Source organism: Magnolia sinica, chromosome 11 (genome assembly GCF_029962835.1).
Source record: "Magnolia sinica isolate HGM2019 chromosome 11, MsV1, whole genome shotgun sequence".
NCBI lineage: Eukaryota > Viridiplantae > Streptophyta > Magnoliopsida > Magnoliales > Magnoliaceae > Magnolia > Magnolia sinica.
The window spans coordinates 81,842,245-81,898,683 of NC_080583.1; the positions used below are offsets into that span (position 1 = coordinate 81,842,245).

The 56,439-nt window shown below is 40.3% G+C and overlaps 2 protein-coding genes across 4 annotated transcripts; one reads left to right on the forward strand and one right to left on the reverse strand.

Annotated features, from left to right (window-relative positions):
- The first annotated feature begins 2,501 nt into the window (after positions 1 to 2,501).
- LOC131219503 (methyltransferase-like protein 2) lies at positions 2,502 to 16,663 on the forward strand. Of its 3 annotated transcripts, none has more exons than XM_058214671.1 (9): positions 2,503 to 2,910; positions 7,892 to 8,122; positions 8,876 to 9,015; positions 9,303 to 9,336; positions 9,525 to 9,600; positions 11,602 to 11,779; positions 13,554 to 13,643; positions 14,159 to 14,258; positions 15,587 to 16,663. In XM_058214671.1, the coding sequence occupies exons 1-9, from the start codon at positions 2,613 to 2,615 to the stop codon at positions 15,754 to 15,756; spliced, it is 1,317 nt and encodes a 438-aa protein (XP_058070654.1). In that variant the 5' UTR covers positions 2,503 to 2,612; the 3' UTR covers positions 15,757 to 16,663. The 3 variants fall into 3 exon arrangements, with proteins under 3 accessions (XP_058070655.1, XP_058070654.1, XP_058070656.1); XM_058214673.1 differs by having other exon boundaries at positions 14,159 to 14,291; positions 15,599 to 15,737; XM_058214672.1 differs by lacking the exon at positions 13,554 to 13,643 and having other exon boundaries at positions 2,502 to 2,910.
- Positions 16,664 to 21,226: 4,563 nt separating this feature from the next.
- LOC131219504 (uncharacterized) lies at positions 21,227 to 34,372 on the reverse strand. The gene is made up of 3 exons (XM_058214675.1): positions 34,225 to 34,372; positions 32,677 to 32,827; positions 21,227 to 21,453 (listed from the first exon to the last, which is right to left on the reverse strand). The coding sequence occupies exons 2-3, from the start codon at positions 32,823 to 32,825 to the stop codon at positions 21,378 to 21,380; spliced, it is 225 nt and encodes a 74-aa protein (XP_058070658.1). The 5' UTR covers positions 32,826 to 32,827; positions 34,225 to 34,372; the 3' UTR covers positions 21,227 to 21,377.
- Between the last annotated feature and the right edge of the window lie 22,067 nt (positions 34,373 to 56,439).

Below are 56,439 nucleotides of genomic sequence, written 5' to 3' on the forward strand. Positions count from 1 at the left end.
CTTACTCTAATATGTCAACCTATTGTGATTTCTACTGTCAACATAGGGCATTTGATCTAAATATGTATCAAAGCTTATATGTGCATTTAGAGACTTGAGGAAGTTACTTAACTATGAACCTAAACTTGTTAAGAATGTGATCAAATATAGTGAATGGTGAGTTTATTTCCATGAAAATTTATTTAAAAATTTAAACCTTAAACTCTTACCATTTGTATCAAATGAGACAATAAGTTAACAAACTGCATAAAAAATGACAGATGCCAAAATTAATGGTTCAATCTTTCCAATTTAGTTAGCAAATTCATCTATTTGCCTTGTTATTTTTCAAGTTTTTTCCCATGAATTTTTATATAAATCCTTGCTCTTATCTAAAAGACATGTAAACTAATATATGAATTCCCTTTGATTGTTTAAAGGCTGTATGTAATCCAATTTGATTATTTTAAGTTTATATGCAATAAAAATAAATAATAATAATAATAATAAATTAAATGAATAAAAGATATGAAAGATTTCATGTGTTACACACAAAATCTTTTAATTAGATTGGAAATGCTAAAATAGTGCGGAGCCTAAGAGGGGAAGCATTTACGATGGGTTTCAAACTCGTCCTCTACAAGTATTTAAACTTGGCTGGTCCCAGAACTACATGGGTCTGTAGCATTTTATTCCCATTCCGATGTTTCTTTAAGGGTGTAAGGGGCGGAAGACTTCGACAATGGCAATCAACTTTCAACAATGGCCCCTCAACTAAGTACAAATACATTCAGTTTATCAGATCCCCATCCGCGATGCACAATCAATGCTTTCAAATCCACGTAATGTTTTACAAGGCATTCAATCTCCACTGTTTCATGTGGTGCGGCATACTTAAATTTTTTATATACCTCACTTTTGAGCTCACATCCTAAATGACTTGGCGAAATTGATGAATGAAGTGGATGCCAACTAGAGCTTTGGGTCACATGGGTTACATGCAACTTGTATCCTTTTTGGTTTTGTCTAAGCTCATGTCCTAACATAAGTTGGTGTAATTGATGGAAGGGAGTGGATGACACGCGGACATCATGACAGGCTCATAGAGCTTTTTAGTACCTCCCTCTAACGTCTGTGGTAAATTTTCGTCTGATAGACCCACTGTAGTTATCCTATTCTGATAAACTGTGCACTCGTCTTGAACTAGAATTGATGGCTAACAAAATACTAGAAGCCCTTAGAAAACTAGTAACCTGGAAGCCCAATTTAGAATCCTAATCATCAACCCTATCTAGCAAACCCATAACCTAACCCATAATAAGGCACGGGGATCCTACAAGGCCATCTAAACTCATCATTAGACTTCAAGGTACAAAACTCATTCCAGGCAGCAATTTGATTGTTGCCAATACCCATCTGATGGGTGAGGGCGCACTGAAGATTGTCATTGTGTACAGATACAATCAAATATGAAATTTTGTGAAGATTGTCGCCCCTTATCAACATCATTCCATACTCCGCGCATAGATCTCTAAGATTGTTAAGTTAGTTGTGAGAGAGACTCGACGGCTGGGTGGTAATCAAGTTGCTGCACCAAGGATAAAATGATCATTTTCTCTTCCAAAAGTGGTGATCTTATAGAGCTTATCACTTATCAAACTAACTCAAGAAGTCGTGTCTTTCTACCAATCAAACCTCTACACATGACACTTATGCCCTTAAATTTCTAAAAAAATTCACAAACATCATGACCTCATCTATAAATACATGCCACCCCTTCCATTTGCCAAAAAAAAAAAAACACTTAGTGCATGGAGAGATAAAATTCTCTACTTACGAGTGAGAGTGAAAGTGAGTGTAGGAGAGAAGATCGAGAGGGGGAAGAGTGGGCGTCCACTCAAGCCATCCATCTCATCCAAGCCTTTTTACCTTACTAAATGAATAAATGGAATAAATACAGAAGGAACATCATGGCAAGCCCCACAAGGCTTTGGCTTACAATGGAGCTGTGTAATTAAGCAATATGTGCTTTATTTTAGGTATGATAGAAAATTGGGCATATGTCATTTTCAAATGCAATGAACTCTTCAATGCTTGTACGTTTTTTGAAGCATTCATTACTTACTTGAGAGTAGGCCAGATCCTGTTTGTTATTAACAAGAATTTCCTGTTCTTTGCCATGTGATGTGATTGGGCTTCATCACCACCACCGTCTAATGTTTGATGTCATTAGTGATGATGTGAGCCAATCACAATGCATTAAAATAAGAAATTTAATTTCAGGCAAACAAATATCAATTTCAGTCAAACAGATATCCAGATTTGTGTGACAGACTCATTCATTTTATTACAGAGGAATATTCATATTAGGGCATTGTTGTGGCCCACATAAAGTTTTAGTGGTCAATCACCACTGTTTCCTGTGGTATGGTCCACCTCAGATTTGGATCTGTTTCATTTTTGCATCACACCCTAAAATGATCTGTAAAAACCGATGGACGGCGTGGATGTAAGGCACATAGATTAAGGTGGGCCCATATTCGAAGTTTTAATGCTGCACACATATCATCGGTCACGCACAACACATCCTCCCTCTGCCGCTGAAAACCCAAAATCCCTTTCAAAGAAAGGAAATGGCGGGAGATGAAGTCGCCTCCGAGCTGTCTTCGTTCTTGGAATCGGGCATCTATCGATTTCCGAGCCAGAATGCGATTTTTATGGATCCTGTTCGAGTTCTCAACGATTCCTACACCCGTTTTAAGATCTCTCCCTCTGCGTATTACTCTCGCTTCTGCGATTCCTCTCTAAAGGAAGAGGGCAGAGATGCGGTTAGGGTTTCGTCCGGAAGCAGCGCAAGAAGAAAGAAACGGAAGAGGAGAATTCACGAACTCAATCAAAGGGAAATTTCCGCCGAGAAACGTCACCAGGCGAGTTGTCATTTCATCCTCTCCTTTTTATTTTTTATACTAGTAGAGTGAATTTCGTCTGATGAAGAAATTTAATGTTATTTGAGTTTTTTTTTTTTGTTTTTTAATCGCCTGTTTGGATTCATGGAAATTAAGGGAAAGGAAACAGGGTTTCCCATGAAACTCACTTTTTGTTGTTTGTTAAGTCTTTCTTTGTGGGAAATTGTGGGAAATACTATTTCCTACTGTCTATCTTTGTTAGAAAAAAAATTATTTTCTCACCTCCACCCATAAGAAATGCATTTTCCCATGGTAGAAGAAAAATTGGTTTCTCAAAGGTTAAAGCCCAAATACGCCACCATGCAAGTTCAATTACCTCACATGTGCCACATTGTGCCAAATGAGACATTGTCAATCTTCCGTCATGCCTCACACATTCCACTATGCTACATGTTCTACCATCCATCTTATATTGTGCTCCACGTGTAAAAAGCCTCCAATGTGCTAACGTGCCACGTGTGTCTCCATCCATCTTCTCTTGCGCCCCACATGTGCTATTGTCCACATGTAACATAATGCATCTTACTTGTGCCCCACACGAGCAAAGTGTCCCACATGCACTAATTTGTCACACACGCCATTGTCTGTCTTCAATCCTTCAAATATGCCACGCGCCAATGGTGCCGATGTGCACAAGAGCTGTCATCTAGCTTTAGCGCCCACATGTCAAATGTGCCAATGTGTGTCTTGTGCCATGTGCCACTGTACAACTTCATCCACCTCATATGTATCATAGGTCCACATATGCCATATATGCCACATGTGCCACTGTTCATCTCTAAGCATCCCACATGTGCTAATTTGGCATATGCTAGAAACTACCTAAAAAATTTTCCAAGATTTTTTTTTTCCAAACAGAAAACTTGAAAATAGATCCTAAATTTTTTACCAAAATATTGTTGAAAAACAAAATGAGGGAAACAATATTTCTTTTCCCACAATTTCTTGGAAATAAGTTTTCCCAAGAAACACTATTTAATATTTACTTTCTCATGCTTTTCATGAATGCAAACGGGCCCTCAATGTATTTTTATGAAGATTAACGTAATTGAGGTTTCTATTTATAAAATGAATGGAATTTTGGATTGTTCTTTAGTTTTTTGGTGTTATTCTGAAATTGCTTTTGTCAGGGAAGGAATTTGATGTTATTTGGATTTTTTTATTTATTATTTATTATTATTTATTTTTTGAGATTATTGGATGCATGTATTACTTATAGAAAATTTGTATTAATGTTTAAAAAAAAAAAAACCAATTAGGGTGCATTTGGATGCCTACAAGTCTTTTAAGTTGTATGTAACTTACATACAAGTGAAAGTAAGTTACAAGTAATCTTGTTTGGATGTAAGCTATAAGCTACTTACAGTTACTGGTAAAGAATAATTTAAAAATCAGATTGACACATAAGAAAGCTTGGATAAAAGTATGCCATTTTGTTGAGCCTATTTAGATGAATAGTTGAGCCGATTCTTAGGCTAAACTAATCATCAAGTGGGCCCACGTATTCGAAATACCTATAATGTGGAAGAAATTAAAAGCAACATGGAAGTGAAGAGAGTTATGAACCATTTGATCAATGGAAGCATCATGCACATATGAACCATGAATGGGCTGTAACAATTTAGATGCACACATTTCAGAATGGGCTATCATGCAAACATCACTTCCCATCTGAAAAATATGAACCAGTTGATCAATGGCCACTAATATGGGCAGTCAAGATGATTTTCAATAGTAGGTCGAATCGACATATGATCACAAGAAAATTAGCAACCAAGAAAAACAGAAACACTCCTCAAAGAAATCACTTCAGATCACAATGGAGGGTTAAAAAATGGTCTAATATGCTTCGGACATTGTGGGCCATATGATGATTGGACCGTCGTGTTTTTTGGGCCCAAGCGCTAAAATCAACTAGAAAAATTGATGGACAATGTGGATTGAGCATACAGTAGATGACAATGCGCCTCACTGTCACGATCTCATTGAATCGGACTACCCCTTTTCAATGGACGTGGATTGTCTGCAACAACTAGGTGGGGCCCAATTTGATGTTTGTGAGAAATCCATCCCATCCATCCGTTTTGCCAGATCATGTTAGTACATGGACCCAAAAATTAGGCAGATCCAAAACTCAAGTGGGCCACACGTAGGAAACCGATTCAGATGAACGTCCATTGTTGAAACATTCGTGGGGCCACAAAAGTATTGAATCAGGCTAATATTTTTTTGTTTTCAGTTCATCCCAGTATGAATACCTTATGAACAATATGAATGGCATATAAATATCACAGTGGACCCTAGGGAGGTTTCAACGGTAGACAATTCCCTATCCACTTTTTGCTGTCGTGCAACCTACTTCAGTTTTGGATTCGCCTCATTTTTGGGCTCATGTCCTAACATGATCTGGAAAAATGGATGGACGGGGTGGATTTCTCACAAACATCACGGTGGGCCTCCCCTAGCTTCATGCGTAGGAAGTTCTTGCATTGTGACAACAGGGGGGGGGGGTGAAACCCTGCCTAGAGAGGAAAGAGGGAGAGAGGCCCTGACGATTGGAGAGAGAGACTCACTGCCTGTCAGATTTTCTCAGCTTTCTCCTGTAAGAAAGTGACATGTTACAAAATTACCTATAACTTTCTTACATTTTACATAAGTTACAGGCATCCAAACGGCCTCTAAATTTAGGTTTCTTAATTAGAGAAGTATCCGATGGTGAATATAATATCTGAGTTGGTTAATTTGGACCGTTCATCCGTTGGCCTCTACATTGGATGGGGTTTACCATGAAACTCAGTCTGGTTTGGTGATCCTTGCTGCTGATGTGACAAATTATGGTGATTGCATCTGGGTGGTTAGGAAAGCGCCCAACTAACGATACAACACTCGATGACAAAACTCCATCGGCAGCTGGGATCATCTTGTTGCTTTGAGTTTTACTGTGTGAGTATGGGTGAATGGATGAGTGATGCAGATCTAAAACACTTGTGCCACAGGTACAGACAGATTGAGTCATGGTCCCAAATATCCGTATTGTATCTGAGACACAGACGTGTATCGGCCCATGCCGATGCTTGAAAGGGAGTGAAACAGTCCAATCCAAGAATAGGTGATACCGATACGCCCAGCCTGTACCAGTTTCAGGCTGACACATATAAAAGCCTTTTTTTCAACTTCTTTTTTTTTCTCTCTCTTTTGTTTCAACCTTAGTAGAAACTTAAAAACCTTTTTTGACTAGATGTAGGGATTATTTTGGAGATCAAAGCACACGCGGGTTTGATGAAACAAAGCAAAGTGTTGTCACCTTGGTTCCTGGTCTCCTCTTTGCTGATTGTAATCAGATTTGGCCCCTTTGGATGGTAATAGCATTCTTGCTTGCCTTCCCAGAAAAAAAAAAGTGGACCATTTTGGTGAGCATTTTGGTAATTATGTAATTATATTATATTTCTTGAATCTATGTATAGACATTAAATTTAATAGACTCTAAATTTTAAGTAGTGTGCATATAACAAAAATGCCAAATGATTTCTACTTCATGGAGATGTTATCACTAGATGATGTCATGATACTACTTGCCTACTTGATAGTGATAACTCTCTAATCTCTATAGCGTATATAGCTTATAAGGTTCTTCGGTTTTCATTTTTCCCCTTTTCTTTTCTGCTATTTTCCATATTTTGGTAAAAGGAAAATTTTGAGCATTATGGGTTATGGGCCGATACAGATCCACATATGGCCTGCTGCCCTTGAAGTCAATATTCAAAACCTTGGATTGAGTGATTGATAGCCTTGGATCTTCCCCTTTTTTAACACTAGACGGTTCTAACCATCTCATTATTGGCTTCCTAATGGATGGTCAAAAATGCAAATGGCTGAATGGCAATGTCCAAATTGAACTGGTGGAAAAATGGTTAAGATTGTCTAATCAGTGTTATTTTCTTCTCATTCTCCATCCACATTGGGGCAAGTGATTTTGATTTCTTGGATTTGAGTGCAAATATGCCACACATATTAAGTTGCCAGAATTTAGCATGCCATGCCAAATGTAATCTGGATGTAGCTCTTCAAAGCAACTAAGTTCTTGGGGAAATCGTACTTTATTTTTGAGAAAATCACTAATTCAGATTCATATTGAATTAACGGCAACTGCATTGACCATTTTCAGTGAGCCAAGCATCCCATATAAATGACTGTAATGCTTTCCTGAAAATCCATATTTACTCCTTCCCCCATTGCGTTCGATGCTTGTGAGATTCATTTATTACTTTTTTTTCCTCTCTCGTTTTATGTGACCTCTGCAACATGCTACTGTAACATCTTGTTTATCTATTTATCTTCCTTAAGGGTTGTTTTAATGCCTATCAAATTGAACTGTGCAATAATTAACTCCGTAAGGCTGAATCGGACCGTGATCGTTCCCGGGACCTGTAATCGCACCGTAATCATTCCCGGGACCTATAATTGGGCCGTAATCATTCCTGGGACCAATAATTGGATTATAATCATTCTTGAGACCTATTATTGGACCGCAACCGATCTTGGGACCTCTAATCGGACTGCAACCGATCCCGGGACCTCTAATCAGAAGGTTCTATTTATCTTCCTTAAGGGTTTGTTTTAATGCCTGTCAAATTGAACTGCGCAATAATTAGCCCCGTAAGGCTGAGCTAACCAAATTGTGGTTACTTGGCATTCTTACTGAGTAACTGCAATCCAAATCACAATTATGTTTCTTTCACTTCAGATTTGAAGTATGCAACTGCAATATGAGGGCTACTGCTCATTACAAATGCTAGGAAACAATTATTAATTTTGTCATGATATCTTGATTAAACTGAATGTTCGCAACTTCACTTGTGCATCTAAAAGGAGCCTAAGGTTATTATATTAATGCTGTATTACTACCAAGGACATCAAATTGATTTGTGTATTTTCTTAGCAGGAAGCAAGGCCTTTCTTACTGAGGGCACATGAAGAATTTCTTGTAGCCAATGACCTTTTGTCTTTTCTTTGCAATCTAAAAAGAGATGGATGTGGTTCGGTTGGAAACAAAGATTCATCACCTGTAGGGAAAGACACTGGACCATCTTTTGTTGACCTTGGGTGCACTTGGCAGGCACCTTTATATGAGATGTCCCTTTATTGCTGTGCAGATGATAATCACATTGATGATAAAGGTTACTGCCTCAACTTGGGAAACTAGAAATCGTTAGAGATTTTGGCTGCTCTTACTAATGTAATTATGCATGTCAGTGTATTCTCTTGTCACTATAGACAATTGATCTTGAGTCATTGGAAGCCAAATTGGTTAACGTAGATGCAGATATGAGCTCCGTATGTTTCTAGATTTCAGGAAGAACAAGTGATGAAATTTACCCATGAGATACATGCAGGCTTAACGGGTGTCGGGTCCTTTACTGGCTAGTGGTAGCATAAGTTTCTTTCCTAATAGGTGGCACTAAAACCTGAACTTTTAGATATTTGAATTAAGGTATTGCATTTCCTCTTTTATAAAAAAGAAAATTAGAATTCAATAGGCTCAAAATAAAAGGAAACTTGCCTCAACAGGATATTGTCTTACACTTTGAGTGGTAAAGAGTTATTTGGCTTAAAGGATGGATGGTTTTAAGTTCATTAAGGTTTGGTAACTTCTTATTGGGCTTAGGATTTTGACCTAGGATTTCACTTGGGCTCAAATTTGTGTCATTATACTGAATTAGCCACAAATTGGGGATAGAATGTCATAACAAGCTCATGTGAAATTGGGTTTTCTACAGTACTTCACATATCTACGGTAACCATGCAATTGCTGGTACTTGTACATGCAAAATCTCATCCTATATGTTTTCACCTTTCCCTGGTTGCATTATAAAGCCTTGTAAGTTGAATATAGGCTTTCCACTGACTTCATTATCATACTGGTTTCTTAGGTACGCAGCTCGTCCAATGTGGTGAAGGGATGGTGGTTCAAGCATTTAATAACTTATTTGTCAATGAGAGCAGCGATGATAAGGTGGCTGAATTTCTCAGCCATTGGTACATAATACCTAGAAAAAGCTGCTTCCACATGGTATGGAATTAACATGTATCATCGACTTCCAAGTTGATTTAAACGATTGTAAATACCTAGATACTAATGATGATTTTTGGTACATAATCCTTGCTCAATTTATTCATAGATTGGTTTGTTTTTTCCCACCCCCCTGAGATTAGTTTCTGCTATCTGCCCGTTAGAGCTCTCTGTTGTAATTAACAGTGAGCTTTTGCTGCATTGAATTATTAATTGTCTGCTGATTTTTGTCATTTTGATGGCATCTAATTCTTTTTATGTTGTGCTGTTTTGTATCATGTGGAAAGTCTGACTTGGGACATATTCACGAGCTGATTCCTGGTAATTCTTGCACTTTTGACTTTAGTTTGCATGTTGACTTGATTGCTTTTAGGAGTCATGTCTTTCTATGATATGATGTTCGCTGTTCGCATTTCTTTTCTCCATCTCTTTGTTCACATGTAATAGATAATGTAAAGAGTTACCGCTACTTCAAGCCTTTATCTTATGCCCATTAATTCTTTCTGCAGTTCAGTCTGCTGATGGCTTCAACCTTATCGTCATCGATCCACCATGGGAAAACGGAAGTGCACATCAGAAATCCGTGTATGTAATCAACGTCTTCCTTCTATGCAGACGGCATTTAAACTTAAAGAATTGTTACAACTATTTTGGCTTCATTTATAGTGCATGATTGGCTTCCTTTAGGCTTAAATAGATTATCCAACACTTTTGATTTCCTTATTATTTATCTGCATTTGTTGATGAAGTCAGAAAGGTCTATTTTGGTAGAAAAATAGACATCACAATTTCTTGTAAATATGTTCCAAAATGGTTGTGGCAGTTAAATTTCAAAACTCGTCATGGCTTTTCTTTAAGCTTTGTTTTTTATTTTATTTTTGAAAGATGAGGATATTATTAAAAAAGAAAGCAACAAAAAACAAAACTAAAGCTATAAAACACAGACACAACCACTACAAAAAAGAAAAGAAAAAAGGAAAGAGAAGGAAAAAAAGAAAAAAACTATACAAGGGAGACACGTAAAACTACAAAAATACAACAGCCGGCCCCATGACTGAAAAAGACCGAGTTAAGGCATCCAATCCTGGAACAAAACTAGAACCCTCGAGAACACGACAACTGAAGAAACATTCTAATTCCTAAAGCATCGATTGTTTCTTTCCACCCACACAGCCAGAAGACGGCTAACAACAGAATTCTCCATTTTCTCTTTCCAAGAGCTCCTCCGTGCTCTGCATGCTAGTTAAAGAAGAGTTGGTCTATGGAGGTCAGCATTGTCCACGACACTCCTACCAAGTGAAAGACACTTCACCAGAGGTATGAAGAGAATTGGCAGAAGAGATGGTCCACAGATTCTTCCGCCTTTAGACATAGGAGGCACACATTTGAGATCACCATCCCTCTCTTTCTCAAGTTGTCAATAGTTAAGATTTTGTTCCTCTCGACAAGCCATCCGAAAGCCGCCACCTTCAAAGGCACTCCATAGAACGAAAGCGCACCTGTGTGGTAACAAGTTGTTGGATTTACAGAGGCCACAAGGCGTTTGCAGAAGAATCTGACCGAAAAGAAATCTGAACTAGACAACTTCCAACAGATGGAGTCCTCCTGAGAGGGAGAAGGATGGAAGTCCTGCGAACGAGAGAGAAGCAGAATATACTCCTGGATCTCAGCGTCTGATAGATTTCTTCTAAAAGGGGGAATCCAAATTCATTTTCTACAAAACAATCTCCCACGACAATGTCAGGATTTGGGGCAATAACGAAGAGACCTGGAAAGGATTCAACCAGCGTGGATGGACCACACCAGAGGTCCATCCAGAACCTAATTCCGCTACCACTTCCAAGGGAGTCGGACACCTTGTTGAGAACGGATGGGGCCATCTTAGCAATGCATTTCCAAATAAAAGAAGCTCTATACAAAGAAGACTCATTCGTCCACCATCTCGTCGGAGAGGTGCCATATTTAGCAGCTATAATCTGGTGCCACAGGTTGTTCGTCTCTACCACAAACCTCCATATCCATTTTCCAAGGAGAGCTTTATTAACAATTTCAAGGTTCTTAATATCTGCTCCTCCTTCGTTGTAGGGGGTGGAAACTTCCTTCCATTTTAAAAGGGGAAATTTCCTAGAGGCGTTACTCCCCTGCCATAAGAACTTCCTGTGCAAATTGTCAAATTTCAAAATAACAGATTTCGGACAATGAAATAGAGACGAATAGTATATCGGAAGATTCAAGAGAGAGGCCTTGATTAGATTAAGTCTACCCCCCAACGATAGCACATTTAATTTCCAAGAAGAGAGTCTCTCCATTCTTTCCAGAATTTTGTCCCCCAAAACTAGAGGGTTTTTTTTTCCAATGCACAGAGTATAAAAAAAAGAAAGGAAAGACATGGCATGTTTTGAATTAAATTGTCTCAACTATATTGCTAGTTGGAACTCATTTACAAATTGAGTCTTTTAAATTTCCAGCAGTCCATTTTTTTTCGAACTTTAGTGTTGTGTGATGACAGCTTGCGTTTAGAATAATTATTAATTCTGTAGAAACTTATGTTGCATTGACATTTTGCTATTTTCATATCCATTACAGGTACCCAACATTGCCTAATCGGTACTTTTTGTCTCTCCCTGTCAAGCAACTCACTCATACAAGAGGAGCACTTGTGGCTTTGTGGGTGACAAATAGAGAGAAGTTATGGGTATTTGTTGAGAAAGAACTTTTCCCCGCCTGGGGCATCACAAATGCGACTCTCTTGTACTGGTTGAAGGTGATTCCAGTTGTTTTGGTCTTGGAAAGTAAGGCTTGCAAAAATAATGAATAAAAGACTAGTTTAACTTATTATTATTGATAGTGCTAGGCTGTGGTGCTTGGCACTTCTTTCAGTTAACTTATCATTGGCTTGCTCTTTTGTACACATGGAAAATCAAAATTTGAATCAAGCATCAAGCAAGCTACACCTCGGATGGTTATACCCCAAACTGACCTCTATTTGACAATGGTAACCATTCTGTTGGAAGATTTCTGGGGAAAGAAAATAGATGGTTCATCATTACCAGCAGCAGCTAAGCCTTATCTCAATTAATTGGGGCTGGCTACATGAATCCTGTTATGCTATTTCACTATCAAGGGCCACACCTTTAGTTAGGCCATAGGTCATCAAGTCTTTTCTTACTGCCTCCATATTCCACGCCCTTTTGGGCCTTCCCATTGCCCTTTTACAGCCTTCAACTTGTACTAACTCACTCTTAACCAGCGCAGTTCTTGGTCTCCATTGCACATAACTAAATCATCTAAATCTACTTTCCGTCATCTTATTACCTATTGGAGCTACTCTTAAATTCCCTTGAATGCTTTCATTTCTAGTTCTATCCTTCTTCATCTTGCCACTCATCCACCTCAACATCCTCATTTCAGCTAAACTCATCCTAGGAACATGTTGTTCGGTAACTACCCAACATTCTGTCCCGTAAAGCATGGTTGGTCTTAGAGCTATCTATAAAATTTCCCTTTCAGTTTGAGTGGTACATGAAGATTACATAAAACTCTAAAGTCACATCTCCATTTCGTCCACTCATCTTGAATTCTATGGGTATCATCCTTCTCAATCTCAATACTCTCATGAATTATTGACCTAATGTGAAGCTGGCATTTTGGAAAACTTACTGGTCAACAATCTTAACTAATTCCTTGTTTTCTCTCCTATTGTTATTCAAATTATGTTTTATATACTTCGTTTTAGTTTGACTAGTTTTAAATCCTTCAGATTCTAAAGCACTCCTCCATAAATCTAGCTTTGTGTTAATGTCTTCCATCATCTTATCAATTAAAACTATGTCATCTGCAAACAACATACACCATGGGATCTCTTCTTGCAAATGCCTCGTTAACTTGTTGATAACCAATGCGAAAAGGTGCGGGCTCAATGCTGATCCCTAGTGCAAGTCTTCAGTAAATGGGAACTCACTTCTCTTCTATAGTGGTCCTCATATTTGTTACCGCTCCCTCATACATATCCTTAATCATGTCAATATATCCTCTTGAAACTCCTTTCTTTCTCAACATCCACCAGATTAGCTCTATAGTCTATATGGACCCTATCATATGCTTGCCCTAAGTCATTAAAGACCATGTGGAGATCCTTTCTCCTCTCCCTATATTTCTTCATCAATTGTCTAAGTAGGAAAGAAAATAAATGGTTATAAAAAAATATTAACCAAGGTTCCTTTGATCATTCATCTTTCCGTAATTTTTTTTTTTAATATTTAAAACCCTCCATTTTAAGGGTTAAGATTGTCCAGTTTGTGTGAATCTTGGCATATGTGCCACCTAAGGTAGGGCCTACTTGATATATGTTTGGATCTTGTAGGTTTGTCACATATGCAGAAAGCAAGTTATTGATAGGTTAAGTGAAAGAAGAGAGACATTCTAGGTTTCGTCTCATTGAAATGCATTTTTGGTCTTTCATATATATGCCGTTTCTGATATCGATTTTCAGAAACACTTATTTTTCCTGGCCGATGGCTTTCGGTCTTTGGACACAGGTGAAAGCGGATGGGTCACTGATTGGTGAATTGGACCTATTTCATCACAGACCATATGAATGCCTTCTTCTGGGCTACAGCTATGGAAAGGCAAGTTTTGAGATTGTAGCTAGCATACCTAATCTCAAAGAGGAATTTTTGATCCTCAATTGGAGGATATGGAAAGTTACTTAGGCTTTCTGTTTGAACATTTGGGGTCCATTGTTCAATGGTCCAGGCATTGTTTTGTTGGGCTGTGGCCTAGCATGGATAGACCATGCCAATATTCCAGATTGGAAGATCCTAGCCATCAATATAAGGCTTCTTTCTAGATGAATGTGGACTGTGGTAGTATCTCTCTTTAAACATCCATTTCCAGGCCACGATTAAATGGTTACAATTATCCTATTGTGGATATTTGGAGGCATGGTTTCTATCCGGTGGGGTCCAACATACCATGTCTGGATCACCGAACCATGGGCCTTGCTTGCCCATGCTGAATACTATAGCATACCGTGCATATCCTCGCTTGGAGGATCCTCTAATTCCTCAATCCCAATAGGAGTAGCCTTATTGGTTCTTTCAAGAACGCATTTTGCTAGATTGTCATTTGATGCTTTTCTCAGGGGACGGATTCTGAACATCAGCCAGCATATAAACCTTTACCTGGTAATCAAGTTCTCATTAGCATCCCTGGACATCATTCAAGAAAGCCTCCACTCGGAAGTATCCTATCCTAACCAAGCATTGCAATATGAGGTCAACTTATTAACCTTTGCATTTCCACTCATCTCAATCTTTGGTTGCTTCATGAGTTACTTTTTAAATGGTTTGCTTGCTGTTTGTTGATTGACGAAAGAGGCCACTCAAATATCTTCTACTTGCAGCGCCTTTGGCTTTTGAAATGAACATGATAGACTCCTATGTGTTTTTTCTCGGTCACTGTAGATGTGTTAAATGCATGTCAACCCCCCAAATTTAGTCCCATTGCATATAGAGTATGGCCTGGAAATCTTAGTGATCCCATCAATGTAATTGGTGACCATCAAATGTACTTGTCAAAGAAAAATCTTCATTTTAAATTCACCGTCTGATTTCAAAGGATTAACAATTGCCCAACCTATGTGATTTTTGAGCTGTACTCTGTCCACAATGGGGCCTATGGTCCGGGTGGTTTGGATGGAACGCGGATTAGGTGGTGTTGCCAACAACACTCCCAGCAGTGGTGTGTCGATGCGTTGGGTGCTGTGGGGCCCAATGTGATGTATGTGTTTTATATCCATGCTATCCATCCGTTTTGCCCTGTCATTTTAGGGCTTGGACCCAAAAATGAAGCAAATCTGAAGCTCAAGTGGACCACACCACTGGAAACAATGGTGATTGAATGCCCACCATAAAAAACATTTTGGGGGCCAAAGAAGTTTTGGATCAGCCTGATATTTGTGTTTTCCCTTCATCCTGTTTTGAGTGACCTTATCAACAGGTTGGATGAAAAATAAACATTATGGTGGGCCCTAGAAAGGTTTCAATCGTGGGTGTAATTATCTCCACTATTCCTGTGATATGGTCTACTTGAGGTTCAGATCTACTTCATTTTTTGGGTTCATGCCCTAAAATGAGCTGGAAAAACTGATGGACGGCGTGGATATAGAACACACACATCACGTTGTACCCAACAGTGGCCCACACATCAACACACCACTGCTGGGGTTGGTCTTGGTCACCTGATCTGCGTCTTTGTGGATGATGGACATGTATGCAATATGTATACGAGTCGCCAGCTTCATACCATGTAAGAAGCGCTGGAAAATGCACTAGTTTAGCCCAACAAGACATACTAGCATAACATATTTTAAGCTTTCATAATTAACTGTTCGATATATATTTGGTTTATTTGTAGTGATTATTTGATATCATCTCCCTTTATTATAGAAAGATCTTTCTTGGAACAATATTTATACGCAAGCCCATTGATAGCGGCATCTCCTTTTCTAGTTTGGTAATATAATGGAGGAGAAAGAAAATGCGCCGTAATTTTCCCTTAACCCTCTTAGAGATGTTATCAGATTATATACCAGGACCCAAGCCTGCTAGGTGTATCGAGCTTTTCGCTAGAGAACTGACAGCCGGATGGACTTCTTGGGGAAATGAGATTCTCCACTTTCAAGAGTCAAGATATTTCATGAACAAATTTATAAATACAACATTAAAAGAATGTTGCTGACAATATGACGAAGGCTTCCCTACATCGGTTTAATATCTGCATTTCATATTTGCAATGATTTTTCATATTAAAGAAATCAGTAATGCAGATACTCTTCATTGTTTGGAGGCTACCTAGCATTATACTTGAAGCCAATGGCCTGGTTCCCATGCCACTTTGTGCTAGAAACTACGAGGACTAACAATTCCTCTACATCATTTACTGTGTGGCACACAATCCTAACCTTCTAAGCAATGAACTTCTGATTGAATGTGGGCAGTTGTTGGCTTCTCTTTTGCTGCCCATTCATACCCCATCACTGTGATGTCTTCTTTATGGTTGATTTACTATTAAACCTACCCAATATACAGTCCAAATCTCATCCAGTCACACTGCTTGGACGGTAAACGATGCGGAGGCATGGGAGTCAACAGAATGGATCATAGAGAAAAATAGCTATGGTGAACAAGTTTATGTACATGCGTACGGTGAGACAACATGGTGGATCACCTGAAAAGAAAAAAGAAGAGAAGTTTGCAATCAATGTTTTCTTTTATTTTAGATATAGAAATCAACACAAATTCAATCAAGGGTGAGATTTAACCGCTTACATTGATAGTTTAACCAGAAGAGGGTCTCAGCAAAAGTACATTTTACATATCTTTCTATCAGAGGACATTTTTGTTTCAGCCAATTTGGTGGATATGTGTTTGTAGCCGCAAAATGATGACAATTGAAGTCATTTTAATTGTATTTGTTGTTTAAGTTACCATGCAATGTCTTTAGATAAAATTGATTGTGTATGCAAAGACAGGTTGAGTTTATAAGATCATTAGATAGAAAGTTTTGAGTTTGTCTGGAAGTTTGATGTTAAAGACAAGAAGCACATATATTTTATTTATTGATAATACAAAAGTTGTTGCGTGAACCTGTCACAAGTTTGGGGCAATGGCTTCGGTGGTGGGTTTTCTCCCCATTAACACGAGTTTGATTCCCCTCGCTGTGGATTATCCGATGCACGTGGTTGGTGGGTGCTTGCCTGCATCTATAGGGAATAGTCTCATCTTAAAGGGGCAGGGACACCTTGTAGCCCCATATGGACCGGCAATATAGCGGGCTCCTATATGGATCAGCTAAAGGCTGAAAATCAAAGTGACCTAATTTGTGAGCTTTTTGCTGGTTGAGTGTAGATTATTGTTTTAATATTTTGCAGGATTGGATAGCTACCATAGGCTAATTCTCTCCGTGTTTAAGATATGGCATGTTGCAAGGTATTTTGTAACAGTAATGGTGACTATAATGACCAACATTGTCACCTTTAAGGTATGGGTTGTAATGGCTGGTACAATCTCTTTTTTTATTGAAAAAAAAAAACCCAATAAAACCTTTATCGGCCTCATACTGAACTGTTACAGGGCCGTTACGGCCTTATGGGAGGCGTAATGGACGTAATGATCCCATTATCATTACCTTTGCCATTGTTACCTTTACGTAATGGCATTTACGGCCCCATAATGGCCATTATCGCGTACTATGGTATGTACACATGGTTTCCCACCATGATAACAGTTATGACCATTAGAAAATTTTCTTGTGCATGAAGGTAACTGCCATTGACCTTTTAGGCAGCAACCTGCATATTGGTCAAGCTAGGACCTGGGTTTGCCTCTCTAGGCTCATGCTCATTCATGACGAGTGGATTCACAACATTTGACGGGCTGAACTACGTCCATCTCCAGCTCATGAGCTAAGGAATTCAGAGGTCCAGCCTGAGGAAACAAATGCGGCTCGCCCTGGCAACAGTCCTACTCGTTTGGGCATTTAGGCATATCTGAGTCTAGATCCAGCCCAATTATTTAATGACCTAAACTCAGGCCTGGTCCAACCTATAGGAGCCTCAAACCATAGAACACATTTCATGGCCTACCATTCTAAAATCACACTGATTGGATGGTCCAACCTATTTGTTGATATGGCCCTATTTTTCTGTAGCCATCCTTTTTCCAAGTCACGCATGGAAGGTTAGGATTACCTGAAAAAAAAAGTGATTCTTTAGAATAATAAGCAATCCGTAATGGTCCCTAACAAATAGATGGATCAAATTGTTTCTTAGACCTATTTTTGTTTAAATGATCTTGACCATCCATACTTTAGGCCATTGATTGAATGTCCATTTGGGCAGGTTTCTTGATTATGGTTTTGTCTCCTTTTTTCGTTTTTAAAAAGAGCTTACACCTACTTGCCTCCATTATAGATTTACATGGCTTGTTATTCTGTTGTAGTAAACATTTGCCAACGTAATACAAGTCCCACAGTCCATCTTTAAAACCTGAAAATGAGCAAAATTCAACCCTCAAGCGCTGTTCATGTGCCAGGATTAATGAGGTCCACTGTAATGTATGAGTTTTCTCTACACCATCCAACCCTTTTGTTAGCTTATTTTAGGGCATGAGACTGAAAATTAGGTAGATCCAGAGCTCAAGTGGATCACACACACCACACGAATCACCCATGGTTTAAACTTTTTGAGGGCCACAAGTTTTGGAGTCAAGCTGATATTTGTGTTTTCCCTTCATCCATGTTTTGTGTGACCTTATGAACGGGTTGGATGGCAAATAAACATCAACGTGGGCCCTATAAAGGTTTCAGTAGTGGGATTCACCGTTCCCATTGTTTATTGTGGTGTGGTCCACTTAGCTTTAGGCGTAGATAAAACACATATATCATGGTGTGCCCACGTCATGCCACCAGGGATATACCTGAAACACAACAGTCCACATTCATTTGAAGTGACCAGGGAGGCCCTAACCATTTTAACGGCTGGGATGTTATGTTAGTGACACATAGGCAAGAAAGACAAGGATGCGTGCTAACTTAGCATGAAGTGTAAGTGTAGGCCCTGTTTGGTAGATGACAAGACACGAGTTGGATCTCATTTTAGTAACAGTAATTATATATTAGAGATCTTGAACTTTAATACATAAATGAGTTCATATTAACACTGACTATCTATTAGACTGTTACCTCAAATGAGATAATCAGTGACTATCTGTTAATCGTGCCAGCCCACCGTGAATGTGATTGCATGAGGTTTATCCACGCCATCCATCTAATTTTCCAGCTCATTTTGGGGGTTGAACCCAGAATTGAAGCATATCCAAAACTCAAGTGGCCCATACCACATGAAACAGTAATGATTTTCAAGTTGAAACCTTCCTAGGGCCCACAGTGATGTTTATCGGTCATCCAACCTGTTCATAAGATCACATGGACATGGATGAAAGGAAAACACAAATATCAGCTTGATCCAAAACTCATGTGGTAGATGTTTAATTCACACTCTTTCCTGTGGTGTGGTCCCCTTGAGCTTTGGATATGCTTCATTTTTAGGCTTAAGGCCTTAAATTATGTGGTAAAATGGATGGACAGAGTGGATAAAATACATAAATCACAATGGCCCCCACAAAGTTTACATACTGAAATGAGATCACCTCATTTTTAAGTGCCTACCAAACAGGGCTAAAACTAAACAAAGAACGAGCCTTACAAATAAATAAATAAAAATGAGGATGACAAGTCTCCATCCAGTCCAGGTGCACCTAAAGAATGAATGCAAGCTCGATCCAGTCCAGGTGCACCTGAAGAATGAATGCAAGCTCATATCATATTTCTGCCGCTTGGAACGAGAACATCATGATACCATCTTCGCTGTTCCTATGCTCATTCCACTCAATTCTCATTCCAGGTTACATCTAAACATGACCATTTGAAATCAAGATTGGACGCATTTGAAATCAAGATTGCTTGGTAGACACCTAGAAATGAATTCATCTAATTTTCGTAAACAGTAATTATGTAACGTGAGGTCAGTATGCATTCGTAATCAACATCTCCAATATCTAATAACTGTTAACTAATGAGATGAACTCATTTTTGGGCTTCTACCAGACAGAGAAGCCTTAATGATAAAAACAAGAAGTACCGCCCTATCTTGCGCCACTCCTGAGCTCCGAGTTGTACGAACGGTTCAAAGGAGATCAAAATTATGTGGCCCCCAAAATAATTTATTTATTATATCCACCCTGTTCATCAATTTTTTGAGATCATTTTAGAATATGAACCCTAAATTCATATCCAAAGCTTAAGTAGACCATAACACAAATAGGAGCAGATACAATGATGGATCCTTACTCTTGCTCGGGTGGACTCTCAGGAATTTCAACGCCCGATCAAGGGTTCGAGTATCCATAAGCGGTGAAATTCCACCAGCGGGAGTGTGTTGAAAAAAAAAAAAAAAAAGCAGATACAATGACTTTCACTGTTAAAATATTCCTAATGCCCACCATAACATTTATTTTCCATCTAATATGTTTATAAGTTCACACATACCTGGACAAAGAGGAAAAACAAATATCATATTGATCCAAAACTTCCGTGACCTTGAAAGGATTTCAATGGTAGATGTTCAATCCCTCACTTATTTTTGTAGTGTGGATCACTTGATCTTTGTATCCGTCTTATTTTTAGTACAAAGCCTTGGGACGAGCTCACCAAATGGACGGACAGTTTGGATATAACAAATATGTCATGATGGATCCTATGGAACTTGGTGACCCCAACACACCATGCAGTTCTGTATGTGTGGTACACCAGCCAATCCCACCGACCTGGCTAGTGTGGGTACGCACTCTTCCAGCTCTGAGTTGTATAACGAGTTCAAAGGAGATGAAAGTTACATGAGCCTCACAATGATGTATTTATTATATCTACTTTGGATTTGTTTTATTTTTCAGCTCAAGCCTTATGATAAGCTTGCCAAGTGGATGGAGGGTTTGGAAATAACTCATACCTCATGATGGGACCCACATAACTTAGTGACGTCAACACATAGCCAGGTGGGTGTTGTATGCTGCCCCAGCCAATCTGCTTACAGAGAACTACTACTTGTGATATGTCATGTCAGTACTCTTGCACTTTTAATATCTATATAAAGGAGTCAAGCCCTTTGTTGTATTCATTCTCTCAAAGTAAGCCTTTTATATTTCAAACTTTAAGTTTCATAATATCAGAGCAAGTTGTAAGCTAGCTCCTTTTCTTACCTGTTGATGGCTGCCTTTGGTTGTGGTGCAAATCAATATTAAATATTCCATCTTCATTTTAGTCATTTTTCTTTTGAGGCAGATTCTTTTGTAGCATCTATCCTCCTTGAAAACCAAGCTTCTAATTCACTCATATGATTCTGCAGTAACATTTTAACTGGAGGAAACACAGTCCATATGGTCTTGTTGGTTGAAAACTGTCACCCCATGAAATGTTTATATGCTCCAGACAAGTCAATGTCCAAGAATTGAAACCTTGCTCCCAAGAGGAATCATATAAGACCCCACCATGGCCAATAACCTTTGAATTTCTTATCTAAGAAAAGGGATTCAGCAAAAGTCAACATTTGACTAAAGGGAGATCCAAGATTCTGGGGCTAAGATATTCCAAGAAAAACATAATCATAATTGATAACCCAAGTAAGATGTGAAATTGCCTCGCGTTGAAGATCCTACAATTCCTCTGCTCTAGACCAAGGTGATGTTTCAAGATTTACAAGCAAAGCAGCAAGTTAATACTACAAACTACCTGCCTAAGATAATTCAATGCTTGTCTTTGGAAACATCTTTCTCAGGGACCTGAGATTCCAATTCCTTGGGTTTCATCTTCTCTGCAGCCCTAAAAAAAACAATCACAAGGCAATGATGAGTTCTTAAGAGATGTTTATGGTAAAATGATTAACTGATCACAACCCAAAGTTCATGCGCAGCATTTGAGAGAGACATGCGCTAGCGTAGCATAGTAGAAATGCAAGGACAGAAAATTGAATCATTGCATGAAAACAATGGTTTCATGAGAATATTGATGTGTCCACAGTTCCCAAACATGGTTAAGAGACTCAGCGACTCGGCAACTCGTTCTCGAACTACAGTAACTTTTCTTCCAAATCTAACTTGAAAGTAACACGATCCAAAGTTGGAGACACTTAATATGGATGCTAAGGGCCTCTTTGATGCATGGGAATCCAAGGAATAAAAAGAAGGAAAAGTGTAATCATTAATGTTTCCCCTAGTTTGACTTGCATAGAAAATCATGGATTCCATGACATCACTGCACTTTCCCACTTGTACAATCCACAAGCACAAATTTTACGGTGACCATTGTGAGATAAAACAGAGATTTCCACTTGCAAATCAAACATACCACTATAAATGGAATCCATTGGAATCTATTTCTCAATAGTACATTGGGAAATAATGATAAAGAATTCCTTTCTTCTCCCCCAGATTCCAGCTTGTCAAACAGGCCTCAAGGAAATTATGATTAGTTGTTCTAATTTTCCTTTTCTTTTTTCAAATGCTGACAAAAAGAGACGAAGATCGATTACAAAGGGAAATGAGTGACCATAGAGAGTGAACCTATCAATACTTCCTCACAAATGAGCTTACGGGCCACACTATTGGCACCTTTACAAGAAGAGGAGAAAGAACAACTCAGCCATGGTTTAAAAATATTGTCAGATACGACAGGGTATAGTCCAAGTTCTATCGGTTTTTATCTGTACCGGTCTGAAACAGAACTCCTGCATACATAAATGGGGTGACTTGGCCCGACTTGGTGTCGACTCAGTCCTACTCAGATGAGGTGCAAAACGAAATTGATACGACTTGGATGATACTGTAAAACATGCTGGCTATTGAACAATGAAATAAAATATGGTTCACTGTCTTTTTTTTTTTTGGAAAGAACAGATGGTTTCATTGTCCTTTCTGTTTTTGGAAAGAACATATGGTCTCATTGTCTCTTCCTTCTTCCACAAAATGCATGTATTGGGAGTGACAGCTTCATCTTTTCCAGATTTACGAGCATAAGGACTTTATTAGAATTGGCTGCAAACAGTCGAACCCTAAGCAGAACGAGAAATTCCAAAACTAGGTGCATGAACTAGGCTCCACATCAAATGAGCAAATTGTATGGAAGAATGGGTTAGATGAAAATGATAATCCGCCATCCATCCATTTTCAAATCAGCATTAGGACCCATAAAAAGCTCATTGAACTTACAAGAGATTTCTGAAGCCTCTCATTTCCTCATCGGAATATTTTCGTCCAAGCAAGATATTCCGGACTATGGATCCCCCCATAATCTCAAAACAATCATTCATTTTGGCATCTTGGGATGAAGAAAGAGTGATATTTGCTGACATCGGTCGAACAACCAAATGTCTTCACATAATCTTACCTTATCCCCTCTCCCAACAAGAAACTGAATATTGCCCATTACCATCCTAATAATTGCAATTCGAATTAACAACGCATCCAAATACACCCCAAATGCGTTGGTGAGTATGCTATCTGAGATGTTCACAACACTCCATTTAATAATAAACCAAAAGGGTAGAAGCATCCTTGTCATCTTTCGCAGTAAAAAAAGAAAATGGATTTCTATTACTAGGAACAGAACACCATAATTAGTTGAATTCGTGACTATCAAAGCCAATCAAACGCTATGTTTTCAAGTTTGATAGCTGATTGAGAGATTTATCTTTCACCATGGATGAGCATAAAGTGTCATCAATTGTTGAAATGTCAACTATAATCCATTTCATATTCCTCATTGCCCACAATATCAAAAGTTCATTGGAAGCTGGCTACCTAGGCACATTGGGCCTGGACTAGTTATGTCAAGATAGCATTATGTCACCTACTCCGATCCTACAAAGAAGGTGGGGACCTCATTCATTATGCAACGTGCCTTCCTGTAGACCAAGTAACAGAAGGATGTGTTGGAAGTCATCGTCTCTTATGACGAACAACCATTTACTCTAGCCAAGGTATTCAATAAAGGTAATGGTAGCTGTAACCAGTGTTCGAGTTGTCGGTATCGCTATAAGTTTCGCTGACTGGAGATAAAGATATAATATCGTTATCACCGATAATATCACCGATATCCGGAAATGCAAAAAAAAAAAAAAAAAAAAAAAGGCGAAAAATGGGGAAAATGATGGAATTTTTCAGCAAAACTTCAGGGCATGCCTAAATACACATATTTGCATATTTATGAATTAAAAAATTACAAAAAAAATGCATTAAATAATAAGTTTTCATTTAATAGGGCCCAATAAGTTTTCATTTAATAGGGCCCAAAAAGCATACGCTGCCATAAGAAATCGCTCCAATTGTAATCAAAATGAGTTCATATAATACAAATGCAGCTAACATATAATAATTAGGACATGTAAAAGTTAATGAACTAAAAAAGTACACTTTTCTTGGGACATGGAATCTATATATTGGTATACTTGGTGATTGATAGCTTGGATATGACACTTGTTTGACATATTAACGCATCCATCCAATTTTCCAGATCATTTTATGGTATAAGCCCAAAAAATAGATAGATCCAAATCTCAAGTGGACCACATCACTGGACAGTGTTGATTGAATGCACACCATTAAAAACTTCTCGAGGGCCAAAATTTTTGTATCAAACTAGTTTGTATAACCTAATCAACAGGTTGGATGTCAAATAAACATTACACTGAACCCTGGGAGGTTTTTAATGGTGGACATTCAATTGCTACTGTTTCTTGTGGTGTGGTCCACCTGAGAGTTATATATGCTTGATGTTTTGGATCAAGATCTAAAATGATCTGAAAAAATAGAAGGACAGCGTGGATCAAATAAATACATCATGATTAGGCCCACATAGCACCAACCACTAGCCATCTTGACAATGGCAACGTCACTAGCCAAATCAAGTCCTTCTAGTGGTGTAAGGACTTTGTGGTACCCACCGTATGGCATGTGTTTTATCATGTTGTGAATAACAAGGTGGCTACTCGACAGTGTTCTGTGGGCCCACCATGATATATGCGAGAAATCAACCCCATTAATCCATTACAGCATATCATTTTAGTACAGTCCCAAAAATGAGGTAATTCCAAATCTCAAGTGGACCACACCAAAGGAAGCAGCAGCGATTAAATCCCACCATTAAACTGGAAGTGGATTCCATTCCCTTAAAACTGGAAGCGGATTGGCTGGTGTACCACACACCAGCTATATAGCTGCTGCAGGTACGTGTCGTGCGAAGACGAGCACTGACGCTCCTTAAGCTCCGAGTTGTACGAACGGTTCAAAGGAGATCAAAGTTACATGGACCCACTGTGATGTATTTATTATATCTACATTGTTCATCTATTTTTAGAGATCATTTTAGAGCATTATCCAAAAAATGAATCATGTCCAAAGATCATCTGGACCACACCACAAATAGCAGCGGAGATAATGATTTTCATCGTTAAAAAATTCGGAGGGCCCACCATAACGTTTATTTTCCATCCAATCTGTTCATAAGGTCACAAAGACCTGAATGAAGAGGAAAAACAAATTTCATATTGATCCAAAACTTTTGTGACCCCAAAAAGGGTTTCAATGGTGGACGTTCAATCTCCCGCTGCTTTTTGCAGTGTGGTCCACTTGATAGTTAGATCTGTCTTATTTTTCGTCTCAAGCCTTAAGAGGAGCTCACTAAATTGATGGATGGTTTTGATATAACAAATACCTCGTGATCAGACCCACATAACTTGCTGACGTCAATAAAACAGTTATACAGCTGGTGTGAGAGGACACGGATTAGACAGATACTGACAGGTTGAGTAGCGAGTCGGCTACTGAAGTGAAGTCACCAAGTTCTGTGGCCCACCATGATGTATGTGTTATATCCACACCGTCCATCCATTTTTAGATATCATTTTAGGGCATGAACCAAAGAATGATGCAAATAAAAATCTGTAGTGGACCCCACCAAAGAAAACAGTGGGGAGAGTGATTCCCACCATTGAAATTATCCTAAGGCCCATCATAATGTTTATTTGAAATCCAACCTGTTCAAAAGTTAAAAAAGACATGAAATAAGGGAAAACACAGATATCAGCTTGATCTAAAACTTTTGTGGCCTTTAGAAGTTTTTAATGGTGGGCATCACTGTCCCACTGTTTTCTGTGTTGGGGTCCACTGGAGCTTTGGATTTAACTCATTCTTTGGATATTGCCCTAAAATGATCTCTCTGAATGGATGGAAGGTGTGGATACAAAACATACATCATGGTGGGGCCCACGGAACTTGCCGACGTCGCTTCAGTAGCTAGTCTCGCTACTCAACCTCTCAGTATACTCATCCTGTCAGTAGCTAATCCTTGCCCGGAGCGGACGCGAGAGAGCTTTCGTTTTAACGAAATTCTCTCGTTTTCTCCGGAAAATCTGCAATCAATATCATCTTCCGAAAGGGTTTTTTAAAAGGGTTTTCTTATCTCGGAAAATTCAGAGCTATCGACAGCGATTGGCCCACTAAATCTAGCCGAAATCCACTTCCGCGGGTAGATCTGGAGAAAAAAAAGGTAAGAGAGCTTTTTTTTTATATATTTTTTATATTTATTTCAATTTTTTTCAATAATAAGGAGAATGATAGCTATTTTTTCGATAAAATCGAAAATACCACCGATATTTCGTCAACATTTGGAAGAGAAACGAAAACTTGGAGTTTTGGTATCGCCGGTTCAGCGACACCAATAATATTGTTGATATTATCGATTTCTCGTTGACAATTCGAACATTGGCTGTAACGACCACTGTAATTATAGTTACGATACGGCCGTAATGGCCATTGGCCCATTACTTTTCCCTAATGGCCGTGATGTCCCAGTAACCTGTAATGGTTCCCACTGCTACTGTTACATAACAGATGTAATCGGTCTTTAATACCTTTATTATAGCTCTCAAAAGAGAATCAAATTAGGCTAAGGCATACTTGGCTTAGTGTTAAAGGGGGACTATTTCCCAACATATATTTAAGGTGAGGAAGGCATCTCTAGGCTGGTGTTTCACACTAGTAACCTATGCTCATTACTTTTACTTGTATTGTAGTTAGTACCTTTGTCTTTTGTCAAAGAAAAAAAAAATCATTACTTAAGGACCAGAGGCAGCCTGAGAGAATGTTTCAGCTGATCCCCAGCCTGATCATACATGTAAGTTAGGCAGCCAACTATTGAAGTTTTACCAAACAATCTGAGTTCATGTTTCAAACCTTGATGATTAGCAAAACAGGATTTGCAAAGCCAGCCCAAAATAGCTGAACCAAGGCTATGATGATGATTGATTAATATGGCCTTGCTTTCTGGATTTCCTCGATAGTCTGTTTATTCTAACACTAAAGCACCTTAATGTACTCATCCATTTCCAAGTCACAGAAAAAAAAGGAATAACTAGACCTATTTACCATTTACCAAAACCACAAATTCTCACCTTAAAACTCTTCAGCCATCTTCAATTGACAAGGAAAAAAATGGACAAAAATCAAATTCACAACTTTTAGTACAGACAATAATGGAACCCATTTGCTGACAATCAAATTCACATTAAACTGTTTGACCATATTCAATTTACCCAAAAAAACAAAAGAAAGAAGTGAACTCAATCTAGGAATGAACTTCACACCGAACTTCACACCTTTTGCCATTTGCAAACTAAACCCATACGATAAAAATCAAACTCACACCTTAACCAGAAAACAACTAAACTTGCTCGTTGAACACTAATCACATCATAGGAAGTTCACTCAGAACTATTAAAAAATGATAAAAATTATATCCATGATTCCACAGAAAATAAAGAACACACAAGGGTCCTGAGCCTTAGGATGAGAATGGCATGCTTAGGTCCCCAATCTTTACAAACTGCACATGATTTGGTGATCCAAATGATTAATTAATGGGCCTCAGTGAATAAAGACCTCATTTATAAATAAATAAAAATCGCCCTGTTTAAAGATCCTAGCAATCGAAGCTTAGGCCTTTTTCTTTTCCAATTCCATGTGGAACGTGGAAATCCGCTACTTGGACCTTGGAGAACAGCTGGTCAGAAGATTTCTCTGTCTCGGTTATTCTCAAAATTTTCTCCAATGACTTCTGCTGTCTCATAACTTCGGTTTATGGCCCTACTTCTAAAGCCAGGAGACAGGACTTCTGGCTGGAACTCTCTGCAGCCAGGAACAGATTTCTTGGCCCTTGGTGTCTGTGCGGGGACTTCAACATTACAAGATATATATATATATATATATATATATATAGAAGAAAATTCTCATCGGTCCAGGGTCTCTCCAGCTATGCGCAGATTCTCCTCTTGGATCAATGACCAGGAGCTCATGGATCTCCCTCTTCTCAGTGCTAAATTCACATGGACCAATGGCAGACTGAACCCGATTCTCTCCAGACTGGACCGATTCCTAATCTCGTCTGATTGGACTGATTCCTTCCCATTCATATCTTAGTCAGCCCTCCCGAGAACCACTGATGATCACTGCCCGATTATGCTCTTAGTTGATCACTAGAATTGGGGCCCTAAACCCTTCCGGTTTGAATTATCTTGGCTAAAATCTCCTGGTTTCCCTCTAATGGTTAAAGAATGGTGGTCTAGTTTTGTTGTTGAAGGCTATGCAGGATACAGGCTGAGCTGTAAGCTGAAACTTCTTAAGAAGAAGATCAAAGAATGGAAGGCTATAGATCAACTCAACAGAGATAAGGAAATGGAATCTCTGCTTTCGGAGCTACAAAATATCGATGCAAATATGGAAGAAGGATCCACATCTACAGACCAACTGACCAAAAGAATTCAGATTATTCAAAATATCTCAACTAGAGCGCTTCAAGACGAAATTTCATGGAAGCAACGATCTCACTCAAAGTGGATCAGGGAGGGAGACAAAAACACAAAGTTCTTCCACAGTATAGCCAATGCAAGGGCCAGATTCAACAGGATCGACAGCATAATGATCGACGACAAAGATCAAATTGCGACTGAATCAGTTAATTACTTCAGCAACCTTCTTCGGGGAGAGAACCGAAAAAGACCTGCCTTGGATTTTCTTCATTTCGACAGTTTAGAAGAATCGGATGCCATAGCCCTGGAGGCCCCTTTCTCTGTTGTTGAAGTAAAAGCCGCTGTGGATGACTTGCACGGAAAAAAGGCCCCTGGACCTGATGGCTACCCAATTATGTTCTTCCAATTCTTCTGGGAAGTGTTGCGGAAGGACATCATGGACTTCTACAATGAATTTTTTGACAGGGTCCACCTCTCAAAAGGCCTCGGTGCCACTTTCATCACCTTAATCCCAAAATCCCCGGGTGCTGCCTCCTTTAAAGACTTCAGATCGATCAGCTTGATAGGAAGCCCCTACAAGATCCTTGCAAAAGTATTGACTTCCCGTTTAAAGAAGGTGATAGGAAAAATAATCTCGGGGAACCAAAGCGCTTTCATCCCGGGCAGACAAATTCTAGACAGCTCCTTGATCGCTTATGAATGCCTGAATTCCACTCACAGATTCAAAGCGAAGACCATTCTATGCAAGCTTGATCTCGAGAAAGCCTATGATCACATTGATTGGGGATTCCTCTAATACATGCTTCTTCACTTGGGGTTTGGTGCTAAATGGATAGAGTGGATGGGAGAATGTGTTGGCTCGGTCCATTTCTCTGTTCTCCTGAATGGTTCTGCAAGAGGATTCTTTAAAAGCTCCAGGGGGCTTCGCCAAGGTGACCCATTATCGCCTTACCTCTTCCTTATCGTAGTCGATGCTCTTTCCAGAATGCTAATCAGAGGCCAACAAGCAGGCATCATCAACGGTATCACAATCAAAGAAATGGACAGTCAGATTTCTCATGTCCAATTTGCGGATGACAAGCTTCTCTTCAGCAAAGCAGATCAGGAATCAGTGGGCAATCTTCGTACAATAATCAAATGCTTCAAGGTGGTATTAGGTCTGAGAGTAAACAATGCAAAATCTAAAATTTTTGGGGTAAATATGGGACAGGACGAAATAAATTCCTTCACAGAATTGTTTAACCGCTCTTCAGGCAGCCTTCCAACCTCTTTCGTGGGCCTCCCTTTATGCATTGGTAAACCCCCAAAAAGTCTCTGGGGTAAGATTATTGATAGATTCGATAAATACCTCTCCACTTGGAAATGCAGATACTTATCTCTTGGGGGTCGGGTCACTCTAATCAAATCAGCTTTATCAAATCTTCCGCTATATTTTATGTCCATGTTCAGATATCCGGCAATGGTCTTGGCTTCTCTGGAAAAATCAAGACGCGATTTCCTATGGCACGACAGAGAGGAAAATAGAAAATTCCATCTTGTTAGCTGGAAAGAGGTCTACAAACACACTCAGGCAGGAGGAGTGGGGATTCTAGACCTCAAGATCATGAACAAGGCCCTTCTTGGTAAGTGGGTTTGGAGACTAGGATATGATAAGGATCTCCTTTGGAACAAAATCATAAAATGCAAGTATGGCCAATCTCCAGGGGGTTGGTGGACCAAAGACTCTTCTCTCTATAGGGCTTCGGTCCTATGGAGGGGCATTCTAGCTATGGAAAAAGAAGTGCTCAATAACATTGTTTTCCAGATTGGTAAAGGAGATAAAGTGCGATTTTGGGAAGACATATGGGCGCGGATTGGATACTGACAACGTCAGTAGCCAAATCGCTACTGAAGTGACATCACCAAGATATGTGGACCCCACCATGATGCATATGTTGTATCCATACTGTCCAACCATTTTTAGAGATCGTTTTATGGCATTACATAGAGAATGTAGATCTAAATTTCAAGTAGACCCACCACAGAAAACCGTGGGAGCAGTCACAGCCACCATTGAAACGTTTATAGGGCCCACCATGATGCATTTTTGAGATCCAACCTATTCATAAGTTAACATAGAGATAGATGAAGTGAAAACAAAAATATCAGCTTGATTGGAAACTACTGTAGCCCCTAAGAAGTTTTGAACGGTGGATGTCATTGTCCCACTATTTTCTATGGTGGGGTCCACTTTAATTTTAGAACTATCTCATTCTCTTCGTAATGCCGTAAAACGATCTCTAAAAATGGTTGGACGGTATGGATACAACACATGCATCATGGTGAGGTCCACAGAGCTTGGTGACGTCACTTCAGTAGCCATTTGGCTACTCACCTTGTCAGTATCCAATCCGCACCCGACATATGGGCGGGTGACTCTCCTCTCAAAGCGGAATTTCCTAATATTTTTCGTATCATCCCCAACAAGGGCATTTCAATCTCTGAATGTATTTCTTCATCAAGCGAAAACATGGTCTGGAATCTGATTTGTAGAAGAAATCTCTACGAAAGGGAGATTGCTAAGTTTACGTCTCTCCTCGCCCGAATTTCTACCTTCAAGCCAAACTATTCTTCAGATGATAATATATCTATCTCTATGTTTTTGTTTTCACTTCATCTATCTCTATGTTAACTTATGAATAGGTTGGATCTCAAAAATGCATCATGGTGGGCCCTATAAATGTTTCAACAGTGGGTGTGATTGCTCCTAAGAAGTTTTGAACGGTGGATGTCACTGTCCCACTATTTTCTATGGTGGGGTCCGCTTGAACTTTAGATCTATCTCATTCTCTTTGTAATGCCATAAAACGATCTCTAAAAATGGTTGGACGGTATGGATACAACACATGCATCATGGTGAGGTCCACAGAGCTTGGTGACGTCACTTCAGTAGCCATTTGGCTACTCACCTTGTCAGTATCCAATCCGCACCCGACATATGGGCGGGTTACTCTCATCTCAAAGTGGAATTTCTTAATATTTTTCGTATCATCCCTAACCAGGGCATTTCAGTCTCTGAATGTATTTCTTCATCAAGCGAAAACATGGTCTGGAATCTGATTTGCAGAAGAAATCTCTACGAAAGGGAGATTGCTGAGTTTACGTCTCTCCTCGCCAGAATTTCTACCTTCAAGCCAAACTATTCTTCAGATGATAATATAGTTTGGACAGTCGATAAATTAGCTATGTTCTCTGTCAGGTCTTTTTACAGATATCTAGCTTCCGCCCCCATTTATGAAGATCAAATCTCCACTGCCCACATCTGGAAGTACGCGGCCCCTCCTAAGATTATTGTATTTGGATGGTTGGTGGGAAAGACGAAGGTGCTTACGATTGACAACCTGGAAAAAAAAAGGAGGGGATGATTCTTCCCAATATCTGTCTATGTTGTATGTTTGCCAAAGAAACGGTTGATCATCTATTCATTCACTGCCCATTTATTTCCCAAATCTGGTCCCTTCTTCTTAATCCCTTCAACATCTCTTGGTGCTTCCCAGATTCTTCAACTCGTCTTTTGAAGGCTTGGCATGGGGTTCATATAGGCAAGCTCTGAACTCCAATCTGGAGGATAGCCCTCCTGGCTATTTGGTGGTCCGTTTGGGAAGAAAGGAATGGTAGATGTTTCAGAGATATCTCTAAATTAGCTGAGTTCGTTGCAAGCAGAGGTAAGAACTCTATATCCGAATGGGTTTCTTATGTTGATTCCTTGAGGGGATGTAATCTTCTATTTTTGGGCCCTTAAGTTATCAATTTCTTGTTGGGTCAGCCTATGTTTTTCTTTTTCAGTTTTTTCTGTTCTTTTTTTTCCTTTAGAGGGCTGTTTTTCCGCTACCTCAACGAGCCAACTCCCTCCCCTTTCTGTTTCTCCTTTTTTCTTTCAATGAATTTTGTGTTCTCTCCCTCTCTCCCTCAAAAAAAAAAAAAAAAAAAAAACATTGATGCATTTTAGTCCCAACCGTCCATTCTCAGGTTACCAATTGAATCGTTAGGATTGTTCAAGAAGGGTATTGGGGTATGGTCAACCCAAAGTAGGACCACTCGATTAATGGTCCCCATCATTGAACCATGGGCCAATGCACATGCGTTGAATGCCCCCATGATGCTCAGGAATCGGGCCAATATGATTCTACTAGGTAAAAGTGGTCAAACATGTGGAACCATTGAAATGGAAAGAAATGAAAGGACATAGAAAAAGGGGGTCTTACTTAGTTGAAGCAGATTCTTCCTCAAGCCATTGCCGAATTTGACGAATGTTGCGTCTGAAAATGGTAGCGGACTGTTTGACATCACTCCGAAGGAGGAGGACAACAGCACTAACACCGGCGACAGTGAGGATGAAATTCGTCAAAGCCATAGCTGTAAAAGCCACTCTCTAATATTAACACTTTCATACTTCAGAAACCAAAGTCCATGCAAACAACAACACTGACAATCATTCAGTGACCTATGCTGTTGATCTCATGCTCAGACAACCATACTTCAAAAGCCAAGCTCCATGCAAATAGCAACGACAATTACAATGCTCCTCGTCTCCTTCAGTAACTAAGACATTTATCTGATGTCATCAATGATTGGAGCACACACAAATATATGCGATATTGGATGATCCTACCCATCCAACTACAATTGAAAATTGCAACCTAAGCTTGACATTCTTACAAGGTCACATTGGGCTGTTTGGATCATCTATTGGGAGGACAATTGGGCATACCTTTGATCCAACATGGGGCCCACCATATGAACAACTAGGATCACCACAATGCATCCCAACATATACAGTTTTTGAGCAGCCAAACATTTTTGTTCTTCTCTTCTGGGATTAGGATTGAGAGATTATCATATGCAGGCACTGCTATGCACTTCCACATACAGCCCCATCTTTCCCCACCAAAGTGTGATGCATGCAGATCATTTGAGTCGTGGAAAAGACCAGCCACACCATGAGAATCATGCTGAGGTGGGCCCATTGTGACAACAATTACCAAGATTTTGAAAATCTCATCATATATTCACAAAAAAAAATAAAAAATGATCAAATTAAACAATCAAGACGATTTCATATTCTCACCTGTTTTAAAATTTATGCAATTTTAGCACAAAATTATCGCGATTTTAATGCAAAAATTATTTGGAAGTTAATATATTTCATTTTCTTTCATATACTTAAAATTTTGAATTCAATTATAATAAATATTTTTTAGTCTGTTTTTTGTTAGCAAGTTTTTTTTTTTTTTTTTTTTTTTTTTAAAAGAACTTAATTTCATTAGAAGAGCACCAAATCTTCAATTCCCATTTGAATTTGAAAATGTTTGAAAATTTCATTTTCCAATTCAACTTTATGCTTTTAATTATTCTTTTAAATTGCCAATTACTTTTATATAATTATTGTTGTTTAATTGGAGTTTTATTGTAATGATTATATAATAGAATGCAATGCAATCCCTTGGGGGCAGAGAGAAATAGCAATCGTCCTTTAAGCTTGTTTTCCCTCTTATCTCTCCCAATTTTCGTCTTCCTTATTCTTTTCTAATATTTCTTCCTTATCTCTCCATTCTCATCTTTTCCCTTATCCAATTCTACTTTCACCACACATCCAATTAAGTCACACATCAGTGACTTACGGGTGGTGTTTGGGGGAAGAAATCCACCTGTAAAACACTTACAGACATAACTGCCAGAGAAATTCATAGGGCTGGGGCGAGAAGTCACTTCCCTGCAATTTTTCAAAAAGAATGGAGGTGTGGGAACCGCACCTTTGTGCTCTCTTGAACTGTGACCGATCGAGGCTACGGCCCACCAGATGGACGGTGCAGAGAGAGACGTACGTGGGTTTGGAGAAGGAGAATCCGGCGATTTTAATAGAAGAAGTAGAGTTTCTGGAAGAATCTAGGGTTTCTGACTCCTTCCCTAACTTCCTTTCTTTGAGAGAGTTCCGAAAAAGGGTGGCGGATGGCATATGGCCCCGGGGACAGAGAAATACCCGTGCCCGTTCTGTGTGGGGTCCACATAGATGTCAGTGATAAATCCACTCCGTCCATCTGTTTTTAAGGACCACAATAGGGAAAGGACCCAAAAATCAAGCAAATATAGAACTACTGTGGGCCACACAAAACGAAACAGTGGAAACAAAAACGTCCACCGTTGAAACCGTCCTGGAGCTGATTATCCATCCCCAGGCGTCCAATCCCCATTGCTTCGTATGGTATGGCCCATATGAGTTTTGGATCTGCATGATTTTCATTATACTCTCCTATTGTGGTCTTGCAAAAACAGATGGGACGGATGTGATTTGTCACGGACATCTCTGTGGGCCCCACAGCCCCGGGCATGGGAATACCTCTGCGGCAGGGTCAATGTCCATCTATTTTTCAGATCATTTTAAGGGCGGGGATTGGGTACTACCCCACCAGGAATAGCTAGAGATGGACGGTCCTATCGAGGGCTCTGAGGGGCCCACCATGATGTATGTGTTTTATATATACCGTCCATCCACTTAGAAAAATCATTAGAGGTGATGAATCCAAAACTGAGGCTGATTGAAAGCTCCAGTGAACCGCATCATAGGAAACGGTGGGGATTAAATGCCTACCTTTTGAGCGCCACAAAAGTTTCGAATGAAGCTGATATTTATCTTTTCCCTTCGTATATGTCCATGTAACCTTGCGATAACGTTGGATGTCAAATAACCAGCACGTTGGGCCTTAGTAAGGTTTGAAACTTTGAATGGTGGGTCAGTATTGTCACTGCTTCCTTTGGTTTGGTCAACTTAAGCCTCTAATCTGCAAACTTTTTGAATATCTATTAAAATGATCTTTAAAAATAGATGGATGGCATTGATAAGCCACGTATATCAAGGTGTGATGGGGACATCATGCGCACACGCATGCCCTCCTACACACGTATGCAAGGAAGAGGAGGGCGCTACCGTCAATTTGGATCGATGACGACATCTAGGGAGGATTTTGTTTTGGTCCCTTAGAGTGAACCCGATCATCATGTGAATCCCACCATGAGTTTTCATGACCGTGGCCTACTATTTTAAACGATCCAGTACTTTGAGTTTTGGTTATTTTTATTATTAGGAATATCATGGACTGTTTAGATTGTTTTGATTAGTTGTTGTTTGTGGTTATTTCATCTCTAACTAATAGGTTACGCGCATGACATGAGTTTTGGGGTATAGGCTTTTATTATAAATAGACACCCCTTGTAGATTTTTTTTATTGAATATTATGAATAAAATTCTGCGTTTTCCTGTTTCTCTAATTCTCCAAGTTGTGGAAATTCAATTGGGTGCGAAACCATTCCTTCATCGAAGGGCTAACTACCGTGGTGCGAAGCCACACCCATTCCGATTCACTCCCATCTCCTTCCATCAATATCCACCATCTCCTACGACCAACCAATCATAAAATCAATCATCCTTTCGTAGCGATTCTCCTCTTACAGTAGAATTTCGGAATTTGGCCCTGCAGGAGGGTTGAAACTTCAGCAGAGCACTGTGATCAAACCTATCATCTGTTTGGCCTGAAACTTGGAGGGAAGGTGGCCCAAGCTGGCCTTTTTCTGATTTGTGGGCCCCACATACGTGCGGGCCACCACCAGCGCATGTGCGTCAGGCGAGTTAGCTATCCACACGTGGGGAACAGGTTCTCTCTTTGGCTCCTTTCTCACTTGATTTCCCTAACCTTAACCATATATTGTTCTAAATCCCTATTTCCATGCCCTTTTTAAACCCTTAAGGTTTTCCGAATTGAAATTCGTGAATCCCCTAAATTGGAGAAATATTTCTCTGCATGTGTGGATGAATTTACTCTCCTTTGAGTATTGTTTAGTTTATAATTTTTTTTAATCCAGTCCTAACATGTGCAAGCCTGGACCTGCATAGATTCCCCTTGATTGAGTGCTTGAGTTCATGTGGAATGTGAAATTTTGTGTGATTGTTTTTTTTGCATATCATGTTTAATTCCCATGTCCTGCATCAGATTTTGTATTAGAGCTTAGATTTGTCATAGGGGAATGCATTGTATGTTTAGGGTTTAGTCTTCTCACGTTTAATTTGCATTAACTCTCATCATTTAGGGTTGTTTAGGACCCATCATTCACATTAGGGGCTGCAGAATTTTCTGCTGTCAGAAAATCCCCAAATCTCTTGGCTGAATTTTCTGTTGTCAAACTCTTTGAGCAGATAGGTTATTGGAAATTTGGTAGCGTTGTGTAGTTTCCCTCATATAGAGTCTTATAGGATCATCTAGTCTCATATAGATGCATATAGTTGTGTTAGAGGGTCTTTGAGTTGAGGAGTAGTTGTATGCCCACATGTACTGGTCGCGGTTTTGGTTTGTACCCTACACTAAACATGGAGCAATAGCAAGAATCAATGGACAACTTAACCCGACAATTTGAGTATTTGGGTAAGCACTTGGAACAACGTATTAACCAACGTCTTAAATAGATTAATGTGCGCATTACCCAATTAGAGACATTCACCCGGGCAAACCCAACCATTGGAGAAGATGTCCAATGTAACGCCTTGAAATTTGGGGGTCGAGTAATGCTTGACTCCCAAGTTCCTGGGTGTCACTTATATCTTAAGGATTAGTAATTTCGGGTATAATCAAACAAGATGAGTAATAGAGGGATCAAATGAACCATGAAACACAAACCATAGCTAAGTTACTAAAATAAAACATGGCAAAGTAGGTGTAGATCCAACAAAGGGAATATCATATGGGACGTATGAGGCATCGCCCCAGCAAAATATACAAAATATAAAGTCCAAAAATGGTGTGCAACTGTCCCCTCGCCCAATGGCCCATCGCCAATGCTAAGCGGTTTAGGGAGATCTGCCCAAAAGCTGGAGGTAGGAAAGCTCCTCTTCCTCATCTATGCTTGTCTCGTTCAGCGCGTTGAGCTCTGCGACACCCGCATCTAAAGAAGGGTCTGGTTGGTGTTTTAAAACATCGTCCCAGAGTGAGAGTGAGTGATCAACTCAGTAGGTGTCATTAGCAATGAGTTATACAAAATATCAATTCCACAGATGAAATTAATGAAAAGTATATAAACATCAATACCTAACTATTCTTGTTAGTGCATATGCATGTATTATGCAATGATGCATGCCCTCACCAACAACACTCCCTCGAGTGACTTCATCTGACGTTCGCATATGACAAACACTCCCTCATAGCGACCTCAACTTCCAATTCGCTAACCTAACTAATGAGATGCAATCATGAACGTATTAGCCGAATGTTTAGTTATGTTCGTTCATCCAGCAAATTGGAAAAATTAGAACATCTCGACGATGCAAATGCCCTTATCCATTTGCGAGGCCTAGACCCCGCGATCCTTGATCTCATCGGGTTCCTCACTCCAAATGAATGCACACGAGGAGTACTAGGAAGGTGGGTTCACTTGCGGTCACTACAGGGAGGCTCGTCACCTCTGTGTAGGCCGACAGCTTAGGTATAGTGTCCAATTCCACCATGCCCGGCTCACGAGACTTGTGGATCATTTTCTAATTATTGTTAGTGGGCGTCCAAGGGCGTGGGGGTGATTCAGGTTCCAAACAGGCGTGACTAAACATGATTGGTCACTTAGTAGACCAATATGTCCAAATTCAAGTGAGCACTGAACGCCTGACATCGGGTGCAAGCATTCCACGTAGTCCCACTACTGCCGTTCATTCGTAATCGCCCCAAATTGATTAGTTTGGCCACGGGCCGGCCCAAACAACGGGGCTGCCCACGCGGTCTTGTAGTTCACTGGCCAACCCAAGAATGGGTTATATTTCTTAATATTTAAAGACAATTAAGGACTATTCTCAGTTACAGAAGAATTTGAAGCATGCATTTAATCATGACATAAATTGTAAGTTACCAAAAAGGGAATGTGAACTACTCCTAATGACAGTAACAAGACATGCATGCAGATAGGGTTAGATTTTCTAATAATAAAGAAAGGATCACATGTTACTTTTATTTACAGGAAATTCAGTTATGCATGCAACAAACAGGGAACATTCGAGTAAAATCTTATGCATAGACAAACATGCAACACAATTTCCAAGTTTAATCAAATTTGGTGATGATCCAACTTCAATCATTCATGAAAAGAAGGAAAATTAAGGGAGGAAGGCAATGTTCAATTCAGCCTAATATATTTGACTTGAAATCGAGCATTGATTTCCCTATGCATGTTTAGGAAAACTACAAGAAAAATTCATTAACGAAATTCCGACAAATCACACATGCGCAACAATTTCAGCAACCACAATCATTAACTTCATCCTGAGATTGATAATTGGCCACCTAAAGATAATGGTCTACACTTAGGGGTTGTTGAGGGCTGGCGGAGTCGTCCTAAGTGTGCCGAACTCGCGGGTTGATGCGCCGAGGTCCTGAGTCAATTGAATCTGCATGTTAGGACACATGTGAGCCTAGCTTACGAAAAATCTGGGGGACATTTAGGCGATTACCTCTCAATTAGCGACAAATCGCTTATATGGCGGTGGAGGCGTGATCCCAAACGAGTGGTTATGGGAAAAGGGAAGGAGATTCCTCAAGGTTTTAACTCCCTTGGGCCCCTCCTCCTTCTACTCTCTCTCTCTCTCTCTCTCTCTCTCTATCTCTCTCTCTTTTTGCCAGCATTTGTTGTGGGAGTGAGTGAGAGAGAGAGAGTTTAAGAGTTTTATACCCTGGATTTTGGCCAGATGACCCTGGGTTCTATTAATTCTTCAAATGGCCCTGTGAGACCCACTTTTTGACTGTTAGGGCTGCCCTGATGGCCCCCTGGCCCATCTAATTTTTGGGATAGGTACCCCATGGCCTGATGAAGGGCTGTGCAAAGTTTGACGACAAATGGACGCGGGATTTTATTTTAAGGGTCCGATTTGCGATCAACGGTCACCATTCCTTGATCGGGGTTTAGATTTTGTAGGCGAGTGCAGGGAAATATCTTCAGCTTTCGGTGTAAATTTGGAAGAAATCCGACGGCTAAAATGCCCCAATTCACTATTCTAAGAAGAGGGCCATTTGATTTAAAATTCAAACTTTAGGCCAAAGCTAGGGCAAGTCACACTTGGCAAGTGTCGACTAGATTGCATGGATTTTCTGTTTCCAGGCATCGTCTGAGTCCGTAGTCCATGATGGATCACAAGCCCAATGAGGCCCACGACCTCCCAAAGTTTTAGATTTTTCTACCCTTCCTTTGGTGTCACACGACCCGTACAGACAGTCGCTAAGTACAACGTCCGAACATAATTAGACTCGACTACATTAGTGGCGTAACTCGGGTTAATTTGTTGGTGGTAAGCCTCACACGAGCGATCGAATCGTGCGGTCTTGCGACAATTCATACGTGGACGCCTCAGGACACTGTTCTGGTTGGGCCGGGTGTTACACCCAATCTCAGGTAGGTGGTCAGGATGATACACCAAGGAATGGAGGTGGCCAAGGAATTGGTCATGAGCACACACCCGTACACCCACTCTACGAGGGGCATCTAGACCACTATGACCGAGACGCATAACTTGTCACACCCCAAACTCGGAAACCGGACTCACAAAATTCCCGATCGGCGAATTCGGTGCTGACAACTTCCATAGTACTCCATTCTCGGCTCCCAGCACCAATACGCCAGATTTGGATCCTAGGATCCTACGAGGAGGATTTTCCCAACATACATTTATCTCGTAAGAAGCATAACACAAGTATACCCAAATCACAAAGACAACATTGTCATCACATGTCCACTAATATAATCATTTGAATACAATGCTGAAGGGAAATACATATATCAAAAATCAAAGCTCCAGAGATCCGCTGCATGCTCCAAGCTCAACACTGCTGCAACCTAATGCCACCTGCACGCATCTATCGTGCATAAGCTTATAAAAAGCTTAGTGGGTGGTGAAAGTGTGTGCCCAAGGTAAGTGCCAAGTAAGCAATATCAGAGTAATCAGAGTAAGTGAAAATATTGACAAGCCCATAAATCATACAATATCAGAATAATGCGAAAACATGCTAATAGGCCCATAAATACCATCAGCCTTATTTAGGCTATGTGATGCAAAAATATAATGAACCAATATGCTGAGGAAGCAATGTAGATCAACTATGCAATGCGGAGACAATGAGCCAAATACTATGTACTGAGGATGCAATATGCGATGCGAATGTAATGACCAATGTGAAGTCGGGATGATAGTACATAATATCGCAGGCTAAGGGGTCCACCACAAGGGACTTCTATCCAAACCAGTCCCATACCTAAATTTAGATAGTCAGACTCAATGTGGTAAACTCTTGATCTCAGGTTAGTCGCGCGCCCCAACCGAAATCCTGGCCATTGCGAAGGTACACGTAACAAATAGTTGCACACCACCAGCCCGAGTGGATAGTAAATGAATGAATGAATGAGTATGAAACTCCTACTCAATAAATCCACATATCAGTACAGTTCATCTCTGGGATCATTACTGGAGTCTAGTATACTCTACATGCAAATCGCCGCTCACTGACGTGTGATCATGCAAGTGGAAGAGACCTCACTATCCGCCTGACCAGTAGTCAGCCAATATCCACCCGGCACGTCGATAGCGGACCCATTCACGAGTTGGTCAAACTCAGCCTAGTTATACCTCCTACCCTCGAGCGGGTAAGGCTACACCCCCTCCTAACCGACCATGACACAGTGGGAGACGTGACTTCTTGGTATTCGGCACTCGGGCACTCATGCATTAACTCGGTCTCGATGTTGGGGTGTCCTCTGGTACTAAGAGGGTTTAGGAATTTTCACCAAGGGTCATCCATAGTAGCTCGATGCTAGAACAGATTTTCGGTGTCCCATCTGGTCATCCACGATATGCCTGTGAAGGCTACAACCCTAATGTCGCTAGGGCGTATAGTAATCACAATGCAAGATGCATGAGTCATACAATCCAGTCATGCATCAATCCTGTGCATACTATGCGCTTATGTGAGATAACCTTTGCCTATCAAGGAGTCTCATAACAACCTGCCTAATGACAAATGCAATGGTCAACCACATCTCATAACAAATATGCAGATGATGTGTATGTGCATGTATCATGATGTTATGTTGTCACATACTCATAATCAGTATCAATAATTGATATTGACAATCGACCTCGGTAATGTGGACATTTAACCAATGTTGCCCCCCAAGGAATGAACCACATAGAGCCTAACATATAGTGGACCCATGGCCTCACACAAGGACTTAATATACAACACCATGGGCCTTACTCAAGAGCTTAATACACATCATGATGGGCCTCTCACATGGGCCTCATCACAATGGACTCCATCACATGACCCTCTAATGCATCACAATGGGCCTCATCACATAGACCTTATATTCATCATAATAGGCTTTAAACACGGGCTGTATATACATCACATACGCCGAATACACACCACAATGGGCCTTAACTATGGGTCACATATACATCATATCGGCCTCGACAAACGGAATCGGCTTATACAATCGGCATCGACAAATCGGAATCGACCTATACAATTGGCCTCGATACTCGGCTTCGATAAGCAGAATTGGTCTATACAATCGGCCTCGACAAATCAGAATTGGCCTCGATACTTAGCCTCAATAATCGAAATTGGCCTATACAATCGTCCTCGACAAATCAGAATCGGCCTATACAATCGGCCTCGACAAATCGGAATCGGCCTCGATACTCGGCCTCGACAATCAGAATTGGCCTATACAATTGGCCTCAACAAATCGGAATCGACCTCGATACTCGGCCTCGACAATCGAAATCGGCCTCGACAAATCGGAATCGACCTTGATACTCAGCCTCGACAATCGGAATCGGCCTCGACAATCGGGATCGGCATCGATACTTGGCCTTGACAATCGAAATTGGCCTATACAATCGGCCTTGACAAATAGGAATTGACAATCGGCCATGACAATCAAAATCGGCAATCGGTCACGATAATCGGAATTAGCAATCGGTCACGATAATCGGAATCGGTAATCGGCCACAACAATCGGAATCGATCAATAATCGACCTCGATGATCGGAATCGATAATCGACATTAATGAGAGTGGCCTAATAAGGCCTAAGGGAAGGTCATAATGTGGACATTTAACCATTATTGCCCATGAACGTGGACATTCAACCAACATTGCTCCCAAGGAGTGGCCCATATAGGGCTGAGCATACAATGGGCCGACGACCTCATACAAGGGTCTAATATACAACAAATGGACCACGCGACATGAGTCTAATACCTATCACAATGGGCCCTGCCCATAGGCCACGAATATATCACAATGGGCCTTACCCATGGGCCGTAAATATATTGCAATAGGCCTCTACCCATGGGCTCCAAATACATCGCAATGAGTCTTAACCCATGGGCCCCAAATACATCACAATGGGCCTTATCATATGGGCCGAAAATACATCACAATGGGCCTCGGCACATGAGCCATAAATACATCACATTAGGCCTTACCTATGGGCCTCAAATACATCACAATGGGCCACAACTCATGGGCTTCAAATACACAATAGGTGGGCCCTACACATGGGCATAATATGCATCAAGTGTGGGGTCCACGTCCTCAGATGGACGGCGAGGGTAAAACCCATACATCACGGTGGATCCCATATCCTCAAATGGAAGGTGTGGATCAAACTCATACCTCATGATCAGGCCCCCATAACTTGCTGATGTGGTATAGCAACTGCATAGCTGGAGTGAGGTACTCCAGTAAATTTGCTCACAGCAGGTGAGTCCCACGTCCCATATATACCAGGTGGGTCCACACGTATGGGACCCACCAGAAATGAATGGACGGGGGGATATAACATATACCTCGTGGTGGGATCCATCGTCCATGTGGCTGGACGGTGTAGTTCTCACATGCCACATGGTGAGCCATAAAGCTTGCTAACGTCCTGTAGTGGGACCCACTGCTGGACGGTGCAGATAAAACCCATACATCATGGTGGGCTCTACGACCACGTGACTGGGCTGGAAGGTGTGGGAAAACACATACATCATGGTGTCCCTCACAGCACCGTCTAGATGGATGGTGCAAATAACACATACATCATGCTGGCGTCCCACAGCACCGTCCCAATCTGTGGACGGTGCAGATATAGAATACAAATATCAAGGTGGGTTATCCACCATCCAATCCACTAGACGGTGGATGAGAGGGGTGAAACGCTACATCTGGTGGGTCCCATGTGGGCCCACCAGCTATACATATATGCATATGTATATATTATATATTATTATAATAATTATATATATTATTTAAATGAAAACGTCCAGGTGCTGGTGTTATCATGCTCCACCTGAGATTTGAAGCCGCCTTTGGATGGACGGTTTGATCATAGCACATACATCACTTGGGACCCATAGAACCTGCTAACGTAATCACAGCAGTGGGTCCAACTGTTTGAACGATTAGGATATAATACATACCTAATGGTCAGACCCATAAAACTTGAAGACGTTTGCACAGCAGATGCTGCTGTTGCTCGTCCAATGGACAGTTGGATGAAACACACGCCTCATGTGGGTCCCACCAGAGCTTGCTGACGTCAAATGCAACAGTAGCAAGGGCTGCTGGTGAGGTATGCCAGCTAATCCACTTCCATCCACATCCTTGGATTGGATGACATGGATAGTCACAAATCAAGGTTGGCTCCACGTACATTGTCCAGAAATGGACGGTGTAGATATCAAATACATACATCCCTGTGGGCCCCACACGTGTGCCATGGTGGGGTCCACGTCCTCCAACAGACGGACGGTTTGGATGTAGCACATACATCATGGAAGGGCCCACCAGATATTTGAATCTGCTTTATTTTTGTCTCAAGCATTAAGAAGAGCTCGCCATTGGGTGGATGGTTTGGATGTAACACATACATCACATGTTGGGGCCCACACTGTAGCGTCCAGCTATTGGACTGCTGGCCCAGCATCCAGCAGATGGACGACTCAGATATAACACATATATCATGATGGGCCACAGACATGCCGAGTGCAGCAGCTATACGTTGGCCACCATATACATCTATGTGTATATATATATATTACAAACACACACACACATATATATATATATATATATATATATATATATATATATAATATTATAATATTATATTAGAATGAGGGAGTCCAGTGTCCAGACTCTCTGGACGCTCTGGACTGACGGTGTGGGTTTAAACCACGTACATATAGGTGGACCCCACCTTCACACGAACCACACATGTGAGGTGGCCCATGTCCATGGAAAATGGACGGAAGGTGTGGAAATACACATACATCACGCTGGAGAGCCACAGCACCGTCCATAATGGTGTCTAGCACTATCCAAATCTGTGGACGGTGTAGATCTCTCACGTACACCAAGGTGGGCTCCACTATGATGGATGCCTGCATCTCTACCACACATCAGGTGGGCCATCAAACAACCAACGAAGAGAGAGAGAGAGAGAGAGAGAGAGAGAGAGAGAGAGAGAGATCAGCGGTGAGGAGGGGAGGGACCCTATACTATGGGCCCTCCCTATATAATACATACATCAAGATGGGTCCCACATATGTGGGCCCTCAAATCACAAAATCAAATAATGAAATCACCCACCGATTCCGCTTCTTCTAGGCTCCATGGACTCCTTAGCTCGTTGTCTTCAACTTTAATGGAGGAAGATGAGGATTGGATGGCTAAAATGGAAGATTGGGTGGTAGGGAGTGGGCCACACAAAGCTTCTCTCATGGAGCTCTCTAGCTTGGACATTGGGTTGCTTTTTGGGAGGAAAATGAGAAATGAGAGAAAAAGGAGTGGTGTAAGGGATATGACATGGGAATATATGGGTTGCCTTGACTTTTTAGTAAGAATGGGATGGGATAGGTATGGGTGTTGTTGACTTGTGGGTGAGAGAGGGATGGGTGTGATGGGATATGTACTTGACTTGTACATTGATTGAGTGATGTGACGTGTCGTACAGATTCTCTCGGAATCCGCAACACGTGGTGTCTTCCTCGAACTGAACGCGTGCCCACATCTCCTGGCCTGGGTATCGCCTATGCGCGCGAGACGCGGTGTTGGAAGTGCAGCGACGGCGCGGTCGCACTAGTACAAGTCTCGTGTCAAGCTGACTCTAGAATACAGGATACAACTCAGGATTGCGCGCAACTACTATCTACACGTCGCGCGTCATCGAAATTTGACCGGGAGGACCGCGGAAGCCTACGGAACAGTACAGGCTAGGATACGGGTCTTACACAACTCCTCAAAGGAGTTAAATTAGATGCCCTTTTATTTGATGACCACTTGGATCCTAAAGCTTTTCTATATTAGTTGGTGGATATGGACTACTATTTTGAGTGGTATGACATGTCAGATGCTCGTCGGGTCCGATTCACCAAGATGAAGCTTGTGGGCCAAGCAAAAAGGTTTTGAGCTACTGTCAAGTGAAAGAAAGAGAGGACCAGGGAGCCCCTAATAGTCCATTGGAGAGAAATGAAAGAAACTCTTAAGGAGAAGTACCTCCCTTTCTTTTATCGCTTACGGTTGATTGAGGAATGATAGTCTCTTCGATAAGGTTACATGAGTGTGGCAGAATACATGAGAAGTTCGAAGAGTACTTGACTCGTTGTGAAGTTGATGAGGATCCGGTACTCACTCTTGCTTGATTTAAAATGGGCATCAGTTCTGACATTAGGAGAGAGTTACTCATCAAGGACATAAACACTCCTAAACAAATGTATTAAGTAGTTTTGGAGGTTAAGCAATACCTCAAAGCATCTGTGGGAAGGCGGTTTGATTTTCACGATTATAGTACTAAGGCCAACCCTTCTGGGGCTAAGCCTAGCATTGGATACCAAGACAAACCTTACAGCAGTTCTCAGTCTAGGCCGAAGAATGATAAGGGTGAAGAGGTTGTTGGGTCTAGCTCGCGCAAAAGCATAACAACTAGGTATTTTAGGTGTCAGGGGTTTGGTCACTTTACCCATTAGTGTGGCACGAGAGAGGGCACTAAGGTGTTCCTTATTGATGGCCAAGTAGAAGTAGTGCACCCATAAAGTGACAGTGAGGAGGAAGAATATGAACCAATAGAAGCCTCTAGTGATTAGGAAGAGGAAGAGCGAGAGTCTGCAACCCTTGCAGTTGTGTGTCGTGCCTTTACATAAGCAAATACCGATGATTGGCGCCGTTGTGTTGTTCCTATTCAGTTTGGGTCATATAAAGCCACAATTTGGTGTGATGTTGTTCCTAAGAAGCCTATCGATCTTGTTCATATGTCACTATCTCATATGCCATCAAAGTCTGCAGAGTCCTTTGCGTATCACATTCATTCATTGCATCAAGAAATCAGGCAGAAGATCACGACTAGTAATGAACATTACACACTTTCTGCAGACCGACATAATCGTTTCAAGGAACTCAATGAAAGAGACTCTGTGATAATTTGCATCAGGCTAGAATAGTATCCTTAGGGAGTCGTTCGTAAAATACATGCGAGTAGCGCTGGACCATTTAAAATTATAAAACGAAATGGTCTTAATGTGTATGCGGTAGATCTTCCACCCTCCATGGGAATTAGTTCCATATTCAATGTGGAAGATCTGATTGCATTTCAGGGGGCCACTGATGCATTGTCCAGCCTTTCACCTAACCACCCTAAATTTTCAGACTTTTCCCTTGATCCATGGCCATTTCCCGACCCATCTTCCCAGCCTCTACGTCCCATAGCTACCATTTCCAACCTATTTTCCCAGTACCTCCCATACTTACCTGTCCTGACCCGTCTTCCCAGCTACTACGTCTCATACCCACCCTTCCCGACCCATTTTTCTAGCCTCTACCTCATATACCTACCTGTCCCAACCTATCTTTCCATCTTTTACCTCCCATACCTACCCTTCCCGAACCATTTTTTCAACCTCTACCTCTCATACCTACCCGCCCGACCCATCTTCCCAACTTCTACCTCCCATACCTACCCTTCTCATACCCAGAGAGGAGATAGAGGATATCATGGACCATCAGATAATATTGATGACGAACGATGGATTTCAAAAGTTCCTGGTCAAGTGGAAGTCACGCTCAGCTTCAGACAGTACGTGGCTCACTGAAAAGGAGCTTCAGATACTTGATCCTGACATCTTGGAGAGGTTCAGGAGTTTTGTTTCGCCAGTGGCGAAATCTTCACAACCGGGGAGAGTTGATGGGGACATCACGAGCACACGCATGCCCCCTATGCATGTATGCAAGGAGGAGGAGGACTCCACTGTCGATCTGGATCGATGCCGACATCCAAGGAAGACCTCCTAGCTAAAAGACTATGTTTTGGTCCCTTGGAGTAGAACCGATCTTCATGTGAATCCCACCATAGGTACTCATGATCGTGGCCCACTATTCTAAATGATCTAGTACTTTGAGTTTTGGTTATTTTTGTTATTAGGAATATCATGGATGATTTAGATTGCTTTGATTAATTGTTATTTGTGGTTACTTTATCTCTAAGTAATAGGTTGCGCACATGGTGTGAGTTTTTGGGTATAGGGTTTTATTATAAATAAACTCACTTGTAGGTTTTTTCATTGAATATTATGAATAAAATTTTGAATTTTCCTGCTTCTTTAATTCTCTGAGTTGTGGAAATCCAATTGGGTGCGAAACCTCCCTTCTTTAAAGGGCTAAGTACCGTGGTGCGAAGCTACGCCCATCCTGATTCGCCCCCATCTCCTACCATCAATATCCACCATCTCCTACAACCAACTAATCATCAAATTCATCATCCTTTCGCAACGATTCTCCCCCTACAACAGAATTTCGGAATCTAGCCCTGCAGGAGGGCTGAAACTTCGGTGGAGCACCGTGATTAAACCGATCATCCGTTTAGCTTGGAACTTGGAGAGAAGGTGGCCCACCCCTGGTCGACCAAGGCTAAGCTGGCCTTTTTCTGATTTGTGGGCCCTACACACGTACAAACCACCACCAGCACACGTGTGTCGAGCGAGTTAGTTGTCCACACGTGTAGAATCGGTTACAGGTTCTCTCTTTCCTCTCTTTCGCTCTCCTCTCACCTGATTTCCTTAACATTAACTATAGATTGTCCTAAATCCCTATTTTCATGCCCTTTTTAAACCCTTAGGGTTTCCCGAATTGAAATCCGTGAATCCTCTGGATTGGGAAAATATTTCTCTACATGTGTGGATGAACTTACTCTCATTTGAGTATTGTTTGGTCTATAATTTTTATTGATCCGGCCTTAACATGTGTAAGCCTGGAACTGCATAGATTTGCTTTGATTGAGTGCTTGACTTCATGTGGGATGTGAAATTTTGTGTGATTGTCTCTAATTTAGTATAATCATAAGCCTGAATTTTTTTGCATATCATGTTTAATTTCCATGTCCTACATCAAGGTGCCATACAAAGCTCCTGACATGACTGTCCTTCTCCAGTTGGGTGTCTAATCACACAACATGGAAGTGGCTAGTGTTGATGTCACCAAGTTCTGTGGGCCCTCAATCCATTGGCGAGCTAATCGGAAAGCTTGAGTGGGAAAATAAGATAGATTTAAAGATCAAGTGGACTGCACTATAAAAAGCAACGGTGGATTGGAAGTCTACCACTGAAACCCTTATGGGGTTACATAAGTTTTGGATCAGTATGATATTTGTTTTTACTCTTTATTTAGGTATGTATTACCTTATTAACAGATTGGATAGAAAATAAATGTTATGTCAACTATTTGTGATGTGGTCCACTTAAGCTTTGGATATGACTTATTTTTAGGCTCATGCTTTAAAATGATTTCATCAAATGGATAAATACTATAAATATAATAAATACATTATTGCAGAGCCCATATAATTTTGATATACTTTTAACTGTTTGTACAACTTAGAGGCGAGGAGCGTCAGCACTTGGCTCCACGACACCTACGCACCAGTTAGGTCAGTGGCGTGTGGTGCATCAGCCGGTCTACTTCCAATCTAAATCTCAAGCGGACCCCATCGCATGAAAATAGTAGTGATTGAATGTCTACCATTAACGTCCTAAGCCTACTGTAATATTTATCTGATACCCAACCTATTTATTAGATCATATAGATCATGATGAAAGGATAAACAATATCAGCATGATCCAAATTTTTTTGTGGCCCCTAAGAATTTTTAATAGTGGGCGTTTAATTAACACCATTTCCTGTAATGTGGTTCACTTGAGATTTGGATCTATCTCAAATTTGGTCTCATACCGTAAAATGATATGGAAAATGGATGAACCATAGGTGAAACACATACATCATGGTTGGCCATAAAGCATGGATGACAATAGCCACCGGTAACTGGTGTCATTACTAACTAATCCACATTGTGCTAAAAGAAGGGGAGGGGATTAGGTGTGGCCCAGCCTCACCCCATATGGTGTGCTGTGACCATGGGTCCTACCTTAATGTATCCTTAATGTACGTATGGTCCATCCATACCTTCCATATGTTTTATGACAAAAAATAAGCAAATCCAAATCTCAAGTGGACCATGCCATAGGAAACAGTGGTCTAGTAACTGGTCTTTGCCCGTAATAACCTAGTCCTGTTTTGTCTTGTTTAATCAATGAATATATAGAGATTACAAGTGAGAGAGAGAGAGAGAGGCAGTGGTCCAGTAAAAACTTCCCAGGGCCACTTTAATATTTCAAAAAAATTTAATTTTTCATCCAATTCACAAAAAATTGGATGAAGGGAAAAACAAACCCCAAATCACACCATGATCCAAAACTTTATGGCCCACAAAAAGTTTTAAATGGTCAACTAACACCTTTTTCCTCTTGTATGATTCATATAAGATTTGGATCATGAAAGGAAAAAATTGGATGGACAACATGGATTTTAAATGCATGCATCAAGATGGGTCCCATGGCGAGGGCGCACCTAATCCGCTTCTAGAAAGAAGTTAGGTGGGGCTCACCATGATGTTTGTAAGAAATCCGCCTCGTTCATCCGTTTTGCTAGATTATATTACGACATTGGCAAATTTTTTTTTTTTTTTATAGCAGATCCAAAACTCAAGTGGGCTACATGACGGGAAACAACATGGATTGAACATCCACACTTGAAACATTCATGGGCCCACATGAGTATTGGATCAAACTAATATTTCAGTTCATCTCAGTAGTAATGATCTCACGAACAGTATGGATGGCATATAAACATCACAATAAACCTAAGTAGGTTTTAATTTAAGCATTTTCCTACCTCTTTTTCCTATGTATTATGGCCTACTTAAGTTTTAGATTTACCTTATTTTTGGTCCCCTTTCATAACATGATTTGGTGAAAATGAATGAATGAGTTTAATTTTGTAACGCCCCGAATTTCGAGGATCGAGCAAAGCTCAACTCCTGAGATCCGTCGCATCACTTATGCAACATAGATAGTGATGTTTAAATGTTGTCCATATTAGTGCATTAAACATGAATGAGATTACACTAAAACAGCATATCATACTCCAGAGATACTTAAATTGAGCAAGTGGAAGACTTAGATAAATATATAAAGTATGTAAGTGTTTATCAATCCCCAGAGTATGAGTATGTTACTAGGCTAAATAAATACATGTATGGTTCCAAAATTTACAAAATATCAAGTATAAAGGTTCAACTAATCTATAGTCCCATAATCTTGGTGACGCAACTCTAGGTCTATATAGACCCGCCTGAGAGTTGCATTTAGCAGAACTCCTCTTCCTCATCAAAGAAATCTGGCTCCGTCGTATAAGCCTCATCATCATCTGCATCTAAAACAGAGTCTGGTTGGTGTTTTAAAACACCATCCCAGGGTGAGAGTGAGTGATCAATTCAGTGGTACTATAAGGCAAAGGTTAACATGTTATCAATTTAGTCAAGCAGTAATGATAAAGCAATACAACAATCATATCCTAAGTACTCTTGTTAATGCAGGAATGGTATGCTGTAACGATGCGTGCCCTCGCCTACACTCCCTCAGTGACATCTTCTCACGATCACGTATGTCAAACTCCTTAAATGTGCGCTTCCTTGCCAAAACACATGCAATGCGGTGCATGGTCGTATTAGCCAATACTTAATTAGGCTTATTCAAACGGCAGATTCGGAAAGCTAAGGTACCTCCCTTTATATCATTAACCCAAACAAGGATCCATTTAGGGTCGTCAATCCTAGTTAATCACATACGATAGGCAAGTTGTAGGGTAACACCCCTAATGAAAGCAGTGGATAGGAAAGTTCGGTTGATTATACTCGAGGTCACTATGGGAGGCTCGTCACCTAAACGTAGGCCAACAACTTGAATACAGTGTCCCATACACTACCATATTCGGCTCACGAGTTTGGGTTACTCACTGGTCACTACGAGGAGGCTCGTCACCCCAGCGTAGACCGACAGCTCGACCACAGTGTCCCATACACCACCATGCCCGGCTCATGACTCTTAGCGGATCATGGTACCATGGTTGAAACGGGCTGTTACATCGGTAAGCAGTACCTTAGATTCAAGCAGTAGCATTCATACATGATAAACACACATTAGGTCAATCGGGTTATTTGACAAGTTTGATTGGTATGAGCGCATGCTAAATTAATCAACATAGAGCGCCTGAGCACTCCTCGTGGCCTAACCATTGTCAACAATCATCATACGGCTCGGATTCACCGAACGTATCCATTGTGGTAAGACTAGTTCAGCCACTCGATCTAGAAACTGTTACCGATTGCTTGGAATACGTAGTAGTCTCATTCATACTCAATGCAATAGGTAGTCACATGTGATAATCATAACAACATTTAACAAACAATTCAAATACAATAATCATTTGAGCATTTTATCAAATACATAGAATATGTTATTATACATAGGCATTTTATACATAAATTACGTATTTGAAATTAAGGTTACGTGAAGGAATTTATATATATAGATAAAGTAGTTGAGAATCCTATCTCAACGCCCTTAATAATTATAATTCATCAAACAATTACTCATTCAGTCATTTTATCAAACGCTTAGCCTACACATTACATACATGACCTAACTTAGTTATAACATATATTATAACAAATTCTTTCGTAAAGGAGTTGTCATATATACAACAAGCATATATTCTAGATTAATAGTCACGGCTAATACAAATCATAATTGTAAATTCATTCAAACATTTCAATAAACATGTGGAATGCATTATATATTCACATAGTTCACACACATGTATAATTTATCATATACATTGTAACTAAGATCATATGATAGCAATCAAGTCAGATATAAATCATTAATTGACATTGAAAGCCTTGAAAACCATAACCTAAACATTTATAGTCCGCACCTTTCGTTGGTACGCCAGTTACGAACTCGGTTCATACTACGTCTCCGTTTATAGCACAACGACTACCTAAATCACGAAATAGGTTAGCTATTTTGTCGATTCCTCTATTTGAATTCCTAAAACAAGATTAGGGTTAGGATTTCTTACCCAAATCGGAGTTGGAATGACTCGTGTAGCTAGATGTAAAGACGATCTAGTGCGTGTAGTCATAAGAGAGAAACACCGCCTCGATCTCCCAAACTCACTCTCTTCTCCTCACTCTTTTCTCTTCGTTTCTATCTTCTCTCTCCTAGGGTTTGGAGAAAATTCGTATGAAATGAGAATGAGGTGGTTTAAGGTCCTTAAATAGGCCCAGAACTGGTTCAAATGGCCCCAGGGCCATGGTATACTTAGGTTATAGCCAAAGGGTGTCTATTTCGGGCAAACGAGACTCATCTGGAGGCCCATTATTCACTGCGTCATGAAGTAAATTCCCTAACCATGGATCTAAGCCAGGTTATGATTTTGGTCCGATCGGAATTGTGGATCGACCATGGAGGACCTATATCAGTTCAACGGTCATCGTCACTCGATCAGGGCCACAAGTATATTGACATGTAAAGAAAAATTTCTTTGATCTACAGGTAAAGTTTGGTCAGAAACTGATGGTCTAAAGTTTTCAATTTCGCTCGTAAGCGAATAGTCCAATTCACTTAAGTTTGAATTCATTTTCTAAAGATATTTACGTTTCTCATACACTTCGCTCCATGCTCAAGTTGTGCGTTTCTGGATACTATTTGGGCTTGATTCCCGCAATGGTTATCAAGCCCAATAAGGTAGCCAAAACTTTATCGTTTCGTTGTAATCGGACTTTCGACGCACGGTCCAGGTCCAATACGGGGTTTCAATGTACTCTCGAGAGCAAATGTGTTTTGAAATTGCTCCTAAGTTTTTAGGTAATGTTGAGTTAACGATTCTAATGGTTTTGGGTCTTGCAGTTCATATGGATAGTGATCTAAGCTAATTCCACTGATTATTTAGTTTATTACTTAATTAATTTTCGTCTAATTTTTAAAGAATTCGATCCTTAGTAATTTCTGCCTGAGGTGATACTCGGGTCTTTGTAAGAATTTTTCTGAGACATTACAAATTTCTCACAAACATCACAAAGACCATAGGCCTACTTAAGTTTTAGATTTGCCTTATTTTTGAGCCCATGTTATAACATGATTCAGCGAAATGAATGAATGAGTTCAATTTTTGACAAACATCAAGTAGACCCTACCTAGCTTTCTGTCAAAGGACTGGTAGGATGCCATAGCAACACTCTAGTTATAAGGTCCTACCATTACAGTCTGTTCCATTCATCTTAATCCGAAGTTTTTTTTTTTTTTTTCCAGGCAAAAATGATGGATGGAGCGAATGCCAAAATCAAATATAGGTGGGCCTAACAATGCTTTTTATTGCATGGGCTCCCTACAATAGTTGTTGCAGGAAATTTCATCCCCTCCCTTTCAAACAAAACAATATCCTTTCTCCCACCTTAATTGAAGATAAAAAACAATTGGGGTGGGCTTGAATCTTCTTAGGCCCAATAGAAATGTTATGGAACGAGTCTTCGAGTAGTGGGCCCTTCCCACACCAGAAGCCTGGACCCAAATCGTTTTGCATGGTCACGTCAGCTTTCATTTGTGACCATTGATATGCCCTGAAGATCTCCTAGGTTGAAAGATCTTGATCCAAAATCTTGTGACGTTTTTCAGTTGAATATGAACCATTTCTGTACTTTTTTAGATGGCCTATTTTATTTTATTTTTTTTGGGCCACAAATTAAAAGATTAGGATCATCCTATCAATTGTGCTGTTATTGGACAGAATCTAATACCTGTGCATGATCTTCGACTGACTACCTTATTATTTTATGATTCGCATGCGTTTAAATGTTATTAATACCGTGCTACATCCTAAATATATAGTAAAGCTCATAGTCTGTCAATCCAGACCGTTTATCTTTTGGATTCATTGTCGACCATGGATGAAGGAGAACCGTTCCAAATTAGAAGCACATGTAAATGACCATTGGAGTGATGCATTTTTTTATATGAAACTGATTTATAGGCCATTAACAAGTAGTAGGAAGAGATATACTCTTTAAACCGTAGTAGGTTTGACAATTGGACTAAACATTTCATCAAAGTCAAGTCAGTGCTGTTGATTGTAGCCGTTAGCTATGAGTTGAGCCTTGTAGTGTACTATACTCGCCGTGAGTACCATCCAAATTAAGATCTGGCCTTTCATGGTACTTAGGGTTGTACACGAGCAGAGTTAGCTCGGTAACTCACTTGGCTCGACTCGAAAAAGCTTGATTCAACTTGGTTCGAAATTGAGTTCGAGCCGAGACGAGCTGATTTTTTGAGCTCGAAAAAATTTTGAACCGAGTTCGAGCTTGCCCGAGCTCGACTCGACTTGGATCGAACCCAACTCGAATCGAACTTGGATCAATTCAGTTCAGTGACTCGGTTACTTTGATATTGTTGTTAGTCACCAAGTATTTGATGAAATGACTCAATGAAGTGTGGTTGGTGGCAAGGAAGGTACATATATGAAATAAATATCTCTCTTTTTTTTTAATTTTTATGTTGTTTACAAGGTGTTTGATGAAATACCTGTAAATCCATTATTGTTGTTTTACATATGGCAAAGTTTTTAAAGTGCAGTTCATGTGTTTGTGAAAATGTTGCATAGGCGAACTCGGCTCGATCTTGGCTCGAACTTAGCTTGAATTGGCCCGAGCTACTGACTGAACTGGGCTGAGGTGGCCAGTCAAGCTTGAGGACCGAACCAAGCTGAGTCCGAGCTAGGGTCAGCAAGTGGCCGAGTCGAGGATCGACTCATGTACACTTCTAATGGTACTTAGTAAGAAATTTTTTTTTTTAAAATTAAAAAAAAAGAAGATAATTATGAATAATTGCTTGGCTTTTGGTCTAATTTTGAAAACACACCTGCTTTTAAAATATTTAAAATAATCTACCTACCAATTACAATTATGTCAATAAAATCATTTATGTGTTTTTGACTAATGAAGGTGGACGGAAAAAGCATCTTTTTAAGGCCTGAAAAAGTCTATTTTTCTCCTAGGACCATTCGTTTTCATGATTCTATCAATGATTCTATCCTATTGTTTAGGATGGGCACACTAAAGAGTCTATGAGGCCCACGTTTATGTATAGGATTGATCGACACCATGCATCCATTTTGTAAAATCATTTTTGAACATGAGCCCAAAAAATGAGGCAGATTTGAATTGCAGTTGGGGCTTACCAAGGTTTTAACAAGGGTCAATCTTTGGACCATGAAATGAATTTGTAGTCCACTTGAACATTCCATCTACCTCTTTTTTTGTTATACCCTGAAGTGATTTGGAAAAATGGATGGACGGCATAGATTTTTCACAAACACCATGATTGACCCTGCCTAGCTTTGGACCCAAGTATGGGGAGTGGAGTAGGTGTGACCCTGACCTCACCAAACATGGACTGGCCCTGACAGTAGGGCCACCTTCATGCATGTATTTTATATCCACACCATCCAACCTTTT

What these genes read in the sequence shown, in the direction of transcription:
- LOC131219503 (XM_058214671.1), top strand. Translation starts at nt 2,613, where the DNA reads ATGGCGGGAGATGAAGTCGCCTCCGAGCTGTCTTCGTTCTTGGAATCG. An exon ending in CTCTCTTGTACTGGTTGAAG is followed by an intron (nt 11,780 to 13,553) that starts GTGATTCCAGTT and finishes CTTTGGACACAG; the next exon opens with GTGAAAGCGGATGGGTCACT. An exon ending in TGGGCTACAGCTATGGAAAG is followed by an intron (nt 13,644 to 14,158) that starts GCAAGTTTTGAG and finishes TGCTTTTCTCAG; the next exon opens with GGGACGGATTCTGAACATCA.
- LOC131219504 (XM_058214675.1), bottom strand. Translation starts at nt 32,825, where the DNA reads ATGGCTTTGACGAATTTCATCCTCACTGTCGCCGGTGTTAGTGCTGTT. An exon ending in GAAGAATCTGCTTCAACTAA is followed by an intron (nt 21,454 to 32,676) that starts GTAAGACCCCCT and finishes TGTTTTTTTTAG; the next exon opens with GGCTGCAGAGAAGATGAAAC.